This window comes from Amblyomma mixtum, chromosome 10 (genome assembly GCF_055824585.1).
Source record: "Amblyomma mixtum isolate Tamu chromosome 10, ASM5582458v1, whole genome shotgun sequence".
Taxonomy (NCBI): Eukaryota; Metazoa; Arthropoda; class Arachnida; order Ixodida; family Ixodidae; genus Amblyomma; species Amblyomma mixtum.
The window spans coordinates 108,092,977-108,165,065 of record NC_143021.1 but is presented as its reverse complement, the minus strand read 5'-3'; the positions used below and the strand labels follow the sequence as shown (position 1 = coordinate 108,165,065).

At 50.0% G+C, this 72,089-nt stretch overlaps 1 pseudogene; it reads left to right on the top strand.

Annotated features, from left to right (window-relative positions):
* Positions 1–34,886: 34,886 nt before the first annotated feature.
* Positions 34,887–36,397, top strand: LOC149326631 (uncharacterized; annotated as a pseudogene).
* The last annotated feature ends 35,692 nt before the right edge of the window (positions 36,398–72,089 follow it).

Below are 72,089 nucleotides of genomic sequence, written 5' to 3'. Positions count from 1 at the left end.
AAGCTGCTGCGGCACGGCTAAGGCATCCATAAAGTGCTCAACGGAGCTGTCCTCCAGTGAACTGATCAGTCATTCCGAAGTAATCGTTGCACTCCACTTGCAAGAGGGCTGCTGGACTGCATTCAAACAAATTCCTAGTACAGCTCTTGCACGATGGCCTCACGAAGCGCCAAGCCTGCAAAGAGATGCATGATGTCATGGTAAGTTGAATTATGGCCACCACAGAACAAAAACAAAAATGATTAAATAACACCGAATTTTGTGAAACACAGTTTGCGTGAAGACACTAGCAACATATTTTACAGGATAATTTGTAATTTATTCTTAAGAACCAGCACCACAATAGTTGCACAAAGTGGAAAATAATTTACTAAACTTCCCTTATACCGAATGGTTTAATTTAGTTTAATGCGTCGTGTAGCACTCCCAGTAAATATATTCAATGCGAGATAAGCAAATTAATGTGATATTGAAAACAGATTAATGTATTATTTTGTTTTAATATCAAAACCCGTATGTCTAAATTGCGAGGTAATTTTTTATTCAAGTAAATATGCACAGGTTCTAGCGTCTCTTGCACATGGACGTCAAAACGACATTTTTTATTAGTTTTTTTTAGTGGGGTTGAAAATACGGCTTGCGATTTTTTGCGAAATAGGCTGAACGCAAGGAACTCAGGGCACCTTTGTTTTACCTTAGTCGCTTCGCATGCATGCTATAATTGGATTCGAAACTGCGACTTGAAAACCACACAAAAATACTAGTCTGATAGTCCAGAGCAATGGCCTTTTTCATTGCTAGAGAACTTGGGCAAAAGCTTTAACCAGAAACTGCGGATTTTCTATTGAGTCTGCAAGAGTAGACGGCAAAAAGAAACAAAACAGAAGTATTACATATATTCTAATTAACTGGTCTGCAGTGGAAAATTAATTAAGCGGTTCTGATTTCCGTCGTGAATAAGCGGTAAAGGACATATTCCCGAATGCATCCTATCTCAGTTCATATGAGTTCAAACCCGCTGTTAACCAAAGTAGTGAATCTTTAGTGAGTTCATCTCACCAAAGACGAAAAATTAAACTCTTACCATTCGGCCACAATTCCACTGCCCACGATGTCAAGCAAGGCATTTCGCAATGAGAGGGGGTACACAGAAGTCGTCCTCGTGCTTTTTGGCTCGCTCTCTTTTCCTGCCGAAAAAATAAAGGCGCATGTAGTCAAAGCGACATTTACTACAAAAACCACTTTAACTTCCAGACGTATATCAAGATAAAAGAGTTTTGGTACTTACAAATAAGATCTTGCACGCGGTACGAACAGCGTCGGAGCTCTCCTATAAATGAGTGTGGCTTTTCGCGTGCACAGACTATGAACGGTGCTACCTTGAGTGTGCATGCATTTTCGTCGCGTTGGTTGCGCACGTGGTTGGGCTCCGATGTGCAGTCAAGGATGTCTAATTGTGATGCGTCGCGCGGTTCCAAGGCGAGCAGGGGAGACGATGGTGTGGGGGGGGGGGGGGGTGGCTGGAGGGGAGAGAGTCATTTTTCGTTAGACAGGTTTTGTGGTTCCGAGAGAAGTCCTCGAGCTGAAAGGTGGAGAAAGGGAGATCGTGCAAGGATTCACGAACGGCGAAGTGCGTAGCTGCGTGCGAGGGAAAACAGGTTCGAGATAGTGACTCACTAAAAGAAAAAAATAGTCCTTCGCGGGGTGGGGGATAGCCCGCTACCTGGAAAAGAACGCGGCCGGGAGAACAGGTGGGGAGATGTTGGATAATGGAATTGAGTGGGCGAGTTGGTTTTCCATCTTGACAGTGAAAGCGCTCAAAAGGACCAGGACGACAGAAAAGGAAAGACATACAAAGCGCTTTGGACTTGAGAGAGAGAGGACTTGAGATATTGGACTTGAGATATGGGACTTGAGAGAGAGAGGGAAAGGGGCCAAAACACGTGAAAAAGGTTTGGAATTTTCGAAGAATCAGCCACATGGTCACAGGCAGTACAAAAGGCTATATCTACTAGAAACAAGTGGATGGGAAATACGGAAGCGTCAAAGTATTGTTGCAAAGCCGCAGCAAAAGCTTGAAAACTTTGAAGTGAAAAACTTGGAGCTTCAAGATGCATTTCGCCAAAACGACTTCAGACACTCGCGTATTTTGTGGGGCCGTATGATGTGGCTTCTGTTAGTTCAAGATGGCTTGAAATGTTACCACATAATAACAAAAATATAAAGCAAAAAATATCTAACCAAAATGCGCGCTCTTTCATAGTTTCATGTACCGTACATGCGCCAAACAAGCTAGGTTAACATGCGTCTAACGCCAGTTGTCAGTCGATTTATTCAGTGGTCGTCGAAGAATTCTCAAATTGTTTGTTGGTGTGGAAGTTCCGCGCAAAAAAAGCAAAAACAAACAAAGGCATGTTGAATTGTGGTTCGCAACTCCTTTCGATGGTTTTGATCAGTACAGGTGATGTTCGAAAGAAACAAAAAACTTTCGAGTAAATATGCAAAGACGCGAGCAAGAGCTATATAACCCCCAATGCAAATTACGCAATAGAAGAATAAAATGGACAAAAACAACAATTTCCAACACTACGATTTGCAGAAAAGGAAGGAAATAGCAAATCAGAAAACAAGAGCAAGGCGCGATCACAGGGCACGACGCCTTAGGGAAACGTGGGAATCGCTTAGCACGTGTCCGCGTGCGTTTATGAAGCACCCGCCTAATATTTCACGTGCGCAACGCATAATTCGAAATTACAAGGCGACTGCTTCGTTTCTGGATGTTCCCAAAACTGCGCACAATTTCGGTTTAGCGAATGCACTTGCACTAATCTATTACGTTTGTATCGCGATCTCCATGAAGCAGACACCAGCTGCGCACTGCGGCAGTGAATTCCTAGAGCGAATAAAAAAAAGTGATTTTTTTATACCTATCATTTAATCAAATGAAACTTATTTGATTTTTATTGAAGGCGCCTGTTGACAATTTTTGTTGAAGGCGTCTCGGGTGTAATCAGAACGCTGCTGTCTTTATTGGAAGCTCTTCACATTTGTCTCTTCTTTTTTCTGTTGTGTTCTATTTTGCTCTATTGAATTTTACTGTTAATGTACTTACCCCCCCCCCCCCCCCTACAATAATGCATCTGAGGGCGCTGTAGGTACACTGAATAAATAAATAAATAAGCATAGCCAATTCTGGCAAACAGTGGGGGAACTCTGGCTAACAGGGCCCATGGTAGCCATGATTTTAAGATGGCACAACCAAAAATGGCAAACAGCGGGAAAATTCTGGCTAACCTGGCCCATGATAGCCAGGATTTTGTGATGGCACAACCGAGATTGGCAAAGAGTGGGAAAATTCTGGCTAACCTGGCCCACGATAGCCAGGATTTTGTAATGGCGCAGTCAGTATTGGGAAAGCGATAGACAACCAGGGCCATCATTGCATGCGGCAGTGAGTGGTTCAGCCAATATCGGAAACTCGTTGGGAACTCTGGGCCTACTTAGGGCCATGCTTTGCCAACAGTATTCCAGTATTGGCCCGCTGTCATGTGCTACCCGGGGACGAAGTCGGAGCTCTTACCGCTGAAGAACTGGATCTGGCTGAAATATTTTGGATCCGGAACGAGCAGAGGGAGGCTTTCACAGAGAGTTGAAAAACATTCAGAACCAGCAGGCTTATCTGGAACTTTCCGGTTAGCAAACGACTTCGTCATTTCGGGGGGGAGTGTGTCGGAGACGAAAAGGGGACCAAGATGCGGCGCCATTCGACACGCGATTTCCTCCGTCAAGCAGCCTTGTACATGTGTGTGCGCGCCTGTGTGTGAGTGTGTGCGCGCGAGCCGACAAGGCGGCAGGCGCCCGAAAGGGGATCCCGTGGCCGTCCCCTAGCGACCATCCCTGAACCGGGCGGCAGGCTTTGAGGTAGGGCAGAGGCAGAAAGGAAAACTCGGCCCGGCATCGAAAGACCAGTGCTTTGTGAGACGCTGAACGGAAAGGCTGTGCTTCCAATCTCTCTGTAAAGTTTTCTTGTTTTACCGTTCGGTCATTTAAACCAGTTAAGTTTTACCGGAGTTCCTTCATTGTGAACGAAACTAACGAACGCGTACGTAGAGCACGTACTCTCTCACGTACAATACAAACACCGGATGCCATCAATCCCAAAGTCTTGATAAGGCGTGAAGAAAAATAAACAGATTCACAACAGCCCCGCCGCGGTGGCTCAGTGGTTATGGTGCTCGGCTACTAACCCGAAAGACCCGGGTTCGATCCCAGCCGAGGCGGTTGAATTTCGATGGAGGCGAAATTCTAGAGGCCCGTGTGCTGTGCGATGTCAGTGCACGTTAAAAAACCCCAGGTGGTGGAAATTTCCGGAGCCCTTCACTACGGCGTCTCTGATAGCCTTAGTCGCTTTGGGACGTTAAACCCCATAAACCAAGCCAAACCAGATTCACAACAGCGCTACCGAACGACGACAGAAGGAACACGAAAAACACAGGACGGGCGCTGACTACCAACTCTTTATTGCGTGTAAAAACCAGCACAGATTTATACTATTTCCTGGACCACGTGATACACTGTCAGCCACGGGACACAGCGAAGGCACGCCTCACACGTTTGGCGAGTCATAACACAGCTCGACAGAACTTATGAAAAGTGCATGCACTATCAAACTATAGCATTACGAAACTAATGATAAAAGGACTAACAGATACTACGTGAACCTGTTGTCGCGCTCCTGGTGGCAGAGACGCAATTTTGACACACGGGCGGTGGCTGCGGCGGTGGAAGGACGCTCCCCTTATCTATATTTTTTTTCCTGCCTACCCAGGTTGGTGAACTCGTTTTCAGTTTGTCCTTAGCGCTGGTTTTGCTACCGCCGTTGCCCCCGTGTGCGCGCTCTGCTGCCGTGTTTTCGTGCTTGCCCTTGTATGAGCTGCTACTGTAGGACTCTAGGCGTGTACTCAAACTTGTTCCTTGGACCATGGCAATCACCAGCCAAGCCTGCAATGAGCTCCTGCCAGACGACGGGCGTTTCTTGATGTGCTGCGAATGTGAGTGCTCTTCCCATATTGGTGGTTGTTCAGGCTGGTATGAATCAACGTATAAAGCCAAAGGCGACAGCGGCCGCCGCACATGGCGGTGCGTGGCTTGTCGCCCATCAAAGGCCAAAGGTGATAGAGCGCCCCTAGAACCTGATATTGCTGTCTGTCTAGCAGACATAACTAAAAGACTTGATGCCCTGGTAGACCTACCTGTTCAGGTGGGTGAGATCAAAGCTTCAATTGAGCTGATGTGACTAAAGTATGATGAAATCCTCAGCCGACAGGTTGAACAGGAGAAGAATATTGGAAACTTGAACAGGCGTGTAACCCAGCTAGAGGCTACCTGTACTGCAGATGACGTTGCGCAAGTGAAATAAACTGTCAACGACCTCGAATCGTGTAGCCGAAAACTCAAACTTGAAATTCATGGCATCCGAGTAACGGAAAATGAAAATTTGATGTCTAAACTCAATGATCTAGGGAAGACCATCCATGTGCCAGAGCTCACAAAGAATGATATTGGCGCTGTTCATAGACTTCCATCAAAACTAAACAAAATACCTGGAATCATTGTCCGATTTGCTCAGCAATCAGTTCGTGACTTGTGGCTGGAAGCGCGTAAAGAACTTCGAAAGAGTTTGTCGAATGTCACGATCACCGAAAACATGACTAATCAGAACAGGGACCTGCTGCGCCGCACTAGGGATTGGGCAAAGAGCCATGATTACAAGCTTTCATGGCATTGCAATGGCAAAGTACTAATCAGGAAAAAGGAAGGTGACAGCGCCGTTGTCATTCGCTGTGCCGCAGATCTTGACAGTCTATGATAAACTTTGGCCTAGCACTCCTACCAGTTTTTCTTTTCGGAGTGTCTAGCGTTCCGTCCAGACGGAACATTTGCTGCTGGTGCAGTTCCGTCCAGACGGAATATTTACTGCAGCTAGAGTTCCGTCTATACAATAGACAGTTTTAGTTTCGCGTACGTAGAAGCTTCACGTAAGTAGAGAGCTTACGGGTCACCAGTGCGCATGCGCAGAACGTGAAGTGCCTGCGTGGGTCGCATGGACGTACGGGAGATTCGGATCTTTGCGTTGCGCTCTTCACGTTGCTTGCGTACGTGGCGTTGGCAAGATGGCGGCGCCCTGCTCACCCGCTTCACAACGATAACAGCTTCGTCGCTAATCCCTCGACGTGGTATCGTGCTGTAAACTGACGTATTTGCATTCAGTTGGTCTATTCTTGCTATTGCATGAAGTTTTAGGTGAGAACTAGCTTTTGTTTTCCAGATAGAAACCCGTTTTAGCAGCTCCTAAGCCTGACGGTGAAACGTTTGTGGTCGTCATAGCAACGAGTGTGCCGACGGTCTCGCGAGACCACGCGAAGCTTGAAGCCTCGCGGGATATCGCGAGACCCTCGGCACAGTCAGCGGGAAAAGCAAAACGATGCCCGTTTTGACTTCATACGCACACGTCGTCAACATGAGTGCGACACCAGCGCGCCTTCGCTTCTCGAAAAGCGATTATTTAAATATGCTGCGGGACGTGAAGGAATGCAATCCCTTTGAAGATAACATGCAACATACAGTTGGGTGGAATGAAATCGCTCAAAGTTTGTCAGAAGAAAGGAGGAAAGTATTTGGCGCCTGCACTGTGGCTTGGCCTGGCTCCGCTCCAAGCAGCTCGACTAAACAAAATTAGTTTTCTTTACCTGTACTAGAAGGCGCGGCACAACATGCTAGCGCATTTTTTCGGTTATATGGCAGATCTACACAGTTTGCGTCCCGTACAGTACGTGTAGCTAATACTGTACGAAGCGACACGAGCGTACGCTACGTAAACTGCTCACGTGTCCGTGCGTGAAGGTTCTACGTACGTAAAACTAAAACTGTCTAATATCCGTACTGTCCATACTATACAAAATGGGTGATTTCTACCCACATAAAGCATTTCTTTGCCTCTGGAATAACCGGTTTACAAATCCGTATCCAGATATTCTCTCTACGCATGTATACGGCACCAACATATCTGTCCGTGTACTGCGTTTTGTTACAGCCTCGAAGGTATAATACCTTCCGTGCATGCATGCAGGATCTGGAAAATGACACTGTTAGAAGCAGAGCGCAGAAACTCTTCGCGAAGTGATGTGAAGCCCTGTCGCTATCTGTGCTGCAAGATGACGTAGCGCGAAAAAGACTAAGACGTACACAAACGGTCAACAAGCATTATGCAAGCGCACCAGCAAACCCAAGCCAAAACTCGTTCTATTGCCATTCGTCACTGACTGCTTGGAAAATAAAACGATGCAGCAGAATATCCTGTCACACATTAGGCGGAACAGGATTGCCACTTTTTTAAATGGACATGCAGAAGTCTGCAAGCAAACTGGTTTCTCAATCCCTAACGCCAGCTTTAATTCCGTCTTGACATAATTCTTGTGGCAAATAATGCTCGACGGAACTGTATGGTGTCAGATACAGTTCTGTCTGGACGGAACCCCATCGCTACATGCAGTTCCGTCTGGACGGAACTCTAGCGCAAATTGTAGTTCCGTCCGGACGGAACTCTAGCGCAAATTGTAGTTCCGTCTGGACGGAACTCTAGCCACAGCCTTTTCTTTTCGACCCCCTATGTAGTAAAATGCTTCCTTCTTTTACATCTCAAGTGAACTTATCAAGCCTTAAGAACATTCTCAATGCTGATGGCCGGCGAAGCCTCAATTCCATTCATTGTAACCTTAGATCAGGGAGAAATAAGCGAGATGAACTCGATCATCTTCTTACTGAAGATCAAGTACGCTTTGATGTTATGCTTACTGAGACTTGGTTTGCCTCGAAGGAGGATGTGTATACATATCAGACACATAAATCGTATTACATGAACCGTAGTGACAAAAGGGGTGGTGGTGTTGCAATATTAGTTTCAAATTCATTGGATTCTGAACAACTTACTGAATTTTCCTGTATTAACCCCTTTTATGAAACTATTGTTAGTAGATGTGGTACTACAGTATTGTGTGTATGCTACCGTCCTCCTTCTACCAATATCCAGTTGTTTTTGTCTTTTCTTGATTCATTTTTAGAATTTGTGAGTGCAAGTAAATACAAATTAATTTTTGGTGGTGACTTGAACATAAATATGCTCGATGATAGCAATGTAAAACTACAACTCGAATCCCTCTTAAACACTCATTCCTGTCAGAACTTTATAACATCAGCAAGACGAATCACTACACAATCAACGACACTTTTAGACCTTTTTTTAAGCAACTTCGATGCCTCCCTCGTTAAAGCTTGTACATTGATTCATAGCATCAGCGACCACCTGCCGATAGTTATATCAGTAAATCAGTGCACTAATGCAGTAAAGACCCCACGTTCCGTATTCTCTTACCGAGTTATTAATCCTACAACGCTATCTACATTTAAAGACCGTCTAACCACAGTCAGCTGGAATGATGTGTTCGCAGCAAATGACCCGAACGTAGCATATGAAACATTTTTGCGTAAATTTTCCGAAGTATACTTTGACTGTTTTCCAATTAAGAAGTGCAGAACCTGTAAAAACAGTCGCAAACCCTGGATAACTAAAGAATCATTAAAACTTTTAAAGACACGAAATCAATTATATAGGACATTCATGCGAACTAAATCTACTGAAGCCGTTAAAATATTCAAGTCATACAGGAATTTTATCACGAAACACCTGCGGGCTGAAAAAAAAACAATATTATATTCACCTCTTTAATTCGACTGAAGGGCGCACAGGCAATGTTTGGAAGGCACTTAAAGTTGCAACGGGAACCTCAGCAGAAACAGTAAATAAAATAACAAAAGATAGAATAGAGTTACAAAGTGCTGAACTAGCCAACGGCTTTAATTCTTTGTTTCTGTCACTTGGCGACGTTAGCGAACCCGCCGCTGACTTATCTCTTATGAATGGCCCAAATGAACAAACAATATTTTTAGAACCAGTCTCGGAAAGTGAAGTTGTAACTACATTTTTGGCAGTTAATAACAGCAAAGCAACTGATGCTTGTGGCTTTCAGATAGAGCCTATAAAGTCTGTAATAAGAGAAATAGACCCTTGCGTTACCCACATTTTCAGTATATGCTTGCTGACTGGAATTTTCCCGCATGGCATGCAAATTGTTATATTCAAGACAGGTGACAGAAACGATATGTCAAATTATCGTCCTATATCGGTTTTACCCGTCTTTTCCAAAGGCCTGGAGAAAATAATACTGAAGCGCCTATCCTCATCTACTGATCGTCATAACATTGTATGTTCCGCCCAGTATGGGTTTCGAAGGAACAAGTCGACAGAGCTGGCACTATTGGCTCAAAAGGACTTTATTTTGTCAAATTTCGAACGCAAAAATATGGTGCTTGGACTGTTTCCGGATTTTTCAAAAGCGTTTGATCCCATAAATCACAACATTCTCATTAAAAAACTGAAGCATGATGGCATTAGGGGGAAAGCACAAGAATTAATCACATCTTATTTATCTCAGTTTGTAGTAATTGGAGGACAAAATTCTGCAGTACAATCAGTAAAAACAGGTGTCCCACAGGGCAGTATTCTGGGCCCGTTTCTCTTTATCCTGTATATAAATGAAATAGTACGCCTTGACGAAAATGCCCACTATATAATCTTTGCAGATGACACTAGTTTATTTTTTTCAGAGAACTCATGTGAGACCTTAGCTAATCAAGCCAATAGCGCGCTGTCTAAAATAAATACGTGGGCTCAAACAAACTCTTTAGCACTTAACCATCGCAAGACAAAAGCTGTACTATTTCACCCCCGCCACAAGCAAATCCAGTTGCCGCACATTGTGTTAAACAATACCAATATTGAAGTAGTAGAAACCTTTAAATCACTAGATGTATACTTTTCTGAAAATATGATATGGGATGCACACGCCGCCACTGTTATTATTTCCTTACCTCAGTTAACGTCCTTTTATATAACTGTTTATTTTAATCCACATTAAGCTATGCCTTTTTAGTATGGTCCACAACCACAGCAAGAAACATTATCAAACTCTTAATATGGCAGAAACGGGTCTTACGTCTGGTCTGCAATGTTCCGTATAGCTCCCATACTGCAGACCTATTTAAAAAACACAATATCGTTCCTGTTACATCACTACCCTACTGAAAAAAGTTTTATGAGGCAATAAACTCATACAGTTTATCATACAAATGTCGTTGACTTCTCATACAAATCACATAAAATTATCATTCAAATGTCATTCATTTCAGTGAAATCATACAGTCATCATTGAGATATCATAGAATATCATACGAATTGTATAGATTGTATGATATTCTATGATATCTCTATGATGACTGTATGATTTCACAGAAATGAATGACATTTGAATGATAATTTTATGTGATTTGTATGATAAATCTATGACATTTGTATGATAAATTGTATGAGTTTATTGCCTCATAAAACTTTTTTCAGTAGGGTATGCAATTGCAAACTATCCCACCTTTATAAACAGGGAATACTAAAGAATAATGATGCATTAACTAACCTAGCAGGATTGCAGATAAACACCACCAGCTATAACGTACGTTATCTGGACCCCTGGAATGTCACCAAATGCTGGACTAACTACGGGAAACAGATGTTGAAATACTCATTGCCGACGGTTTTAAATAATCTTTTTGTTAAAACAAATAATGACATTTCCGCAATTTCCTCACAGAAATTGCGTACCTTGTTTGTATAACCTGTTCATTTTTTTTTCTTTCCTCGCTTTGGCGTTGACATGTACGCCTTCGCCGCACGCTGATACGCTACTGTGTATGCTGGGAGGTCAGGACTCCTCAAGCTGTTTTTTCAGCTTTTTACCTGCCCTCCTCGCAACATTCCTTTTCTGTTGCGGAATAAAATTTCAATTTCAATTTCAATTCAAAGATGTGCATGACCTAGCTACAGCCTTTGACAACTACAGCTCAGATAGGCAAGAAAATCAGTACATCAAAGCAAGTCTTTGGGCTACATAAAAACATTTAAGAGAGCTAGAAGGCGTAAAAGCATGAGAAAATGGCGATGAAAAAAGGCGGCATGAAAATAAAAGTTGCTAGGCAATAGGCACAGTCAGCAGGCTAAAAGCGAAAACAAGAAACCGACACCAACAAATAACACGGTAAAAGTAACAATCGTTAAAAACATAAACTAAAAGAGAAAAAAAACATGAACCACCACAGGCCAAGCAATGAAGACTGTAAAACCATTAAAAGTCTTTAAAAGACACAGGAGAAAAGTTCCGCATAAGGCCAACTTACAAAACAACGCAATATAAAACACAATAAGGTGAGGTGCGGAGAAAACCGTTTGTCAGGATGTCTAGCGGTTAAAACGCAAGAATCGCGTCCGTTCCAGAAACGACCTTTCTTTCTCCTGTAAACAGACAGAAGAGCTGCTGATGCACGCGTCCTCAGCCTCTTCAATCAAAAAATGATGCCCAGGCTTACCTTGGTTAAGCCAAGAATGCGTTGCATATTGCGCGGTCTTTTCGCGCGAGGTATTGCTTGGCGGCACTCCATTTTCTCAGCAGCTTTTCCTCCGTGACGTATGGATGGATGCATGGATGGATGGATAGGAGCGCCCCCTTTGAAACGGGGGCAACCGCCACCATGCTCAGGCGTCTTTTTTTGTTCTTGTTTCCTTTTTTGTTTTTTTTTCTTTTTCTTTCACGTGGTTTGGTCACCTCACATCACCACGTGATGTGACGTCACCAAACTACGTGACGTCACGTTACCAAACTACGTGACGTCTCGTTACCAAACTACGTGACGTCACGTCACGTGGTTTGGTGGCTGCCCGGCCGCGCCCAAGGGCTGAACTGAGTGATTGCAACATGCTACGCATAAAAACCTTCAATAACCTGCCTTTCTATTTTACTCCTTGCGGTCGCCAGACACTTGGTGTCTGAAAACATAAGCCGACAATCAGTAACACGTTCTGCTGGGCGAGTTGGTTCATCTTGGTAATGTAAAAGCTTTTAGCGCAAAACGACTAAGAAAGGACGGGGACAGAGCACAGACGTACGCAGGTGTGCGCATGTACGCAGTCTTCGGAATGTGAGCAGATTCTGTAGTGGAACCAGTGTATAAAATTACTGTTTCTTCTGGCAATAAATTTATTTGAGAGTAGCGCTCCTTTATGTCTGTGCTCTGTCCCCGTCCTTTCTTAGTCGTTTTGCGCTAAAAGCTTTTACATTACCAAGCCGACAATCGTGACGGGGTTGGTTACAGTGTAGTGCCATCTGGCTACCAGACTTATTTTTTACGTTGAGCAAGTGTTCGCTTGCTCTGTTATTGAAGCAGCGTCCGGTCTGGCCGATGTATACTTTACCACAAGTGAGGGGAATCTGGTAGACAACTGCGGACCGACATTCAGTGTACTGACGGGAATGTTTTACTGTGTAGGTTGCCCGCTTCTTCCGGTTTACCATCGGACACACTCTTGCCAACTTACATGGTGCAGAAAACACAACGTTCACATCGTACCTGGCTGCAACCTTTTTGACATTGTGCGATAGCTTATGGATATAAAAAATTACGGCAAAACGTCTCCTTTCCTTGGGCTCTCTCTCTCCTTCTCCTAGCTTCATTTTCTGTAGTAAGGCTTCGCACAGGCCTGCTATGAGGAAAGGTGAGTAGCCAGCTAAAAGAAGGCGTTCAACCTGGTTATCAAAGCTGTAATCAGCCACGTGTTCACAACTTTTTGTTAGTGACGCATGAAGTGCGCTAGTTGCGACTGCCCGCTTGACAAGTTTGGAATGCGCACTGTCGAAGGGGAGTAAACCTTTCTTCGATCTAACTTTGTACGACCAACACACTCGCTCACCACTAAAAACCAGCAACAGATCTAGAAACTGGACCCTGTTCTCTTTTGGCATTTCCCACGTGAAGTTCATTCCACCAGAAGAGTCCTTCAACACCCCGACGATGTCTATGACTGCTTGTGGCATGTCAATAGCCGCTGCACTGTCTAACACGATGAGGAAATCGTCGCCGTAACGATAGATATTGACGATGTGCTTGTCATGTAGACGTTCTTGAACTGCCCTGTCCATGGTGGACAAGAAAATATCCGAGAGCACCGGGGCAACGGACGAACCAATACAGATTCCCGATTGTTGTATCAAGAGCTGTTTTTTGTGCGAAACTACTGTGGATTGCAGGTAAAACTGAAATAGGGTGATGAACCTGTCTTGACCTATTCCGGTTGCATTCTGAAAGCTGACGGCTCCTATCTCGTCTATCCTTTGGATAACAGCTGTGAAAAGTCCTTCATGGGGAATGGAGTAAGAAAGGTCTTCTACGTCAATTGAAAACGCCGAAGCAGCAACTTGCAATCCTTGGCGTAGGTCCTGGACAACTTCCAAAGAGCTGCGTACATGAAACGGGTCAGCTCCAGTCAAACTGTTCAAGCTGTCACGAAGGAAATGTCCAAGGTGTTCCTGCCAGGTGCCTTTTTCCGAAACTATAGTTCGTAGCGGACAATCAGGCTTGTGAGTCTTGCCTGAGAAGAACATTTCAAGGCATCCACTTTTTGCTTTTTCCACTTTTTTCGCTATTGTTTCCAAATGACATTCTTTTAAAAGACGGATCGCAGCTGATTTCTTCCTTGCCTCTCGAGACTTTACGGTCTTAAAATTCTTTGCTATGACAGCCAGTGCCTTCTCATTGAAAGACACCACTCGGCATTACAACAAATCCCCCTTCCTTCTCTGACTTGATCACATATAGGTTGTTGTCTTCCATAAATTTCGTGACTTTTACGAGGGGCGGACGTAGCTTCCGGCCGTGATTCACGTTTTTGATGACGCAATCCACACCGTCTCCGATGAGCCGTTCCTTGTCCTGGGTGTGTGTTCGATCTGCCACCTCCCTAACCATTGCCAACAACCGGGAAGGGGTAGCAGTAGGTTCACAGGAGTACTTAGGCTCTTTCTCTAGAATATTCCTGATATATTCCTGAGAATATTCCTGACTCGGTTTGGTTGGACGATCTTCTCCTTGCGCTGAGCAGGGAGACTGAGGCGTGCTCGCTACCACAGAAACTCTGTTCTTTGGGCTGCGAGCCTCTTGTAGTCCTGCAATTTCCTGGCTTCGCCACGGCTCCCACGCTCGTCCTGGATGACACATCTGAGGCAGTCCTGGGAAAAAATAACTTGTCGCCAGTACTCAGACTTCAGCACCTTGCCTACGCGTCTTGCGTGGCCCCAGGATGGCGCCAGTCCACCGAACAAGGTCTTAATCTCTAGAGGGATTATTCTTCTCTTGAGGCAGTTCGAGAGCACTCTCGACTGGCAGGTGCTGACAGCGACCACGCTTTTACACCGTCTCGCTCTCTTAAATGTTTTTATGTAGCCCAAAATATGCTTTGATGTAATCATTTTCTTGCCTATCTGAGCTGTAGTTATCAAAGGCTGTAGCTGGGTCATGCACATCTTTGTATCTGTTAGTCCTTTTATCATTAGTTTGGTAATGCTATAGTTTGATAGTGCATGCACTTTTCATGAGTTCTTTCGAGCTGTGTTATGGCTCGCCAAACGTGTGAGGCGTTCCTTCGCTGTGTCCCGTGGCTAACAGTGTATCACGTGGTCCAGGAAATAGTATAAATCTGTGCTGGTTTTTCCACGCAATAAAGACATGGTAGTCAGCGCCCGTCCCCTGTTTCTCATGTGCCTTGTGTCCTCGTTCCGTAGCGCTGTTGTGAATCTGTTTATTAAGCATGAAACAAATAGCCCACACCAGAATCCTCTTAGAACGTGAAGAAAAGCAGTGTCCCGTCCACACTACAGATCGATGTAGCGTTGACGAAAATCCATGGCAAAACCTGCAACAGCAGTAACGTCCGCTTATTCATGTTGTCACTAGGCCAGGTGCCACGCCCTCTGGAGCCTCCTTCACTGCTTGGCTCCTTTTGTAGCCGGTCCACTGATGACATCAGCGTCATCGACGCAAGACGATCCACGAGCCGGATGCCATCAACCCCAAAATCTTGATAAGGCGTGAAGAAAATCCGTGTCCCGTCCGCACTGCAGATCGATGTAGTGTTGACGAAAATCCATGGCAAAACCTGCAACAGCAGTAACGTCCGCTTAGGCATGTTGTCACTAGGCCAGGTGCCATGCCCTCTGGAGCCTTCTTCGCTGCTTGGCTCCTTTTGTAGCCGGTCCACTGATGACATCAGCGTCATCGACGCAAGACGATTCACGAGCCGGATGCCATCAACCCCAAAGTCTTGATAAGGCGTGAAGAAAATGCGTGCCCCGTCCGCACTGCAGATCGATGTAGCGTTGACGAAAATCCATGGCAAAACCTGCAACAGCAGTAACGTCCGCTTAGGCATGTTGTCACTAGGCCAGGTGCCACGCCCCCGTGGAGCCTCCTTCGCTGCTTGGCTCCTTTTGTAGCCGGTCCACTGATGACATCAGCGTCATCGGCGCAAGACGATCTACGAGCCGGATGCCATCAACCCCAAAGTCTTGATAAGGCGTGAAGAAAAGCCGCGTCCCGTCCGCACTGCAGATCGATGTAGCGTTCACGAAAATCCATGGCAAAACCTGCAACAGCAGTAACATACGCTTAGGCATGTTGTCACTAGGCCAGGTGCCACGCCCCCGTGGAGCCTCCTTCGCTGCTTGGCTCCTTTTGTAGCCGGTCCACTGATGACATCAGCGTCATCGACGCAAGACGATGCACGAGCCGGATGCCATCAACCCCAAAGTCTTGATAAGGCGTGAAGAAAAGCCGTGTCCCGTCCGCACTGCAGATCGATGTAGTGTTGACGAAAATCCATAGCAAAAGCTGCAACAGCAGTAAGTCCGCTTAGGCATGTTGTCACTAGTCCAGGTGCCACGCCCTCTGGAGCCTCCTTCACTGCTTGGCTCCTTTTGTAGCCGGTCCACTGATGACATCAGCGTCATCGACGCAAGACCATCCACGAGACCGATGCCATCAACCCCAAAGTCTTGATAAGGCGTGAAGAAAAGCAGTGTCCCGTCCGCACTACAGATCGATGTAGTGTTGACGGAAATCCATGGCAAAACCTGCAACAGCAGTAACGTCCGCTTAGGCATGTTGTTACTAGGCCAGGTGCCACGCCCTCTGGAGCCTCCTTCACTGCTTGGCTCCTTTTGTAGCCGGTCCACTGATGACATCAGCGTCATCGACGCAAGACGATGCACGAGCCGGATGCCATCAACCCCAAAGTCTTGATAAGGCGTGAAGAAAAGCCGCGTCCCGTCCGCACTGCAGATCGATGTAGCGTTGACGAAAATCCATGGCAAAACTGCAACAGCAGTAACGTCCGCTTAGGCATGTTGTCACTAGGCCAGGTGCCACGCCCCCGTGGAGCCTCCTTCGCTGCTTGGCTCCTTTTGTAGCCGGTCCACTGATGACATACGCGTCATCGACGCAAGACCATGCACGAGACCGATGCCATCAACCCCAAAGTCTTGATAAGGCGTGAAGAAAAGCTGTCTCGTCCGCACTGCAGATCGATGTAGCGTTGACGAAAATCCATGGCAAAACCTGCAACAGCAGTAACGTCCGCTTAGGCTTGTTGTAATGGATGGATGGATAGGAGCGCCCCCTTTGAAACGGGGTGGTGCCAATTTCCACCATGCTCAGCTTTTCTTTCTTTATTATTTTTTTTCTTTACTGTGTTGGCAATTCTCATTAAGATTCCCCATCATTTTTACATACGGTATCCTACAATTCTAACCTTATGCCACATTTCAATCGCTTTTTCCTAACTTCCACTGCAGATTTATTTACATGACCATTGTTATCTTTAAACCTAGGGCCTCAGAAAGAGTGACTGTGCCTGCATCGACCTCCGTATGTATACCATCACATTTGATTATGAGGTGTTCAATTGTTTCCACAGATCTACCACACACTGCACATGTTTCATCCTCTTCGTTAAATTTCTTTTCGTAGCTGCGCGTTCTAAGACAATCTGACCGAGCTTCAAAAAGTAGGGCACTGCCTCTTGAGTTATCATATAAAAATTCTTTCCTGATCTGCCTTTTCCAGTATCGATATACTAGTTCTACACTATGTATCTTTTCCATTGAATTCATCCAATTTTTATCTTCCGCGTTTTTCACCTGTCGTTTAATGCTCTTTGTTTCTTTGTCCTCATGACCGGCATACTTACTGGTTAGTTTCCTAGTTCTTTGCCGCCACTGTGAGTCAACGCTCTTTCTGTATAAGTATTTAAATACCTTAGCTGCCCACCTGTTATCGTCCAATTTCCTCAGGCGTTCTGGATATAGTATTTTACTCTTAGCTTCCCGTGCTTCGAACGATGCCCAGCCCATATTCCCTTGTACTGCTTCGTTTGTGGTTTTGCCGTGGGCACCTAGTGCTAATCTTCCAACAGCTCTCTGATTTACGTCTAATCTCGACTGAACTTCTGCCCTTAAGCACAGAACCGCATTGCCGAAAGTAAGTCCCGGCACTATTATTCCTTTCCAGATACCTCTTAGTACTTCATATTTCTTGTAGCCCCATAATGCCCTATGTTTCATTATCCCGGCGTCTCTTCGTCCTTTTGCCCTAAGAACCTGTTCATGCTTGTCCGTGTATATCTGCCCTTCGTTTAGCCATATCCCGAGGTATTTGTATTCGGCCACTTTAGGTATTTCATGGCCTTGTATCGTAAGCACCTGATCAGTTGTATCGTTAAAAATCATCACACCTGATTTAGTTGCGCTAAAATTGAATCCTAGAGCGTCTCCTTCATCTCCACAGTAATTAGCCAAAGTTTGTAAATCTTCCTGGTTATCTGCTAACAGTAAAATATCGTCCGCATACATTAAACCCGGGAGTCGCTGCTCAACTACATTTCCGCCTAATCTGTACGACAGATTATAACCTAGATTACTTTCTTCTAGCCTTCTTTCCATATTTATCACGTAAAGGATGAACAGCACCGGTGATAGAGGACAACCTTGCCTTAATCCTTTGTGCACCCCCACAGTTGTGGTACTTTTTTTCCCTTCCCATGTAATTTCAACTTCATTATCTCGGTAGATTTCCTGTAGAAAATCAATTACCTCATGACCGATACCTAAATCTTTCAATATGCTCCACAGGAGTTCCCTGTTCGAGCTATCGTATACACCGCTTATGTCCAGAAAGGCTAAAAACAGAGGTCTGTTTTCCGCCTTAGCTATTTCTATGGATTGCGTAAGCACGAACAGGCTATCATCTAAGCGCCTACTCCTTCTGAATCCATTCTGAAGTTCTCCGAGTATCCGATTACCTTCTACCCATGACTGCATTTTTAATTTCACCACCTGTGTGGCATCTTCACCTGTGTTTCCGATGTGCGTGCACCTTTTATCGCCTTCTCTGGCGATCCTTCATAGCTGCGAGCTATCGCTATGTACACGTGCTCCTTCCTATCTTCATGGAATATCATAGACAGTTGGGCTAGTTTGTGTGAATTCGTTAGGGACTGCGACATTGCAACTAGCGTGGAAAGCACAAGGACAGCGACAAAAGGAACCGAAGGGAGAGCACGCTAGCTGTCCTATTTTCCGGCCACTCGGCTACTATATATACGTCCTACACTTTTGAATAAACGTTCATTTTTCTGGTTCTACTGGCTGTGCGGCTGCTTCCCTGGTTCGGCGTTCTGCGGGCACGCTATGAATATGCAACAGTGGCGACGAGGATGAACACTGCCTATGCAGTGAAAGTCGACATTGAACAGGAACCCACAGAGAACCGAGAAACCAAGGCCAGCATGGCTCACCACCTTCCGGACTTCTAAGAAGGCAAATATAAGTGGCAACCGTACCTTGTTAAAGTGGAAGCATACTTCGAAGCGAATGCGATTGAAGACGAGTCTAAGAAAAGAGCATTGCTGGTTGCCGCGTTAAATACGCATACGATTCAAGTGCTGGCAGGAAAGGGTGCCCCTCGCAAACCAAATGCGTTGACGTATACAGAAGTCGTCGAATACTAAGTGAGCACTACAGTCCGAAGAGACACGAAATCACCGAAAGCTTCAAGTTCTTCAGTCGTTGTCAAGCGGAGGGAGAGGCGATTAATGAATTCCTGGTAGAGATTCGTCGAATAGCTGACAATTGTAATTTTGGCAGTGCTTTGGATCGCATGCTACGAGATCGCATTGTGTGTGGTATACGGTCAAGTGCCCTACAGAAGCAGCTACTGGCAAAGCAGGACTTAACGCTTCAAGACGCTGAGACGATGGTCCTTGCAGCTGAGGCTGCGGATTGTGGCGTGGAACGCATGTTTAGACCGACAACGACACCCGGTACAATGACACCAGTGTTAAAAGTACGGGCGTATCAGAAGGGAATTCGGCCAGATGAGAGGAGGGCTGCTGAGCATCAAGAATGCGCAAGGTGTGGTAGTACAAAACATAATGACGCAGGTTGCTCCTGGTCTAACGCCCGTTGTTACCGCTGTGGACGACGTGGTCACCTCGCAAGGAAATGTCGAAGCCATGGCGCTCGGGGACAATGCACGGCAAGGACGGCGCAAACTAACGCCCTTTCAGGGACGGAAACCTCAGTAGACGAGGAACACGATGCCGCCCACATTTGGACTTTGGTATCTCAACGAAAAAACTGTCTGGAACCACCGATCCGCCGAACATTTCCCTGGGGAGGTGTGCAGCTGAGCATGGAAGTCGATACTGGGTCGCCCGTTTGTGTCCAGTCACTGTCAGCTGTACGATAAGCATCGCGAGCAATGGCCGAAACTCAAACCGTCCAGCCTGAATTTATCGTCCTACACAAAACGCCTTCCAATAGTTGGGGAGCTTGCGCTCCAGGTTTGCCATAAAGGGGCGACAGTAAAGTGTGCGCTGACCGTGTTGGACTGTGCGGGACCAAGCCTCTATGGTCGCGATTTAATCCAGGAGCTGAACAGCGCAGGCGTTCCGGTGGTTCGGTTTGTCGAGGACTCCGTGTCAACAAAAGAAGCAAGCGAAGCCAGCGTGAACAACATATTCCATGACTACCACGACATGTTCTCCGAGGAACTGGGGCTAATCAAGGGTCCTCCAGCCAGCTTTCCCCTGAAGGAAGGTGCCGTACCCAAGTTCTGTAAGGCCAGACCCATTCCATACGCGCTATGCGAGCGAGTGTCACTTGAACTAGACCGTTTAGTTTCTCTGGGCGTACTGTCCCCGGTGGCTCATTCTGAATGGGCAACGCCCATAGTCACAGTGCTTAAGAAAGACGGTGCAGTAAGAATCTGCGGAGTTTTCAAGGCCACGGTAAATGCAGCGTGTGCAAGAGAGCAATACCCATTGCCAATCATTGAGGATATGTTTGCCCAATTTCATGATGGGGAATATTTCAGCACTCTGGATTTACGGGATGCATACAGTCAGGTGGCTTAAGACGATAACGCGAAGAAAGTGCGTCATTAATACGCCAAAAGGGCTATTTTGCTACAATAGGCTTCCTTTCGGGATAGCCCCGCAATATTCCAAAGAAAAATGGATGAGGTTTTGGCTGGCCTTCCAGGAGCGCAGGCTTATCTTGACGATGTGCTCATTTCCGAGAGAGCGAGTGACAGCGGTGAGAGGCTCAAAACCCTCTTAGAGCGCTTCCGAGAGTGCGGTGTAAAGCTAAGGATCGATAAGTGCAAGTTGCGTAGCCCAGCGGTAACTTATCTTGGTCATCGCATCGATCGTGATGGGCTTCATCCGACAGAGGAAAACCTTGACGCTATCATGCAGGCGCCGAGCCCCTGTAATGTCAGCGAGCTACGTGCGTTTTTGGGTATGGTTACGTTTTACGCGAGGTTTCTGCCGAACATGTCAACCACACTTGATCCATTGTATCAGCTGCTTGAAAAAAATGCACGTTGGCAATGGAAACAGCCTCAAGAGCTCGCGTTTGAACGTGCCAAGGAAAGCCTTAGAAAAGCCAAGGATCTCGTTCATTTCGACCCTTCGAAGGAACTTAAGCTTGAATGTGATGCATCTCCGTACGGTGTGGGAGCTGTCTTGTTTCACACGACTGGTAACACTCACAGGCCAATCGGGTTCCGCTCGCGAACATTGACGCAGACGGAGCGCAAGTATTCACAGCTCGAGCGAGAGGCACTGGCTCTGGTATTCGGCGTCACGAAATTCCGTCCCTTACAAAAATTTTTAGTAACATTCTTTAGAAAGTCTTTAGACAATTGTTAATAGAACCTATCAACATTGAAAAGAAAGTCTTTTAAACGTCTTTATACATTGTAGTAACAACCCATCAACCGTCTTCCAACAATTGGCCACCGATATCCAAAGACTCAAGTACATAGAAAGTCTTTATACTTCCTATGATCCCCTTATCGACAGTTTCTATACACTTCCCATTGACCCCTTACCGACAATGTCTACCAACACCCTATCAACAGTCTTCCGACAATTGGCCACCGTTATACAAAAGACTCAAGCACATAGAAAGTCTTTACACTTCTTGTCAACCACATACCGACAATGTCTACCAACACCCTATCAACGGTCTTCCGACCATTGGCCACCGTTATCCAAAAGACTCAAGTACGAAGAAAGTATAATTCCTACATCAACGTTTGGAAAAGTGTGTGTTAACTACACAGTACAACACTTTCACCAACATAGTTTTATCACTTCAAAATCATTTTGTGAACACTGTATCCTGGACTGCTTAAAGAATAATAGAAGAAAAATGCAAATTATTACATTTATTGTGCACAATTGTACACACGCGCTACAAGACATGCATGATGCATCAAAATATTTTATGGAGAACAATAGAGGTACAGAATATTGCTTTCGGCACAGTTCCCTCTTAGTAACAATGACTGACACACAGAAATTGAAAAACAACAGATTTTAATTCACGATTTTTCGGCTAGAAGACCAGCCCTTTTCGAGTATAGTACAGCATTCGAAATAAAAGCTGTGTGCTTAAAATGCTCTAGTGCACTTGAAAACGGCTGGCCCTCCAACCATAACGTCGTGAATTAAATACCGTTAGGTTTTTGTTACATATATACGAGGTGTGTCAGGGAAGACTAAGTAATTTTCAAAAAAAACAGGTATTTTGAGATGAATATATGGCTTTTTGAGCATAGTATTACCAGCGTTGGCAGGCACCAGAAAGCTGGTGAATCGTCTTACGTAGTAAGCTGGTTAACTAATTTTTATCAATGAACCTTTTAACTATCAGAGTTAGGCATCTAGTTGCAATTAGAGATTTGTAGCAGTTACATGCACTGGAGCGGTTGCTTTCCCTGTGTGCTTTCAAAAGCACATGTATTTTCGCACGATGCAGCCAAATTTTGTCGAGCCACAGCGGCGAAAGTAATCATGTTTTGCACATTCTAAAACTGATATGGCTACGACTAACGACTGGCTAAAAGTCTTCAACTGCAACCAGTTGCAAACCTGTGTTAGTTAAAAAGTTAATTATCAGAAATTAGTTAACCAGCTTACTAAATACACCTCACCAGCTTTCTGGTGTCTGCTAACACTGGTAATACTATGCAGCAAAAGCCATATTTTTGAAAACTACTTATTCTTCCCTGAAACACCTGGTGCATATAAATACGGCTCACTTTCCTGTACAACACAGAAATGAAATAATTTCTTCTCTAACATGAAGGTTCCATGAGCCACATAACAAACCCGTGGAAAAAAAACTGTGCATGCATACACACACACCTCTCCAAAACAGGTAAAAAATCCCACACAGTGAAACAATGCTTACACTGTCTTAAGACCGACAATAAAGGCTGCAAACACTAGTGAATTAAAAGTCAAACAGGATGCCAAACATATGCTAGATGTCCACATGGATGTAGATATCAAGCTGTGAGCTGATTTTAATAAACATACATCAGCACCGAAATGCTTAAGCAACTTTGTTGGTGCACTATCCTGACACTTGTCCTAAATATCAGGCAGCCTGCTTGTTCATCATCATCAGCCTGACTACGCCCACTGCAGGGCAAAGGCCTCTCCCATGTCTCTCCAATTAACCCTGTCGTTACTTGTTTGCATCATTAGCGGAAGAGATAGCGCCCTAGTGATGAGACGTGTGCATCAACAGGTAGCCTCCTCCATGGTAAAATGCAGCAGCAAGAGAACTGCACAAGAAAACATTCAAGGTATACAGTTATAGTAACTTCTAATAGAATCAAACACAGAGAAGCAACAATCAGTTAAATGTGCACTAACATGCAGCACTCCGAGTGAGTTTGATAAGGCTGCTGAGTAAAAATTCAGGGGGACACTTTGTTGACCTAAAGTGCGGAGAGGCGAAAGCCTTAAGCTCGGTGTTGCTACTTGTGTCACTGATGTGTTGGTAAGATGTTAAGCTTTGCCTCTAAGAGTGAAACGCGACAGCGTCTTGCAACGCTGCCAGGGAGTCCACAGAACGCCATCGCCCATTCGGTTCTACGCCTTGCTCTTCGGTAAATTGGTTTTTGAGTAAAGGGAATGTATCTGTCTCGCATACCTCGGTGGACACCTGAACCTCTCTGTAATGTAACGGTAGGGGAGGAAGATGGGAGTGAACGAAGACACTGTATTGACTAGACGCGCCTTTGTTCATTCCAAACCATCGACCTGGCATGGTGGAGTGGTTAGCATGCTCTCCTCGCACTCCGGAGACCGGGGCTCGATTCCCGAACTCGACCAATTCCCTGCTCGGTTTTATTTATCTGGCCTGATTAGAAAGGTTAATTAGGCTAATTGGGTGATTAAGCAATTAACTAAACTCATTCGCACTTACTTGGAGCATCACTATACGATCTCTTTAATTGGTTGCATGGTTACTAGCCAAAGTACATTTGGCCCCGTTTGAATTTCGCGCACTGTGACGTCACGACCATTTCGACCAATTGAAAAGCGTGATATTTCTGTCAACAACACCTGCTTACAACGATGAGGCATTAAACTGCTGACTAAACTCATTAAAGTCATTGCTCATTAAACTGCTTGTTACTGCTGCTTGTGCCTTAATAGCATAAGCAGCAGTAACAAGACTAGAGCTAAATGCAATGCTTCCTTGAACAAGGAAAAGCTATAACATGCTGTTGTGTTCAATTCTGCCCCCACATTCGAAGACTGAATGATAATCACAGGAACTGACATCAACGTGTTACGCCTAATTAGGCTACCACAAAGAGATATTTAGCCATTCCAGTCATGTGAAGATAAGATGCAGGCCATCAAATATGAAAATTGCTTTGTGTTTCTGATTTATCTGTACAAAAATTCAGGCAGCTTTTGTTTTCAAAAGTGATGGCACAAACACATTGCAATATAACGCATATGTTATTTTCTCTTAGAGCGGCTAGGAGGGAGTAACTTAACTTTACTTGCTGTTCATTTTATTTACCAGCTTGTAGATAATGTAGCATCATTTGGAGCTATGCCAGGTGTCAGGGGAAAATGTATGAACAAAGAGTACAGAGGTGAACAAGTTCGTCAGGGCAAGAGTGGCACACTCTAAAGCAAATGAATCAAAATATTAAGGCACACACTCCGTCAGATACAATACATGTAAGTAAAGATGCATAGAACTACAAGCAATAAAAGCCTCAGCAACGTGCCCCTAAGGGAGCAGCTGGACTGGTAGTTTTTTATTTGTCCCACAGCACATCCCTCCAGTGCTGAGGCCTGCTCACATCTCTTTAAGTTCAGAATACAAGGGAAATAACCAAACAAGTGTTCCAAAGGAGTACTTAAGTTGTTCTTTAGGAAATTACCTGTCACTAATTGCAGCAATAAATACCTCGAGAAAGTAAATTAAGTTATTTACACAGCTTATTACAAACCTTGACGGCACGGGAGAAAGGCAACATCAAACGCATTGGTTCTAGTGAAGCAAGGGGTCTTGTTAAGGTCATAGCAATATTTGTTGACTTAGGGTCAGCTAGTGTAATGCAACCAGTAACTGAACGTCGGCATGAATAAAAATAACAATGCACCAATACTCAATTCCAAACGCATTTCAACTGTACAGTGCAGTAGGTTGTGACAAAGGGAGTGTGAAAGAAAACCTCAGCAATGCTCATGACATATCGAATAAGCACCTTTGTTCTGTACAGCTTCAACATAAGCTTTACAGGGTTTCATGTAATGCAAGGATAATCTGGTAAGGTATCAATTATTGATGCTAGCAACACCTATGCTCTTAAGGCAGAGTGCTCCATTTGAACGCTAATATTCAATTATGCACTGCCCGTTAGGCTATGCCTGCCATACAGTTACCACACCACTGGTTCACTTCAAACATGCCATACCTTGTAAGAGGTAGGTACTGCTGAAGTAAACCTATAAAATTTATTTGCTGTTTTTAGATTACTGTATAAATTTCATGAAGCAGATAATTGTTTTAATTTGGTCTATACTATGATCAAGATTCCCAAGCACGAGAGGCATGATTTGAAAAACTATCAAAAAGCATTTCACGCATTTCACACTATAATACCATGCCCTTGACTAGGGGAGTGCTTTCATGACGCCCGCAATATTTTTATCCTTTCTCTTGGTCCTCTTTTAAAAGATGAAAAAAAATAGAGAGCGAGCCTGGACCAGAAGATTCTTGTCAGGCTAAAAAAGAGAACGAAAAAATACCCACTCGCGTACCTATCCTTTTAGAAGTGGCCCATGCTGGATATCCAGTGTCAATGGCTGATAGGCTGCACCAGCAGGTCTTGATGTCATTTGCCTCTGGTTGAGGTAGCACTGGCTCGATGACAGATGAAAGCTGCTGCAAAAATAGCGTGATGATACCGGTGGAGCAGCTGCACAGAGCTTGACTGCGGGCACATTTGAAGAAAGGCTGTATAAGAGCCATGCTTTCACAAAAATCATCACAGCAGCCACATCCCATTACAACCTCCAGCTGTTCAGGAGTGGAGGCTAACGATTAATTGCCTACGCCTCCAATAGTTTGCATAAAAATGGTTTACAAACCTAGTCATACTTTTCGTAGAGCTATTATTCGCGAATCACGTTATAATTTACCGCTTCGGGCTGAAAATATGAAATGACATAAATGTACCGAATATAAAATGACAACAAACTTTCCATTGTGCGATTATCTCAGCTGCACTCCAATGGAATGGTTCTGCTATTTTTAATCGTCGTTTCGTTGACCAGAGATATTATGAACCACAGCATTTGACGTTACTGAGATGTGGAACGGGCAATGCTCCATATCCAGTAAACACTCAGACAGCACAATCAAAAGACGCACGCCGATACAAGCACTTTTCGTTCTTATGGTCTTTTTTTCACGCGCTGCTCCTGTTCAGTCGGAATAACGAATCAAGCAGAACCCCATAGTTCTCAGCGTGCAACCAAATTCTATCACATAACTTCTCCGCCGAGAAGCTGACGCAAAGAGCGCAAGGCGGCGGGTTAAAAGTTGCGTATTTGGCTAGCGAGCGTGTCAGAACACCTCTCTGCAAACGATCGCGTGGTGCTCGCATTTTGCACCTCACTGCGAACAAGACGTGAAGACCAACCCAAATGCATTCGCAGCTCTCATGCATCCGCCCGACACATCGCAGAAGGCACTTTCCAGTTCTGTACTTACATTCGTCTACGTTCGCGGCAAGCCGTTTCTTCTATCGGGCATCGGGCGCCGGCCGCTCTCGGCGTGGTTGGGTGCAGTACGTAAGAGCAGTTTTTGAGCACTGCATGCGCGTAAGAACGTCTTCCGCAGCACTGCAGCCACCTGTCACCTTCCGAGTTCCGCCACACTACCACAACACTAACGAGGCAGCACATTCAACACAAACAAACTGAAGAAAGGCACCCACAACTCCACAACCGACGCACCCCGTCAGCAAAGAGTCGTTTCAGCGTACTAAAAGAGCTAGTGTAGCGCGCGGCCAACATGAGACGCGCAATCCACTGATCTCTACTAGATGGCTGGATACCGTATTCCCGCTTTCCAAGACGAGCGAGAGTGAAGCCACCGGAAGTTGGACTGCTTGTCCCGGAAGTCGGGTGTCTGCTGTGTGTTTAAATGGAAAAAGTGGCGACTTTCGGCCTTTCGTTCTCAGTTTTTTGCGTTGTTCTCGTGTAATTTCTGCTGTTATATGAAAGGAACAAGCAAGCTGAACGCGAGAAATGTGAGCATTGTGTGCAGAACCCTGTAATTTCGGAGAAACCGAAGAAAACAGGCATGCATGTCTCACCCTGCAGCGGCAAAGGGGTACGTGCAGAAAACAGGACTTTTTTCTCTTCCGAGCGTAAAGGAGCTCTACTCGAATAACGTAAAGGCTAAGGACATCTTAAAGCGGAATTTCCGCGCACAAATAAGGTCCGAACAATGCGGAAAACCCGGGCTAGCGGCGCCTCTATGGCCACTCGACTTCTCCCGAGATTACAGCGGCGGTTCTGAACGACTTGAGCCATCAACAGGACTGCATCTCGAGGATCGATGGAGATTTTTAACCTTTCATTTAAGGTCATGTGGCGCCAAGAGACCCTGTGCCATCGGTTGCGGCTTTGCGTCGCGTACACCAAGTGGTACTGCAAAAGCGGAGTTGCAGCAAGCCGAATTGCTTTCACTGCAATTACCGCCTCTGCGCTTCTGCAAGGAGACGACAGGAGGCTACCGTCCGACGGTTGGACTCGCCCTCTTTTGGAGGAAGCTGTCTTCGCCAAAGTGGAACTTAATGGCTGGTGCGCGACGAAGGTCGTTCCTAAGTTTTTATGTGAGGGGGCCGAGATACATGCCTGTCACTCATGCTTGGGACCTGTGCATAGCCTACATGATTTACAGTGCAGACCACGCATGTCCATACGCGTGTGCTGTTACGTGTGTGTGTGTGCCTGCGTACGTGTGCGCACCTACAGCCTGGCTCTGCAGCTATAAGTGAACTGCTTCATTAACACTGTCAAAGCTGCGTGACCATACGTGAGTGTGCTGAGCTGTGAGTGCATGGAAGCACATCCCTGAACCATGTTAAGTGATGTACATCTGTGTATGCAAGACGTATATGGGATGCACTAGGCATTAGAATCTATGTGACAAACTGAGACGAGCCAATGTGTGTGTGGACATCTCATTGCACCAATACACTGTAGCGCAGCAAAAGACGAGGACACAAGAGACGAGAGACGAACACCACGAGCGCTAACTTCCAACAAATTTTAATCTCCTGAAGCATCACATTTATACGCCAGAAAACGGTAATCACATGTGCGAACAGTGTCAATTCCTCAGAAAAACAAGCTCTTTATCTGAGAGGAGAATGGAAGGTGTGCTTACACACGAGCATCCTGACCTATTTATCTTTTCAGCTTCAATGATTTCGCGCGTTACTCTTTCTCTGCTTTTTCCTATTACGACACTTTTATCAAAGAAAGGCTTACAGGTTTTTGACTTGCATGCGAGAATGTGGTCAACCAGCGATCCGCCTTGCCCGTTTCTGACGTTGCGAGCGTGTTCCATTAGGCGCTCGTTCAAGATAAAGAGCTTGTTTTTCTGAGGAATTGACACTGTTCGCACATGTGATTACCGTTTTCTGGCGTATAAATGTGATGCTTCAGGAGATTAAAGTTTGTTGGAAGTTAGCGCTCGTGGTGTTCTTCTCTCGTCTCTTGTGTCCTCGTCTTTTACTGCGCTACAGTGTATTGGAACAATGTACCAACAAGCCCAAAAAGCCACGCTACTGATCTCATTGCAGTATAATAAGTTGTTTATTTCTATCAGTGACGGGGGAGACTGCGGATAAAAGCCACTTGACGACTTATGGCATCATCACCTTCCACCATTATGGCATCATCACCTTCCATTCGCACTCTCTCTCCCTTCCTCCATGTTGACAGGGCTGAGTGATGTTTTTGTCAGCCAAAAACAGTGCCTTTCCTCTCATTAAAGTTAACTGTCGCCCTCTCTTTTGAGTTGCAGCCACCAGATGTCTCGTCGTCATGGTGGTTGAAGGTACATATGCTTCACTGCAGCATTTACTTATCAGAAGATCATGCTGCTGGGCTACTTATCAGATGTGTGCTTAACATAGTGGTATAGCACAATCACTTTTATGTGCTTATCTAAAGGCGTAATCAAAGGAGGGTTAAAGTTGTGTTCCTCGCAAAACATGAATTACATTCTCAACCTCTGAGACAAGCATAAAACAAGGCAACTAGGGCATGCAAGTTTCAACATTATTTCACAATAGTCTTTACACATTTATTAATCAAAATTGGTACAATGAATAATTCAAGAGAAAGATAAAGTGATTTATTACACATCTATTCATCCACATAACACTCAATTCCTTTTAGCTAATCAATAATATTGTAGTATATATTTCAAAAAATAACATAGAAGCCTAAAAAGCACTAAGTCAGCTAAGAATGCCCCATTTCATACTTAAAACATTGGAGGTCTTGTGCAGGAAGTTCAGAAATATAGTTCATTCCCAGTTAGTGAAAATCGAAGGAGGCTAAATTTTTTTCTGTACAAGGTTCGAATTAAGGAAGCGTATAAATAGACTTTAGGGTGACTAGACCAGACTGGAAGTTCCAATTAAGCGACTTTGACTTTATGAGAGTCCACTATAGTGATGTTTACTGGTGTCAGAATAAAATGAGTTTCGACAGTTGCTTGCGAATGTTGGGACCAGTGAGCTTTGCAGTTTCTCTTTTTGCAGCATGGTGCATTCTGATCTTTACATAGCAGCTAATTACACACTTCACAAGGCGAACAAAATGGTTAGATTCAACAGCTGATTCAAACATATGGTGGTCCAGCTCTGAGTACAACTCATGAGGATGTCCAGATAACTCTCTCATAACCCTGGCTGTCATGTAATCAGCATTGTACTCCTTCAGATTACCATCATGCATCTTCTCTTGCTGCCCAACCACCTTTTCGGTCAGCTGGCAGATGTATGTTGTGGAGGAAGACGGCTTGGTAAGACCACCACGATGTGTATTTGGGCGATGTGTATTTGCTGCATGCGACATGTCTCACCAAATGTGAAAAAAAACGCATGTGGATGAAAAGTGTACTGCTCTGATTAATGACAAACACACATTATGAGTACATATCAACATGCACACTTACAGCAACACATATACCTTCAAGTTGTTAAAATGCACAACGGGGTAATTCAGCTTTCGCACATGCCAAGGCTAAAAGTGCACATTAACTTTTTTTTTGTGCATTTGCCTTTTCAATTCATGGAGATTTTTTTTTTACAAGGACTTCATATCCTAAAAGCGCCTTTTGCGGCTAAGAGCCCGCCATGCACTATTCCTCCCTCTGATGCACCTCCGTGTGCACTCGTGTGAGGCACACGCTGAGGTGATGAATGTACACGGTTCTAGGATACCGCCACACCAGCATAACGAATAAAAGCCGATTCAGATGCATACCACTGTACGCGGTACAATACCAAACAGTACCTGATGCCCTCCATTGCATAAGAAATACCATACCTTTTGAAGGTGTTCAGGGAACGAGAATACCGTCGGCACCGCATCTGGTACTAGCCTTGTCCTCTTTCCGCTCCTATCGAGACACGACTCTGTGAAATGGTCACTGCACAGACGGCTTCCTGGAGAAGGTTTCCACTTGTCTCTTCTTATATTTATGACCCACTGCTGATATAGCTTGGGCTTTGAACGCGGAAACCTGCATAAAGCGAAACCCAGCGTCAGCGGCGTCAGCCATGCGTCGTCTGCTACATAAGCGGTATCATGTAAATTACGCATAACATCGATCGCTTAGCAAAACTTAGTGCTATACTTGTTGGTTCATTCTCAGAAAGGTCTTCTGCAGTGCAACGAGACGACAGGGAGCAGAGCGGACAAGGTTCCGCGACTCGCGCGCTTTTATGTAGCGCTGTCTTGTCGTCTGCTCTCCGTCAACCCTTTGCGCGCGAAAGACCGGTCATCGAAGCACTTACATGTGAAACGTTTTTCTCGACGACTTGTCCGGTCTGCTCGAGCAGTTGATGGCGCAACAGGCGCGCATGGTTATAGAAAAAGGTAGCAATGATGAAAAGACGAAATGCGAACTGAAAAACGAAAACTGAAGCCGAAAAACCGTGCCGAGGTCCGATTTCATGCACTGTCAAAGGCTGACTTCCGGGACAAGGCCGCTTACTTCCGGTGGCTTCACTTTCGGGCGCCCGATGCGGCATCCAGCTCCCCTAGTGGAGATCAGTGGCGGAATCCGCCGCTCCGCCGCCAGCGAACGGAAAGATGGCGCTAATGTCGCCTAACGGTACATGCGCTAAAAAAAAAGAATTGATAAAGCCCTTTTTGCCACGTACTTGTTGCAATAAACGAGAAAATATTTTGTTTCAATTACAAAGTCAGCAAATTGATAATGATTGAGGTGAAAAAAGGCGACTACTCACAACCATCCGTTTCTGGCGGCGCTGCGAACGAAAGCTTGGAAAAGCGGGCAGCTATAGGAGACGCATCGGGGGCAGCAAAAGCCGCAGCCACTGCACGGCTGCACTGTCTGCCTAGTTCTAAGACTATAACTGAGCTCCCCGTAACTGCGTTACAGTGCTCTAGATTCTAGAGCACTGTAACTGCGTCGCAGAATAAGGAATGATGATGATGTTGTCAAACGCTACTGGTTTCGGTTTTCATTTTCGCATATTGTGTGGCTTAGCGTACTCTACATAGCTTGGCTCATGCCATTTAGTGTACGTGTGTGTACCTTGGGAACATGACCGTTCGCACGCCGCTCTAGGATGACATGCAAAAATTTCAAGCCCGCGCTGCAGCATCTCGTCTGTTTTGTGTGTGTTTATATCACGCAATCGGACACCTTGCACGCTGTCTGCTCGAACGAGCCCCGCTGACAGTCTCGCTACCGTAGTATTTTGTGTGCTACCTTAATTGAGTTTTGCCTCTGCCTTATGCGGTCCTCGGCTCTGCCTCACGTCCGCTGATGTCAGTAAGAAGAGGCGAAGAATGAACACATGCTTTTGCTTGTCTACTCGGTTAGACTGCGTTAAAACCCAACACTTTTTCCCGGTTCCTAAGTCGTTACATTACGGGAAGATAGAAAATACAGCTATCACCACGTTTTCCCTCGCCACAGCTTCGCACCCTGTTTGCGTTGAAGGAGATGGAAGTGAAGGTGCGGAAGAGGCTCTGGGCCGGTGCTGTAGCTGTGCCCAAAGCGCGGGCTGCTCTCACCTTAGCTTTTTCCATTCTGGAAGCTCCTCTGTCGCTCAGTACTAGCGAAAAATGTAACAAGTCAAGAATGAGGGCTTAAAGTGCTCCAAATGCCGTGCTCCTTCCTCATGCAAAGCCCTTGCTACCGGAGTTGAGTCCAGCGGGCCGCTGTTACCTGTTTTGTTTCTCTATACTTCTATTTATAGAATCGGCCTCAGAACATGAACTACACCCAGCCGTAGGTTATAAGAAAACACTTTAAATACGCTCTATTTTATTACCCGTGTCCCTGCTTCACTTTTGAGCTTCATTTCCGGTGTACATTCGTTATACGGTGGCAGCACCCCCCACCCTCCAAATAAAAAAAAACATAAAATTAATATTGCCTTGCCCGAAATTTCGCGTGTACAGACGATCAGGAACGAAGCAACTTGAGTTCTCGAAGCTGTAAGCCTGCACAAGTTACACAGAATTTCCTCGGAGCGCGAAGCGGTGCGGCTGTTTTCGGGCGGGGTTTTTAGTCCCGTGCGATCAGCCATTGCTGGTCGCTTGGGGAGAAGGGTAGTGCGAGGGTTTAAATTGGGCGCTCCCACGTGGAGTGGCATAAAGTGGACGGGGCTCTTTTGTATAGTGGGCAGTGCGCAGGGTATTACGAGGGGAAGAAAGTGTGCTTGTGGTGGAGGTTCGTTCAGGAAGGAGTTCTCCTGGAGCTGCAGATATAATTTGGCGCCTTTTGATCTAGCGAGAACGTGTCATTCAATGGCGTGGAAACACATTGGTGCGATACTAAACTTGAATTTTTTTTTCCCTCTGAAACCTGAAATCCCTCTGAAACCTCAGAGCGAAACGCTTTTAACACTAAAGTGTTTTAACACCGCCGTACGGTAAACTACTGTAACTACTGCACGTTAAAATACGGCCTTTCAAGAATTGCAACAATAGCAACACCAATGTGGTATCGAATTGGCAGAGTGGTCGTACAGCTCCGCTGAACGCTGAAACTCTTTGTTAGTTCTGAAATGTTAAACTTGTTTAATTACTGCCTGAGTACAAAATTTATTGTCGAATACGCAGCAGAAAGCATCGTTTTCGTGTAGAATGAACCATCACTGAAATTAATTTTTCTGTAACGCACTCATCATTGTACTTATGTAACACAATATCACAAACTCCTATTTTTGCTTAGAAAGTTTATTTAATTTCCCTGAAGTGCGGGGCAATAATACTTGAGTATTCTATGAATTCATTCACTGTGTACCAAAATTATTTCATTGGCTGGTAACCTTTTTTCCAACAATACTTCATACACTCAAAAAGTGTCACTAAATGTCTTCAGTTCAAGGCGCATTTCTGATTTTCGGGGTAAATGTTCTGTTATGAACTTTGCCTTTTTTCCCTCACTGTAAAATGCGAAATAGTAAGACTGGCATTGAGAAAATTGAACTGAAATTTCTAAAAAATCACAATTTCTGCTCGGCTATAAGAATGTGATTGCAAATGTTTGTTTCGTCTTCAAGGTTGGTTTAGTTGCCGCTTTGGAGTTGTCGGCTCCAGTACTTGATTGTTTTAGACATTTATTCTCATGACCAAAATGCTTTCTTGGTTTCTAGTATATTTCTATTGACAGCAGGATATAAAGCAGTACAAAAATTGTATGAACTTCTTATCAACAAATGTTAATAGAATATGCCCGGCTAAGAAAATGTTACTGCTATTGTTTGTTTCGTGTTCAATGTTGCTTTAGTTGTTTTGACATGTAAGGCTAGAGTACTTAATTAATTTAGGCATTTATTTCCATGATAAAACGTTCTGTCCATTTCTAGTATATTTCTACTGACAGCAGTACATAGAAAGCAGTAAGGAAATTGTATGAACTTCCTATCAACAAATGTTAACAGAATATCCTCGACTAAGAGAATGTGACTGTAGTGTTTTATTTCGTGTTCAAGGTTGTTTTAATAGCTTTGAAGTGTTCGCCTACAGTACATAATTGGAGGCATCTTTTCACAGGACCAAAAATGTTTTGACAGTTTCTAGAGTATTTTTGCTCACAACAGTACGTAAAGTACATAAAGTATTAAAATGGAATATATCTTCTGTTTTAAAACGTTTTCCCATACCCTGATTTGATTCCAAACTCATTTGCTGCGAATAATGTTGGTCGCTTTTCGATATAGTGAAATTGTTGACTAGCTGCAACAGATTCCACCAGCTGCAACAGAAAAAGATGTCGTCACGATTATGCGAACAAGAGTCTTAATCACCTCAAACACCATGAAGTTTGTTCATTTATTTCCCTCGATGTGTCAAACTGCACCCAGAGTTTCTAGTAGCTTTCTATTGACAGGAGTAAATACAAAGAAATAACAGTCTACCAACTTGGTATTAACAAAGGTGCATAGAATGTAAAAATTACTTTCTAGTAACTTTCTTTTGACAGGAGTACATACAAAGAAGTAACTTCTACCAACGTTGTATGAACAATTGTTGATAGAATGTAAAAGTTCATACAAGGTTACTAGAGTAAATAGAATGTTCATACAAATTCTAAAGAAAGTCAACAGCCATTTTTGTATGGGGTGACTACCTTATAGGTCGGGAATTTACCTTGGGGACTGATTATCAGCCACTGCTCAGCCTGCTGAGATCAGACAAGCAAACGCCCACAATGGCCGCCGCACGGATACAACGGTGGGCGCTTCACCTGGGGGCCTACCGATATCGGTACAGTACGCACCAGGACGACAGATGCTGAATGAGGACGCCCTGAGCCGACTTCCGCAGCGGTCTCCGGAATCTGGCGACGACGGTGAGCCGCCCGAATATGTGCTGTCGCTGAACCAGCTGAACAATGGCGCCGTAACAACGCGTGAGCTGAAGGCATTAACGTCTTCTGACCCTGTCCTGGTCGAGGTCAAACTTTACATACTACATGGGTGGCCCAGGAGCACAAACGGAATGACCCTGGCTGTGCTGCCGTTTTTTGACCGTAAACTAGCACTATCCGTAGCACATGAACTGGTTTACTGCGGTAATAGGGTCATAATACCGATCGAAGCTAGGGAGCGAGTGCTGCATATCCTACACGAAACGCACCAGGCTTCACCGGCAATGAAATCCGTCGCACGTTCTCTGTTCTGGTGGCCAGGCCTCGACAGAAACATTGAAGAGGTGTCTGCTCAGTGCCAGCACTGTGTGCAAAATCTGCCGATGCCAGCCGCGGCCCCCGTCGTTAACTGGCCTGAAAAAGGCGAAAGGTGGTCCCGTACTCACATTGACTACGTGGGTCCGATCTGCGGAAAAATTATACTCGTAGTAGTCGACGCACATACCAGGTGGCTCGAAGCACTGCCTTTGGCGCATGCTTCAACGCAGACTACAATTAACGGTCTGCGTGACATTTTCAGCACGTTTGGAATACCTTGCACAGTCGTTTCTGACAACGGTACCCAGTTTACCAGTGAAGACTTCGCGTCGTTCATGGCACACAACAACATTGTGCACGTTCGATGCGCTCCATACCATCCCCAGTCTAACGGTACGGCGGAAAGGGCCATGCGAACTGTAAAAAATGGCCTTCGAAAAATGAGTAAAGGGAACCTGGAAGAGAACCTAGGACGGTTGCTTTTTAACTCCCGGAGGACTCCGCAAAAGTCGGGTAAATCCCCAGCACAGCTGCTTTTGGGCTATCAAACACGCTCACACTTGGACACATGTTTTCCTCCAGCCCTTGCGGGACCAAAAGAGAGCAACGATGACTGGCTGCCACTACCTGGAAGTGAGGTATATGCCGGCAATTACGGTGCGGGGAGCAAGTGGACACCCGGCCATGTGAAGGCGACGTCTGGATCGAGAATGGTGACAGTGGAAACATCGGACGGAGTCGTCCAGCGGCATGTAGACCAGGTCCGCCCGCGGCAAGAAGCACCAGGGGTTACCCCGGCAGTAACTACAACCACCACACATCCCAGTGAGCCAGACGAAGCAGCACAACTACAGCATCCAAAAACTGTGAGCCCGGATGAAGGCACCAATGCGCGGCGCATCCGAAATGGCAACGATTCTCCACATTTTCTAGCACCAGATATTCCGGTGGCCCCGTTGAATACGGGTGTCGCCCAGCAAGCTCTAAGACGCTCGACGAGAGAACGCAAGCCAGTGCAACGCTTTCATTTCTGAGGAGGAATGAATGTGGCATCTTCACCTGTGTTTCCGATGTGCGCGCACCTTTTATCGCCTTATCTGGCGATCCTTCATAGCTTCGAGCTATCGCTATGTACACGTGCTCCTTCCTATCTTCCGGCCACTCGGCTACTTATAAATACGTCCTACACTTTTGAATAAACGTTCATTTTTCTGGTTCTACTGGCTGTGCGGCTGCTTCCCTGGTTCGGCGTTCTGCGGGCACGCTATGGATATGCAACAGCCTGCATTGCCAGCCTGTATATAACAGATGTTATCGTGATCGGACGGAAGGATTTTATGTTCAACATTATCTCGTTTCCCTTTATAAATAGAATTCATTTTACTCTGTCTCCAGTTGTGCGGAATTTGCTGATTTGTTATGACTGTCTCCAATGCTTTTATCAGCGCTTCCTTGCTTCTTGGGCCAAGTTTATTAATCAGCTTAATTGGAATTTCGTCTATCCCGGCGGATGTGGTTTTAGAAATATTGGTTTCCGCCTTTTCCCAGTTAAGACTAGTCAGTTCTAAGCTGTTCTCTATTGTGCTGTCCTGTGTTGCCGCCTCACTTGGGGAGATTACCCCATTGCCGTTGCAGCTATATATGACGTAATGTAGTTCACAGCATCATCTCCCTCTAAACATTTTCCCTCAGCATCTATAATCTGTTCGTGGGTTCTTTGATTTGTTTTTCCCAACCAGCTTATATGGTTTCAGAATTTTCTTGGCCCCCTTTATTTGCCTCGCGAACTTCAGCCAGCCATTTATCAGAGGACTGCTTCATTTTAGCCTGGACTAGGACCTGAACTTGCTGTTTCTTTTCTCGATAAGATTCCCATTTTTCGCCTATTTCCTCTTCAGATAACTGCGCCCTCTTTGCTTCTCTGGGTTCCCTTGAGGCCACCCGTCGTTGTTCGATGGCCTCCTTAATTTCCATATTCCACCAGCTTTGTGGCTTCCTCTTTCCTCTCCAGCGGTTTACTCCTTTCACTTGTTTCATGTTTGTAGCGATGAGCAGTTCTAGCTGATGATAATCCCACTTTTGCATGGGGCGTTTCTCGATTACTTCTTCTATATCGGCTGATATTAGCTCTATTTGTTCATGATGATGAGGATTGCAGGTCACTGACCAAAGTCAATAAAGATGGAAAGACGTTTCGGGAGCGCTACGGCTCCCTTGTTCACTTTTTCGGGAGCTGTAGCGCTCCCGGAACGTCTTTCCATCTTTATTGACTTTGGCCAGTGACCAGCAATCCTCATCACCATGATTCCTGACCAGACGGTATGCCGTCAGACACTCGACTACATCTATTTGTTCATAGTTTAATTTTGCGTTGTCTTTTTGACTTCGCTGCATTTCTCTTTTGACTAGGGCTCCCAACTGTAGACTAATACGTTTATGATCACTTCTTAGGCTGTACTTTCCCTCTTCGTCTATATCCATTATTGCGAGCTTGCTATAGACGCCCTGCGACATTAGACAGTAGTCAATGGTTGTTTGCCTGTTACGGGATTTTCACGTGATTTGTCCCTCACATTTAGTTTCTCTATTGACAATAACTAGGTTGTGCCGCTCACCCAAGTCTAGCATTAACTTCCCGTTACAATCTGTGCATCCGTCCAGATCCTCGATGTGGCCGTTCATGTCTCCAAGCAAAATAATATCGACACCGTCTCCAATCTGCTTTATATCGTCATTGAGGCACTTAACTAGATCTTTGTTTTCTTGCCAGCATTTGTCCCCGGTCCCTAAATAAACTACCCCTAGCCATGTCCTTTTGCCAGCAATTGTACCTGATACCCAGACATGCTTTTGCAAGTTGATTTTATTCTTTGCCAATTTGTCCCTTGATGTACCAGCATACCTACTCCTCCTCCCTTCTCCGTTGTTGTTCCGTTGCACCCTTCCCAGACATAGCCATTGATTAAAGGTGGATCTTCTAGATCTCTCAGATGTGTCTCGCATAGAGCGTACATACCTACTGCTTCGTCCTTTAACTGCTGTTCTATTTCTAGCCATTTCGCTCTCTTTCTACCCCCTTGCATGTTTATGTAACTGTACCTGGCGTAAAATTTCTTTTTCGTAGTTTTCTTTTTGGTCCTCCTAGTGGCCATTTTGTTGGGCTCAGCCGCCATTGTTACATTTACTACATCGCTTCTACCTACCCCTACGCCCTGAGCCACCGTGGACCCCCTGAAAAAGCTACCGCTCGGCCTCCCAGGCACCAGCCTATCTCTTCTCCTACCCTTCCACTGAAATGGATGCCATCTCGTCCAAAGTCTCTGCCCAAACCTGCTCTGTGCACTTCCTTATTTATGTCTACCACCTCAAAGCCTTTCTCGAGGCCTAACTGCCTTATATCTCGATTAAGATTTACAACGTCGTTAGCAACTTCTACATTCCTTCCTTGTACCTCCGGCACTGTACACACCACGATCTGCGCTTGCTGTGCTATCGCCCTTATACCGTCAACTCCCTCAGCTAATCTTTTCCCTAGTTGTGCGACGTTACCATTCAGGACATCATTTAGCCCCGCCGCTACCACTACCAAGTTACGCCTTGCAACATTCTCGGAAAGTTCACTTTTTGTCGCTCTCAGAACATCGTCCATTGTCCTTCCTGGAAACACCCCGACTGCTACCCGCCTATCACCCTTCACATGGTCCAGAATAGCTCTTTTGCATTGCCTCATGTTTGAGTCACCAGCGATAAGCACTAGCGTACTCTGCCCCTCTCTCCTATCTTCGGGATCTTGCTGCCTCTTATCAGCGACTGTGACCTCATTTCCTGGAATTAGCTTGTTCCCCTTCTCAGTATCGCCTCTCGACTTCTCAGCTGCCACCTGTGCATAGCTGTTCCCGCCTGAACATGTCTGACCTACTGGCTTATCGCTGTCCATGCCAGTGCAAGCCCCCTCCACGTGGCTGGCGCTGGAATGCCCGCCATTGTGGCTTCCAATGGCGGTGTCAGCCGTTTTTGACTCCAACTGACAAAGCTGTTCTTGAAGCTCGCGCTTCTCTGCCCTCTCTATCTGTAACTATGTTTCTAGAGCATCCATCCTGAGCACTAGCTTGCTGTTCGCCTGTTCAGCCCTGTTCAGGCGTGCACCTAATACGCAGAATTTGCACATAAAATCTGCACCTTCGGCCTCCTCCACAGAATCGAATCGCGTTTCTTTTAAATTCACCGACGCCTCACACTCCATACATCTAACCTTCAGTAGCTTAACCATCTTAGGAACACTCGATTATTGCTTCCACCAAATTCTAAGATATCTACAGGCTCAAGACAAAAAACACTTGAAAACACGTGAGCAAATAAAATAAAATTCTGCGTACCGCAAATGCCGATCGATCACTTAGAAAAAAATACCTATCTCTCTAAAAGTTAACGCACAAAAAAGCACTGAAACAACTGCCGGCCAAATAGTCCCGGCCGAATATAGGTCACTGACCTAAATTCTATGCCTTAATCTGCACTTCCCCTAACAGCCTAAAAAACTAAACCCACTTTTAAAACTATTAAAGGAAAGTACTCATCAATTTTACGCAGTCGCTCTCGCAGTCGGTCCGTCCCGGTCACTAGGCCAGGTGCCACGCCCTCTGGAGCCTCCTTCGCTGCTTGGCTCCTTTTGTAGCCGGTCCACTGGTGACATCAGCGTCATCGACGCAAGACGATCCACGAGCCGGATGCCATCAACCCCAAAGTCTTGATAGGGCGTGAAGAAAAGCCGTGTCCCGTCCGCACTGCAGATCGATGTAGCGTTGACGAAAATCCATGGCAAAACCTGCAACAGCAGTAACGTCCGCTTAGGCATGTTGCCACTAGGCCAGGTGCCACGCCCTTTTCTCTTTCGCACGGTGTTCTGCCCCAGCTTCCTATTCGTACGGCTCTCTGTGTTTCTGCTCGTACTTTCAGCCATTCCTCTTTTCTTGAGGCTGGCGCCTCTGTTCCGAACAAATTTATCTCTAATAAGGGAGTAATTACTCATTGGCATCCACCCGAGCGCAGCCATACGGCTACAAAGGAAAGCTATACAGCTTTCTCAGAAACTTCGTAGTTAAAGAAAAATTCGTCCTGGTCCGGGGTTCGAACCCAGGACCACCGCTACACCGGAGCAGTCGCTCTACCAATTGAGCTAACCAGGACGGCAAGCTTATGGTAGGACGAGAGCGAATTAATCAATAACTCGAAGTGGGAACTGTGTTGGTCAAATGTTTAGGGGAATCCCCCAAGGTGGAGTAGATTTGTAATAAGGGAGTAATTACTCACTGGCATCCACTCGAGCGCAGCCATACGGCTACAAAGGAAAGCTATACAGCTTTCTCAGAAACTTCGTAGTTAAAGAAAAATTCGTCCTGGTCCGGGGTTATTGATTAATTCGCTCTCGTCCTACCATAAGCTTGCCGTCCTGGTTAGCTCAATTGGTAGAGCGACTGCTCCGGTGTAGCGGTGGTCCTGGGTTCGAACCCCGGGCCAGGACGAATTTTTCTTTAACTACGAAGTTTCTGAGAAAGCTGTATAGCTTTCCTTTGTAGCCGTATGGCTGCGCTCGGGTGGATGCCAATGAGTAATTACTCCCTTATTACAAATCTACTCCACCTTGGGGGATTCCCCTAAACATTTGACCAACACAGTTCCCACTTCGAGTTATTGATTAATTCGCTCTCGTCCTACCATAAGCTTGCCGTCCTGGTTAGCTCAATTGGTAGAACGACTGCTCCGGTGTAGCGGCGGTCCCGGGTTCGAACCCCGGACCAGGACGAATCTTTCTTTAACTACGAAGTTTCTGAGAAAGCTGTATAGCTTTCCTTTGTAGCCGTATGGCTGCGCTCGGGTAGATGCCAATGAGTAATTACTCCCTTACTACAAATATACTCCACCTTGGGGGATTCCCCTAAAAATTTGACCAAATTTATCTCTAGTTCGCTCATGAAGGCTCCGATTCTCCTGTTTGCTTTCTTCTCGGGTGCGCTCTTCTCTTTGCGCTTTCGTATCCAGACGGAGTCCGTGATAAACGCTGGACTCGCTCGTCTCAGCTTCTTTTCACTTTGCTGCGGTGCTCGTGCAGTTCGTTTGGTCTCGACTCAGCTGTTTTCAGCTTAGTTCTCTTTGTCTATTCTCTTCCTCAGGTTTCTGCGAGGACCGTTCTGTTTGATTCCGCCTGTATCGGCGGTGCTCGATTCGCTTCTTGTTTTAATTTCTTCCAAGCTCTTCTACGAGGCACACCCGGTTCATTCCCAGTTGCCTCATTCGAGATGTGTTCCCGCGATAAGCCACTGTTTCAGTGCAGTCGTGCTCCATTCCTTGCACAGCAGATCCGCCGTCCTCATCGGGAAAGCCCCCCTCGATGCTCGAGGGTTCAATAGGAACAATTTCCGGGCTTCCTCTGTGTGCGCTCTCTTCAGCTACGTCGGAGCTTTCGTTCTCTTTCACGTTTGAACGCTCTTCGTCCCGGTCCCTGCTGCAACTCTCAGGCGTGCAGCACTGTGATTTGTCGCTGGAATTGCAACTTTCTTCCTCATTTTCAGGCGACTGCCGTAAGGTCTCCTCGGACTGAAGCGTCAGTTTGGACTTCTCCTCAGTGGCTATTTACCTTGGTAGTAGCTACACTTTCACTTTCCTGAGGAAGCGACACTCCGGTCAGGTCTTCACTCTCTATAATCTAAGTTACAAGAGCGGGTTGTTCCACAACCAAGCTCTGACCTGTGGAGCCAGCTACCACCGCTTCCGTGGTTGCCAACAAATCACACTTAAGCCGAGCCGAAAACTGGGTGAGTTGGTGAACGGTCAACATTATGTACAGCGCGAAACACGAAGACAGGGGAAGAAACACGCAAACAAACAAGCGCTGACTATCAACTGAAATTTTATTAGGAAAAACTTGTGCTTATAAAGGCTTCAACCTAGCACGCGCAGGCGCACAAAGCATGAAACACAACAAAAGAACAGAAACAGCAAACCAAACCACACGTGCGCGTTAGTCTTATTGCACTGCAGCAGTTTTTTTTTAAGAGAGTCCAGTTCTACCTGGTGTAATGCCACAGAAGGCTTTGCAACGCACGGAATGCGCGATGTGGCGATGAGATACGCCTATACTATTTCCCGGCACTTCTGATTCCTGTGCCTGAAGACAACGTCGGCACGCCCCAAATCAGGAACACACGCGCTATCATTTTCTTTACTGCAGTCACGGCAATGTAGATCGAGTTTAGATGAAGCGGCAGATGTCCCCAGCGACCTCTCGAGCTCTTGCAGGCGGACGTTGAGGCACCTTCCAGCCTGCCCATAATAAATTTCGAATTGCGCGTGTCTGACAGCGCTTGCTCCTGCAATGGGTTTCGACTCGTCCATTCTTTTCCTGACCGCGGCACAAATCTTGCCAACCATATTCTCAGCGGTGAAAACCACCTGTATGCCGAACTTCCCTGCAACTTTTTTAAGACGATGGGAGACACCATGTAGATAAGGAATGGGAGCAATCTTTTTGTGACCGGCGCTTTCCCGGGCTTTTTGGCAACCCCCTTTCATTTTCACCAACCCGCCAGACGCGCGAGGCTCTGTACAAGAAAGCCAACCTCTTTGAGCCTTGAAACCTGTGCGTAGAAGCTTTCCTCTACCAAGTGTGGGCAGGAATTATTCAATGATGACCCAAGGCACGACATTGCTATGACATCTTTAATAAGCCTCGAATGACAAGACTCGTGGCTCAAAAGGGGGTTTTGCGAAATATGCACCACGATCGCAGAAACCCCTTCTGAGCCACGAATCACGCACAGGCAATAGAAAAGATCACTGTAAGATATCTAACACATGAAGCGCGATAGCAACCACATAACATACAATCATGACTATCATGTTACGTGTTGCTATCGCTCTTCATGTGTTAGATATCGTACAGTGATCTTTTCTACTGCCTGTGCGTGATTACACGGATGTTACGGTGTGTTGGCCTACATAAAGGCACGTTTGGTGCGAAATAAAATTCAGTTGCAAGTTGGCGCTGGTCCTGTCGTGTTTGTCTAAGTTTTTTTGCGCCGTTTTCCTCCTGAATCATGAACCAACTAGCCCAAACTAGAGTTCTTCTTGACCACAATAGATTGAAGAGCTTGCTTCTTGCCAGGTATGCAATTTCTTTACTCGTGAGGGCTTTTGAAGGGGTGCTCACGCAGTTCTCTTCTGCTTTGCTGCACAGTCCACCCCCCGGCTGCCTACGAAAGACATCCCTGCGAGAGGCTGGTGCACACTTTGGCAGCAGTACGCAAGCCGTTCGCACATCGCTCGTGCTTTCTTCGCCGCTTCATCTGGACACCGCTTTCTGCCTGCCAGCGCGTGCGACCAAGTAGCTGCCACATCGTCGGCTGAAAGCAGAACTGCTGCGTTGCATTTGACCCTCTTCCGGTGATCAAGTGCGTTCAGCGTTGAATTTCCGCCCCCCGGCAGCCTGCGAAAGATATGCCTGCGAGAGGCTGGTGCACATTTTGGCCGCAGTACGCAAGCCGTTCGCACATCCTCCTGCTTTCTTCGCCGCTTCATCTGTGGACACCGCTTTCTGCCTGCCAGCGCGTGCGACCAAGTAGCTGCCACATCGTCTGCTGAAAGCAGAACTGCTGCGTTGCATTTGGTCCTCTTCCGGTGATCAAGTGCGTTCAGCGTTGGACTTCCGCCACCCGGCTGCCTACGAAAGACATCCGTACGAGAGGCTGGTTCACACTTTGGCAGCAGTACGTAAGCCGTTCGCACATCGTTCCTGCTTTCTTCGCCGCTTCACGTGTGGACACCGCTTTCTGCCTGCCAGCGCGTGCGACCAAGTAGCTGCCACATCGTCGGCTGAAAGCAGAACTGCTGCGTTGCATTTGGCCCTCTTCCGGTGATCATGTGCGTTCAGCGTTGGACTGCCGCCCCCTGGCTGCCTACGAAAGACATCCCTACGAGAGGCTGGTGCACGCTTTGGCAGCAGTACACAAGCCGTTCGCACACCGCTCCTGCTTTCTTCGCCGCTTCATCTTTTGACACCGCTTTCTGCCGGCCAGCGCGTGCGACTAAGTAGCTGCCACATCGTCGGCTGAATGCAAAACTGCTTCTTCCGGTGATCAAGTGCGTTCAGCGTTGGGCTTCCGCCCCCCGGCTGCCTACGAAAGACATCCCTGCGAGAGGCTGCTGCACACTGGCAGCAGTACGCAAGCCGTTCGCACATCGCTCCTGCTTTCTTCGCCGCTTCATCTGGACATCGCTTTCTGCCTGCCAGCGCGTGCGACCAAGTAGCTGCCACATCGGCGGCTGAAAGCAGAACTGCTGCGTTGCATTTGGTCCTCTTCCGGTGATCAAGTGCGTTCAGCGTTGGACTTCCGCCCCCCAGCTGCCTACGAAAGAGATCCCTGCGAGAGGCTGCTGCACACTTTGGCAGCAGTACGCAAGCCGTTCGCACATCGCTCCTGCTTTCTTCGCCGCTTCATCTGTGGACACCGCTTTCTGCCTGCCAGCGCGTGCGACCAAGTAGCTCCCACATCGTCGGCTGCAAGCAGAACTGCTGCGTTGCATTTGGCCCTCTTCCGGTGATCAAGTGCGTTCAGCGTTGGACTTCCCCCCACGGCTGCCTACGAAAGACATCCCTACGAGAGGCTGGTGCACGCTTTGGCAGCAGTACGCAAGCCGTTCGCACACCGCTCCTGCTTTCTTCGCCGCTTCATCTTTTGACACCGCTTTCTGCCTGCCAGCGCGTGCGACTAAGTAGCTGCCATATCGTCGGCTGAATGCAAAACTGCTTCTTCCGGTGATCAAGTGCGTTCAGCGTTGGACTTCCGCCCGCCGGCTGCCTACGAAAGACATCCCTACGAGAGGCTGGTGCACGCTTTGGCAGCAGTACGCAAGCCGTTCGCACACCGCTCCTGCTTTCTTAGCCGCTTCATCTGGACACCGCTTTCTGCCTGCCAGCGCGTGCGACCAAGTAGCTGCCACATCGTCAGCTGCAAGCAGAACTGCTGCGTTGCATTTTGTCCTCTTCCGGGGATCAAGTGCGTTCAGCGTTGGACTGCCGCCCCCCGGCTGCCTACGAAAGACATCCCTGCGAGAGGCTGGTTCACACTTTGGCAGCAGTACGCAAGCCGTTCGCACATCGCTCCTGCTTTCTTCGCCGCTTCATCTGGACACCGCTTTCTGCCTGCCAGCGCGTGCGACCAAGTAGCTGCCACATCGTCAGCTGCAAGCAGAACTGCTGCGTTGCATTTGGTCCTCTTCCGGGGATCAAGTGCGTTCAGCGTTGGACTGCCGCCCCCCGGCTGCCTACGAAAGACATCCCTGCGAGAGGCTGGTTCACATTTTGCCAGCAGTACGCAAGCCGTTCGCACATCGCTCCTGCTTTCTTCGCCGCTTCATGTGTGGACACCGCTTTCTGCCTGCCAGCGCGTGCGACCAAGTAGCTGCCACATCGTCGGCTGAAAGCAGAACTGCTGCGTTGCATTTGGCCCTCTTCCGGTGATCATGTGCGTTCAGCGTTGGACTGCCGCCCACCGGCTGCCTACGAAAGACATCCCTACGAGAGGCTGGTGCACGCTTTGGCAGCAGTACGCAAGCCGTTCGCACACCGCTCCTCCTTTCTTAGCCGCTTCATGTGTGGACACCGCTTTCTGCCTGCCAGCGCGTGCGACTAAGTAGCTGCCACATCGTCGGCTGAATGCAAAACTGCTTCTTCCGGTGATCAAGTGCGTTCAGCGTTGGACTTCCGCCCCCCGGCTGCCTACGAAAGACATCCCTGGGAGAGGCTGGTGCACACTTTGGCAGCAGTACGCAAGCCGTACGCACATCGCTCCTGCTTTCTTCGCTGCTTCATCTGTGGACACCGCTTTCTGCCTGCCAGCGCGTGCGACCAAGTAGCTGCCACATCGGCGGCTGAAAGCAGAACTGCTGCGTTGCATTTGGTCCTCTTCCGGTCATCAAGTGGGTTCAGCGTTGGACTTCCGCTCCCCAGCTGCCTACAAAAGACATCCCTGCGAGAGGCTGCTGCACACTTTGGCAGCAGTACGCAAGCCGTTCGCACATCGCTCCTGCTTTCTTCGCCGCTTCATCTGTGGACACCGCTTTCTGCCTGCCAGCGCGTGCGACCAAGTAGCTGCCACATTGTCGGCTGGAAGCAGAACTGCTGCGTTGCATTTGGTCCTCTTCCGGTGATCAAGAGCGTTCAGCGTTGGACTTCCGCCCCCCGGCTGCCTACGAAACACATCCCTGCGAGAGGCTGGTGCACACTTTGGCAGCAGTACGCAAGCCGTTCGCACATCGCTCCTGCTTTCTTCGCCGCTTCATCTGTGGACACCGCTTTCTGCCTGCCAGCGCGTGCGACCAAGTAGCTGCCTCATTGTAGGCTGAAAGCAGAACTGCTGCGTTGCATTTGGCCCTCTTCCGGTGATCAAGTGCGTTCAGCGTTGGACTTCCGCCCTCCCCCTGGCTCCCTACGAAATACATCCCTGCGAGAGGCTGGTGCCCACTTTGGCAGCAGTATGCAAGCCGTTCGCACATCGCTCCTGCTTTCTTCGGTGCTTCATCCGTGGACACCGCTTTCTGCCTGCCAGCGCGTGCGACCAAGTAGCTGCCACATCGTCAGCTGCAAGCCGAACTGCTGCGTTGCATTTGGTCCTCTTCCGGGGATCAAGTGCGTTCAGCGTTGGACTGCCGCCCCCCGGCTGCCTACTAAAGACATCCCTGCGAAAGGCTGGTTCACACTTTGCCAGCAGTACGCAAGCCGTTCGCACATCGCTCCTGCTTTCTTCGCCGCTTCATCTGTGGACACCGCTTTCTGCCTGCCAGCGCGTGCGACCAAGTAGCTGCCACATCGGCGGCTGAAAGCAGAACTGCTGCGTTGCATTTGGTCCTCTTCCGGTGATCAAGTGCGTTCAGCGTTGGACTTCCGCCCCCCAGCTGCCTACGAAAGAGATCCCTGCGAGAGGCTGCTGCACACTTTGGCAGCAGTACGCAAGCCGTTCGCACATCGCTCCTGCTTTCTTCGCCGCTTCATCTGTGGACACCGCTTTCTGCCTGCCAGCGCGTGCGACCAAGTAGCTGCCACATCGTCGGCTGCAAGCAGAACTGCTGCGTTGCATTTGAGCCTCTTCCGGTGATCAAGTGCGTTCAGCGTTGGACTTCCGCCACCCGGCTGCCTACGAAAGACATCCGTACGAGAGGCTGGTTCACACTTTGGCAGCAGTACGTAAGCCGTTCGCACATCGTTCCTGCTTTCTTCGCCGCTTCACGTGTGGACACCGCTTTCTGCCTGCCAGCGCGTGCGACCAAGTAGCTGCCACATCGTCGGCTGAAAGCAGAACTGCTGCGTTGCATTTGGCCCTCTTCCGGTGATCATGTGCGTTCAGCGTTGGACTGCCGCCCCCTGGCTGCCTACGAAAGACATCCCTACGAGAGGCTGGTGCACGCTTTGGCAGCAGTACACAAGCCGTTCGCACACCGCTCCTGCTTTCTTCGCCGCTTCATCTTTTGACACCGCTTTCTGCCGGCCAGCGCGTGCGACTAAGTAGCTGCCACATCGTCGGCTGAATGCAAAACTGCTTCTTCCGGTGATCAAGTGCGTTCAGCGTTGGACTTCCGCCCCCCGGCTGCCTACGAAAGACATCCCTGCGAGAGGCTGCTGCACACTGGCAGCAGTACGCAAGCCGTTCGCACATCGCTCCTGCTTTCTTCGCCGCTTCATCTGGACACCGCTTTCTGCCTGCCAGCGCGTGCGACCAAGTAGCTGCCACATCGGCGGCTGAAAGCAGAACTGCTGCGTTGCATTTGGTCCTCTTCCGGTGATCAAGTGCGTTCAGCGTTGGACTTCCGCCCCCCAGCTGCCTACGAAAGAGATCCGTGCGAGAGGCTGCTGCACACTTTGGCAGCAGTACGCAAGCCGTTCGCACATCGCTCCTGCTTTCTTCGCCGCTTCATCTGTGGACACCGCTTTCTGCCTGCCAGCGCGTGCGACCAAGTAGCTCCCACATCGTCGGCTGCAAGCAGAACTGCTGCGTTGCATTTGGCCCTCTTCCGGTGATCAAGTGCGTTCAGCGTTGGACTTCCCCCCACGGCTGCCTACGAAAGATATCCCTACGAGAGGCTGGTGCACGCTTTGGCAGCAGTACGCAAGCCGTTCGCACACCGCTCCTGCTTTCTTCGCCGCTTCATCTTTTGACACCGCTTTCTGCCTGCCAGCGCGTGCGACTAAGTAGCTGCCATATCGTCGGCTGAATGCAAAACTGCTTCTTCCGGTGATCAAGTGCGTTCAGCGTTGGACTTCCGCCCGCCGGCTGCCTACGAAAGACATCCCTACGAGAGGCTGGTGCACGCTTTGGCAGCAGTACGCAAGCCGTTCGCACACCGCTCCTGCTTTCTTAGCCGCTTCATCTGGACACCGCTTTCTGCCTGCCAGCGCGTGCGACCAAGTAGCTGCCACATCGTCAGCTGCAAGCAGAACTGCTGCGTTGCATTTGGTCCTCTTCCGGGGATCAAGTGCGTTCAGCGTTGGACTGCCGCCCCCCGGCTGCCTACGAAAGACATCCCTGCGAGAGGTTGGTTCACACTTTGGCAGCAGTACGCAAGCCGTTCGCACATCGCTCCTGCTTTCTTCGCCGCTTCATCTGGACACCGCTTTCTGCCTGCCAGCGCGTGCGACCAAGTAGCTGCCACATCGTCAGCTGCAAGCAGAACTGCTGCGTTGCATTTGGTCCTCTTCCGAGGATCAAGTGCGTTCAGCGTTGGACTGCCGCCCCCCGGCTGCCTACGAAAGACATCCCTGCGAGAGGCTGGTTCACACTTTGCCAGCAGTACGCAAGCCGTTCGCACATCGCTCCTGCTTTCTTCGCCGCTTCATGTGTGGACACCGCTTTCTGCCTGCCAGCGCGTGCGACCAAGTAGCTGCCACATCGTCGGCTGAAAGCAGAACTGCTGCGTTGCATTTGGCCCTCTTCCGGTGATCATGTGCGTTCAGCGTTTGACTGCCGCCCACCGGCTGCCTACGAAAGACATCCCTACGAGAGGCTGCTGCACGCTTTGGCAGCAGTACGCAAGCCGTTCGCACACCGCTCCTCCTTTCTTAGCCGCTTCATGTGTGGACACCGCTTTCTGCCTGCCAGCGCGTGCGACTAAGTAGCTGCCACATCGTCGGCTGAAAGCAAAACTGCTTCTTCCGGTGATCAAGTGCGTTCAGCGTTGGACTTCCGCCCCCCGGCTGCCTACGAAAGACATCCCTGGGAGAGGCTGGTGCACACTTTGGCAGCAGTACGCAAGCCGTACGCACATCGCTCCTGCTTTCTTCGCTGCTTCATCTGTGGACACCGCTTTCTGCCTGCCAGCGCGTGCGACCAAGTAGCTGCCACATCGGCGGCTGAAAGGAGAACTGCTGCGTTGCATTTGGTCCTCTTCCGGTCATCAAGTGGGTTCAGCGTTGGACTTCCGCTCCCCAGCTGCCTACAAAAGACATCCCTGCGAGAGGCTGCTGCACACTTTGGCAGCAGTACGCAAGCCGTTCGCACATCGCTCCTGCTTTCTTCGCCGCTTCATCTGTGGACACCGCTTTCTGCCTGCCAGCGCGTGCGACCAAGTAGCTGCCACATTGTCGGCTGGAAGCAGAACTGCTGCGTTGCATTTGGTCCTCTTCCGGTGATCAAGTGCGTTCAGCGTTGGACTTCGGCCCCCCGGCTGCCTACGAAACACATCCCTGCGAGAGGCTGGTGCACACTTTGGCAGCAGTACGCAAGCCGTTCGCACATCGCTCCTGCTTTCTTCGCCGCTTCATCTGTGGACACCGCTTTCTGCCTGCCAGCGCGTGCGACCAAGTAGCTGCCTCATTGTAGGCTGAAAGCAGAACTGCTGCGTTGCATTTGGCCCTCTTCCGGTGATCAAGTGCGTTCAGCGTTGGACTTCCGCCCTCCCCCTGGCTCCCTACGAAATACATCCCTGCGAGAGGCTGGTGCCCACTTTGGCAGCAGTATGCAAGCCTTTCGCACATCGCTCCTGCTTTCTTCGGTGCTTCATCCGTGGACACCGCTTTCTGCCTGCCAGCGCGTGCGACCAAGTAGCTGCCACATCGTCAGCTGCAAGCCGAACTGCTGCGTTGCATTTGGTCCTCTTCCGGGGATCAAGTGCGTTCAGCGTTGGACTGCCGCCCCCCGGCTGCCTACTAAAGACATCCCTGCGAGAGGCTGGTTCACACTTTGCCAGCAGTACGCAAGCCGTTCGCACATCGCTCCTGCTTTCTTCGCCGCTTCATCTGTGGACACCGCTTTCTGCCTGCCAGCGCGTGCGACCAAGTAGCTGCCACATCGTCGGCTGAAAGCAGAATTGCTGCGTTGACTTTGGTCCTCTTCCAGGTCATCAAGTGCGTTCAGCGTTGTACTTCCGCCCCCCCGGCTGCCTACGAAAGACATCCCTGCGTGAGGCTGGTGCACACTTTGGCAGCAGTACACAAGCCGTTCGCACACCGCTCCTGCTTTCTTCGCCGCTTCATCTTTTGACACCGCTTTCTGCCGGCCAGCGCGTGCGACTAAGTAGCTGCCACATCGTCGGCTGAATGCAAAACTGCTTCTTCCGGTGATCAAGTGCGTTCAGCGTTGGACTTCCGCCCCCCGGCTGCCTACGAAAGACATCCCTGCGAGAGGCTGCTGCACACTGGCAGCAGTACGCAAGCCGTTCGCACATCGCTCCTGCTTTCTTCGCCGCTTCATCTGGACACCGCTTTCTGCCTGCCAGCGCGTGCGACCAAGTAGCTGCCACATCGGCGGCTGAAAGCAGAACTGCTGCGTTGCATTTGGTCCTCTTCCGGTGATCAAGTGCGTTCAGCGTTGGACTTCCGCCCCCCAGCTGCCTACGAAAGAGATCCCTGCGAGAGGCTGCTGCACACTTTGGCAGCAGTATGCAAGCCGTTCGCACATCGCTCCTGCTTTCTTCGCCGCTTCATCTGTGGACACCGCTTTCTGCCTGCCAGCGCGTGCGACCAAGTAGCTGCCACATCGTCGGCTGCAAGCAGAACTGCTGCGTTGCATTTGAGCCTCTTCCGGTGATCAAGTGCGTTCAGCGTTGGACTTCCGCCCCCCGGCTGCCTACGAAAGACATCCCTGCGAGAGGCTGGTGCACACTTTGGCAGCAGTACGCAAGCCGTTCGCACATCGCTCCTGCTTTCTTCGCTGCTTCATGTGTGGACACCGTTTTCTGCCTGCCAGCGCGTGCGAACAAGTAGCAGCCACATCGGCGGCTGAAAGCACAACTGCTGCGTTGCATTTGGTCCTCTTCCGGTGATCAATTGCGTTCAGCGTTGGACTTCCGCTCCCCAGCTGCCTACAAAAGACATCCCTGCGAGAGGCTGCTGCACACTTTGGCAGCAGTACGCAAGCCATTCACACATCGCTCCTGCTTTCTTCGCCGCTTCATCTGTGGACACCGCTTTCTGCCTGCCAGCGCGTGCGACCAAGTAGCTGCCACATCATCGGCTGCAAGCAGAACTGCTGCGTTGCATTTGGTCCTCTTCCGGTGATCAAGTGCGTTCAGCGTTGGACTTCCGCCCCCCGGCTGCCTACGAAACACATCCCTGCGAGAGGCTGGTGCACACTTTGGCAGCAGTACGCAAGCCGTTCGCACATCGCTCCTGCTTTCTTCGCCGCTTCATCTGTGGACACCGCTTTCTGCCTGCCAGCGCGTGCGACCAAGTAGCTGCCGCATCGTCGGCTGCAAGCAGAACTGCTGCGTTGCATTTGGTCCTCTTCCGGTGATCAAGTGCGTTCAGCGTTGGACTTCCGCCCCCCGGCTGCCTACGAAACACATCCCTGCGAGAGGCTGGTGCACACTTTGACAGCAGTACGCAAGCCGTTCGCACATCGCTCCTGCTTTCTTCGCCGCTTCATCTGTGGACACCGCTTTCTGCCTGCCAGCGCGTGCGACCAAGTAGCTGCCACATCGTCGGCTGCAAGCAGAACTGCTGCGTTGCATTTGGTCCTCTTCCGGGGATCAAGTGCGTTCAGCGTTGGACTGCCGCCCCCCGGCTGCCTACGAAAGACATCCCTGCGAGAGGCTGGTTCACACTTTGCCAGCAGTACGCAAGCCGTTCGCACATCGCTCCTGCTTCCTTCGCCGCTTCATGTGTGGACACCGCTTTCTGCCTGCCAGCGCGTGCGACCAAGTAGTTGCCACACCGTCGGCTGAAAGCGAAACTGCTGCGTTGCTTTTGGCCCTCTTCCAGTGATCATGTGCGTTCAGCGTTGGACTGCCGCCCACCGGCTGCCTACGAATGACATCCCTACGAGAGGCTGGTGCACGCTCTGGCAGCAGTACGCAAGCCGTTCGCTCACCGCTCCTGGTTTCTTCGCCGCTTCATCTTTTGACACCGCTTTCTGCCTGCCAGCGCGTGCGACTAAGTAGCTACCACATCGTCGGCTGAATGCAAAACTGCTTCTTCCGGTGATCAAGTGCGTTCAGCGTTTTACTTCCGCCCCCCGGCTGCCTACGAAAGACATCCCTGCGAGAGGCTGCGGCACACATTGGCAGCAGTACGCAAGCCGTTCGCACATCGCTCCTGCTTTCTTCGCCGCTTCATCTGGACACCGCTTTCTGCCTGCCAGCGCGTGCGACCAAGTAGCTGCCACATCGTCGGCTGCAAGCAGAACTGCTGCGTTGCATTTGGTCCTCTTCCGGTGATCAAGTGCGTTCAGCGTTGGACTTCCGCCCCCCGGCTGCCTACGAAAGACATCCCTGGGAGAGGGTGGTGAACACTTTGGCAGCAGTACGCAAGCCGTACGCACATCGCTCCTGCTTTCTTCGCCGCTTCATCTGTGGACACCGCTTTCTGCCTGCCAGCGCGTGCGACCAAGTAGCTGCCTCATCGTCGCCTGAAAGCAGAACTGCTGCGTTGCATTTGGTCCTCTTCCGGTGATGAAGTGCGTTAGCTTTGGTCTTCCGCCCCCCGGCTGCCTACGAAAGACATCCCTGCGAGAGGCTGGTGCACACATTGTCAGGAGTACGCAAGCCGTTCGCACATCGCTCCTGCTTTCTTCGCCGCTTCATGTGTGGACACCGCTCTCTGCCTGCAAGCGCGTGCGACCAAGTAGCTGCCGCATCGTCGGCTGAAAGCAGAACTGCTGCGTTGCATTTGGCCCTCTTCCGGTGATCAAGTGCGTTCAGCGTTGGACTTCCCCCACGGCTGCCTACGAAAGACATCCCTACGAGAGGCTGGTGCACGCTTTGGCAGCAGTACGCAAGCCGTTCGCACACCGCTCCTGCTTTCTTCGCCGCTTCATCTGGACACCGCTTTCTGCCTACCAGCTCGTGCGACCAAGTAGCTGCCACATCGTCGGCTGAAAGCAGAACTGCTGCGTTGCATTTGGCACTCTTCCGGTGATCAAGTGCGTTCAGCGTTGGACTTCCGCCCCCCGGCTGCCTATGAAAGACATCCCTGGGAGAGGCTGGTGCACACTTTGGCAGCAGTACGCAAGCCGTACGCACATCGCTCCTGCTTTCTTCGCCGCTTCATCTGTGGACACCGCTTTCTGCCTGCCAGCGCGTGCGACCAAGTAGCTGCCACATCGGCGGCTGAAAGCAGAACTGCTGCGTTGCATTTGGTCCTCTTCCGGTGATCAATTGCGTTCATCGTTGGACTTCCGCTCCCCAGCTGCCTACAAAAGACATCCCTGCGAGAGGCTGCTGCACACTTTGGCAGCAGTACGCAAGCCATTCGCACATCGCTCCTGCTTTCTTCGCCGCTTCATCTGTGGACACCGCTCTGTGCCTGCCAGCGCGTGCGACCAAGTAGCTGCCACATCGTCGGCTGCAAGCAGAACTGCTGCGTTGCATTTGGTCCTCTTCCGGTGATCAAGTGCGTTCAGCGTTGGACTTCCGCTCCCCGGCTGCCTACGAAACACATCCCTGCGAGAGGCTGGTGCACAGTTTGGCAGCAGTACGCAAGCCGTTCGCACATCGCTCCTGCTTTCTTCGCCGCTTCATCTGTGGACACCGCTTTCTGCCTGCCAGCGCGTGCGACCAAGTAGCTGCCACATCGTCGGCTGCAAGCAGAACTGCTGCGTTGCATTTGAGCCTCTTCCGGTGATCAAGTGCGTTCAGCGTTGGACTTCCGCCCCCCGGCTGCCTACGAAAGACATCCCTGCGAGAGGCTGGTGCACACTTTGGCAGCAGTACGCAAGCCGTTCGCACATCGCTCCTGCTTTCTTCGCCGCTTCATCTGTGGACACCGCTTTCTGCCTGCCAGCGCGTGCGACCAAGTAGCTGCCGCATCGTCGGCTGCAAGCAGAACTGCTGCGTTGCATTTGGTCCTCTTCCGGTGATCAAGTGCGTTCAGCGTTGTACTTCCGCCCCCCGGCTGCCTACGAAACACATCCCTGCGAGAGGCTGGTGCACACTTTGGCAGCAGTACGCAAGCCGTTCGCACATCGCTCCTGCTTTCTTCGCCGCTTCATCTGTGGACACCGATTTCTGCCTGCCAGCGCGTGCGACCAAGTAGCTGCCACATCGTCGGCTGCAAGCAGAACTGCTGCGTTGCATTTGAGCCTCTTCCGGTGATCAAGTGCGTTCAGCGTTGGACTTCCGCCCCCCGGCTGCCTACGAAAGACATCCCTGCGAGAGGCTGGTGCACACTTTGGCAGCAGTGCGCAAGCCGTTCGCACATCGCTCCTGCTTTCTTCGCTGCTTCATGTGTGGACACCGCTTTCTGCCTGCCAGCGCGTGCGACCAAGTAGCTGCCACATCGTCGGCTTCAAGCAGAACTGCTGCGTTGCATTTGAGCCTCTTCCGGTGATCAAGTGCGTTCAGCGTTGGACTTCCCCCCACGACTTCCTACGAAATACATCCCTACGAGAGGCTGGTGCTCGCTTTGGCAGCAGTACGCAAGCCGTTCGCACACCGCTCCTGCTTTCTTCGCCGCTTCATCTGGACACCGCTTTCTGCCTGCCAGCGCGTGCGACCAAGTAGCTGCCACATCGTCGGCTGAATGCAAAACTTTCTCTTCCGGTGATCAAGTGCGTTCAGCGTTGGACTTCCGCCCCCCGGCTGCCTACGAAAGACATCCCTGGGAGAGACTGGTGCACACTTTGGCAGCAGTACGCAAGCCGTAAGCACATCGCTCCTGCTTTCTTCGCCGCTTCATCTGTGGACACCGCTTTCTGCCTGCCAGCGCGTGCGACCAAGTAGCTGCCACATCGGCGGCTGAAAGCAGAACTGCTGCGTTGCATTTGGTCCTCTTCCGGTGATCAAGTGCGTTCAGCGTTGGACTTCCGCTCCCCAGCTGCCTACGAAAGACATACCTGCGAGAGGCTGCTGCACACTTTGGCAGCAGTACGCAAGCCGTTCGCACATCGCTTCTGCTTTCTTCGCCGCTTCATCTGTGGACACCGCTTTCTGCCTGCAAGCGCGTGCGACCAAGTAGCTGCCACATCGTCGGCTGAATGCAAAACTGCTTCTTCCGGTGATCAAGTGCGTTCAGCGTTGGACTTCCGCCCCCCGGCTGCCTACGAAAGACATCCCTGGGAGAGGCTGGTGCACACTTTGGCAGCAGTACGCAAGCCGTACGCACATCGCTCCTGCTTTCTTCGCCGCTTCATCTGTGGACACCGCTTTCTGCCTGCCAGCGCGTGCGACCAAGTAGCTGCCACATCGTCGGCTGAAAGCGGAACTCCTGCGTTGCATTTGGTCCTCTTCCGGTGTTCAAGTGCGTTTATTTATTTATTTATTTATTGGAAATACCTGCAGCGCCCGAAGGCCTTATTGCAGGGGGGATGAGGATACATAACAGGAGATTAGGCCGGAAAAAAAAGAGGAAAAAAAAAGCAATACAACAAGGCATGACACAGCAAGTACAAAATGAATGAAATATGAAACAACAAAAAGACATGACGAAAAAAAAAAAAAAGAAAGCCAACTGCGCACTCATACATCCGACAGCAACGCGCGGAACATAGACTCTGAACGGCACTCAACAATTTCATGGGGCAGGCGATTCCAGTCATGAATGGTAGATGGGAAAAATGCGTTTTGATAAGTGTTAGTTTTGCATTTAATTTCTCTAATCTTCCACCCATGGTCAAGTCTGTTTGACCTGAAATGCGGTGGAAGTAAATAATTTTCTTTATCTATTTTTATTTTTCGGTGAAAGATTTTATACAGCATTTCTAACCGGGAGTTGGTACGGCGTTTCCGTAACAGCTCCCATCCCAGCGTTAGTTTAATGTTAGTAACACTGCTGTTAAAATCATAATTACTTGAAACAAACCGAGCGGCAAAGTTCTGAACACGCTCAAGCATGTCTGTTAAATTTAAAGTAGGGGGGTGCCAAGCAACACAAGCATACTCCAATATTGGCCGAATATAGGTAAAATAAAGAAGCTCTTTAACTTTTAGTGGTGCCATTTTAAAATTTCTTCTTAGAAAATTTAGCATGCCATAAGCTTTAGCAGAAACGTGCTCGACGTGCTCATTCCAGGTGAGATTAGACGAAAAGTAAACGCCGAGGTATTTATAGTTAGTAACTCTGGAAAGTCGGGTAGAATCTAGTTTGTATTCAGCCAAGAAAGGGTGATGCTTGCGCGTGAAAGAAATGAACTGACATTTTATTGGGTTCAGAAACATCTGCCACTTCAAACACCATTGTTGTATGCGGTCCAAGTTGCACTGCAAATGACAAGAATCTGAAGAACTGTTAATAACATGGTAGACAACACAATCGTCAGCATATAAACGTATTTTACAGGTCATATATTTAGAAATGTCATTAATATAAACTAGAAACAGCAGAGGTCCTAAAACAGACCCCTGCGGTACCCCCGAAGATACAGGAACATAATCAGACTGGGACCCATTAATCAATACACGTTGTTTGCGTCCCTGCAGGTAACATTGAAGCCAGTTTAGAAGGGAAGTTGGAATCTTGATCAAAGATAATTTATACAGTAGTAAATCATGAGGTACCAAATCAAACGCTTTCTTGAAATCTAAAAAAATGCAATCCGTTTGTAGACCCTTGTCAAATGATGAAAAAATATCATGGCTAAATTCTAAGAGCTGCGTCGAACACGAGTAACCTGATCTGAAACCATGCTGAGCTTGAGTGAAAAATTCATTTTGTTCCAAATGCTTCATCAATGCGCTATATATTATGTGTTCAAGCGTTTTGCAACTAATACTTGTAAGCGAAATCGGCCTGTAGTTAGCAACTATGTTTTTAGGACCACCCTTATGAATGGGCACCACGTTAGCGTTTTTCCACTGCTGGGGTATTATTCCTGTATCTAATGATTTCGAGTATAGAATAACTAAGTAATGAGCAATGCTTTCAGCACAGACCTTCAAGACATGACCGGGAACATCTTCGGGCCCGCTTGCCGAAGACACCTTTATGTTATTCAGCAGGTTTAACACACCGTTGTATGTAACTGTTAGCTCAGGCATTGTCTCTTGCACATGGGCATCCATGACTGGCATTTCATGATGCGAGTTTGCTGCGAAAACAGACTTAAAATAATCATTGAAACAGCATGCCTTATCAAAATCATCAGTTATAGGTTCAGCGCCGTTATTCAGTGCCGGAATACCAACTGATTCACGGCCATTAACTTTAAGAAATTTCCACAGTTCTTTTGGATTACTCTGAATTTTAGCACCTAACTCATTCATGTATCTTTTTTTCGCAGCTTTATTTTCAACTTTTATGTCTCTTCCAAGAGCACGTACCTTTTCAAGAACTTTTGCGTCCCGGTATTTTTTGTACGTGTTTAGGAGACGACGCTTTTTCTTAATCAATAGTTTAGTTTCCCGAGTTACCCATGGCTTGTCCTTGCGCCGCTTAGCTGATATGTTTTTGAAAGGAACATATTTGTCGATGAGCACATCAAGCTTCTGCTTAAATATGTCCCACAGCGCAGTAGCATCGAAACGCTGGCTCATGAATATGAAGTCTTGTAAATAGTTGGCAAGCTCGCTAGATAGTGATGAGTAATCACCTCTATCATAGAAGAAAATTTTCCTGGGGTGCCTGTGTGGCACTGAAGGCTGGGTCATTGGCACGTGTGCAACGACACAGTCGTGGTCACTGATACCTGGGATAATATAACTATCGCGCACAAGTGAATCTCGGTTAGAAAAAAGCAAATCTAGAACAGACGAGGAACCATGGCATGACCTGGTTGGCTCCTTAACAAACTGATACAGGTCGTTTGCAATAATGAGGTCGCGGAAATCAACGTACAGCTTTGACAGGTTGGTAAGGACTGGTTTATTGTCAACCCATGTAACTTCAGGCATGTTGAAATCACCTCCAATGATGTAATCGTTGTGTATCTTACTTATGAATTCAGAAAGGGATACAAATACATCTGGATTAGCCCGCATAGGAGAACGATAGAAACAGCCAAGCGTAAGCAGCTGCCCGTTCTCTAAATGTAGATTCCGCCAAACAGATTCTTCGCAGCCATTAAGTTCCGGCAGAGCAGAACAGCGAAGAGTCGAGTGAATGAGCAGGAAAACGCCACCTCCACGTGAGTGTCTATCGCAACGGTAAGCTTCAAAATCTGCTGGAAAGACCTCGGAGCTGTGAATCGAATCGTCCAGCCAGGATTCAGTACCCATGACTACATGCGGTTGGACTGAGGAAATAAGCGTGGCAAAATCATCAGTTTTATTCTTTATGCTACGGCAGTTCACCACCAGTATAGTAAGATCAGATATGGACTGAATCCTGGCAAGACTGCAGTGAATGAGCGGCTGGAACCCATTGCGCAGCTGCCTGGCCTTTAGCTAAGGTTTATGCTCTATAACCTGGTCTTGAAGTGGGTTATAAACGAACCACTTTTTGTTGATAAGCATTTTGTCATAACGAAGTTTGAAAGTAACTTTCTTGGCACGAGCATAGCTTACAAGCTTAGCTCGAGCCACCCGCACCGCCCGGGTGAAATCTTCGCGGATCGCGAAGTCTGTGTCTTTCAATTTATTTCCGCAAGACAAAATGCGTTCCTTGTCTTTAAAGTTGCAGAACCGAATGACTATCGGGCGGTTTTTATCGTCTTGGAACTGGCCAATACGATGTGCACGTTCAATACTTTCTGAATGAACGGGCTCACCCAACTGGTTTAGACAGAAGGCACGAGCCTTCTCTTCAGATTCACTCCATGTCTCTGTAGCCGAGTCAGCCAAACCCAGAAGAACCAGGTTATTTCTTCTTGATCTGTTGTTCGCATCATCAAGCGATGTCTTAAGCTCGGCCAAGTTCCGCGCTAGATCATCAAAGGCTTGTGGTTGAGCAGATACACAAGCAGCCTCATTACGTTTTATGACTTCCATATCATTTTCGAGAGCTGAAACTCTACCCAGAAGACCATCCAGAGATGTATTCATGGCATTTTGGTTCTCTCTTATTGCCTGCAGTTCTTGAAGGAAATTAGTTTGGCCCAGTTCTAAACGCTTAACAACCGCAAAGATCCCAGCGATAGTGGCAGTATCGGTGGTTACACTCAGTGTACTCGATGTACTGTTTGCGGAATCAGGGCCAGGATTGCTTTCAACGTCCCCGGAGAGCATCAGTAAAAACTGACTCAAACCGAACAATACACAATCTATAAAGGCATGGCACACACGCACGAGACGAAACAGGTCGCTGGGGCACGACACCGCAATAACACAGCGATTAGAACTCCGGTAACAAGAGGCAGGGTACAAATAACTAACCTGGGCGAAAAAGACGCGTAAACGCATGGCCGCAACGATGTCGTGCCCCGGGAGCCTCGCACTGAGTGGCCGCTTAAGTAGCCGTTCCACAGAAGTACCGCCCATTGGTTGTTGCCAGATGAGCTGTTGCGTCGGAGTCAAGCCTGGATGCATACACGAATGAGCTTCAAAGCCATGATGCGGTCGCTCCAGAGCACTGCTGTCCGCCTTGTTGAATGACACAGAAGTAGATTCATGCCTTGCGGCATTCCACGGTAGGTCAGGATCCTCTGATGTAGCACCCAGCAGTGACAGAGTCAGAACCTGGGCGAAAAAGACGCGTAAACGCATGGCCGCAACGATGTCGTGCCCCGGGAGCCTCGCACTGAGTGGCCGCTTAAGTAGCCGTTCCACAGAAGTACCGCCCATTGGTTGTTGCCAGATGAGCTGTTGCGTCGGAGTCAAGCCTGGATGCATACACGGATGAGCTTCAAAGCCATGATGCGGTCGCTCCAGAGCACTGCTGTCCGCCTTGTTGAATGACACAGAAGTAGATTCATGCCTTGCGGCATTCCACGGTAGGTCAGGATCCTCTGATGTAGCACCCAGCAGTGACAGAGTCAGAACCTGGGCGAAAAAGACGCGTAAACGCATGGCCGCAACGATGTCGTGCCCCCCAGCGTTGGACTTCCGTCCCCCGGCTGCCTACGAAAGAAATCCCTGCGAGAGGCTGGTGCACACTTTGGCAGCAGTACGCAAGGCGTTCGCACATCGCTCCTGCTTTCTTCGCCGCTTCATCTGTGGACACCGCTTTCTGCCTGCCAGCGCGTGCGACCAAGTAGCTGCCACATCGTCGGCTGAATGCAAAACTGCTTCTTCCGGTGATCAAGTGCGTTCAGCGTTGGACTTCCGCCCCCCGGCTGCCTACGAAAGACATCCCTGGGAGAGGCTGGTGCACACTTTGGCAGCAGTACGCAAGCCGTACGCACATCGCTCCTGCTTTCTTCGCCGCTTCATCTGTGGACACCGCTTTCTGCCTGCCAGCGCGTGCGACCAAGTAGCTGCCACATCGTCGGCTGCAAGCAGAACTGCTGCGTTGCATTTGGTCCTCTTCCGGTGATCAAGTGCGTTCAGCGTTGGACTTCCGCCCCCCGGCTGCCTACGAAACACTTCCCTGCGAGAGGCTGCTGCACACTTTGGCAGCAGTACGCAAGCCATTCGCACATCGCTCCTGCTTTCTTCGCCGCTTCATGTGTGGACACCGCTTTCTGCCTGCCAGCGCGTGCGACCAAGTAGCTGCCACATCGTCGGCTGCAAGCAGAACTGCTGCGTTGCATTTGGTCCGCTTCCGGTGATCAAGTGCGTTCAGCGTTGGACTTCCGCCCCCCGGCTGCCTACGAAACACTTCCCTGCGAGAGGCTGGTGCACACTTTGGCAGCAGTACGCAAGCCGTTCGCACATCGCTCCTGCTTTCTTAGCCGCTTCATGTGTGGACACCGCTCTCTGCCTGCCAGCGCGTGCGACCAAGTAGCTGCCTCATCGTCGGCTGAAAGCAGAACTGCTGCGTTGCATTTGGCCCTCTTCCGGTGATCAAGTGCGTTCAGCGTCGAATTTCCGCCCCCCGGCTGCCTACGAAAGATATCCCTGCGAGAGGCTGGTGCACACTTTGGCAGCAGTACGCAAGCCGTTCGCACATCCTCCTGCTTTCTTCGCCGCTTCATCTGTGGACACCGCTTTCTGCCTGCCAGCGCGTGCGACCAAGTAGCTGCCACATCGTCGGCTGCAAGCAGAACTGCTGCGTTGCATTTGAGCCTCTTCCGGTGATCAAGTGCGTTTTGCGTTGGACTTCCGCCCCCCGGCTGCCTACGAAAGACATCCCTGGGAGAGGCTGGTGCACACTTTGGCAGCAGTACGCAAGCCGTACGCACATCGCTCCTGCTTTCTTCGCCGCTTCATCTGTGGACACCGCTTTCTGCCTGCCAGCGCGTGCGACCAAGTAGCTGCCACATCGTCGGCTGCAAGCAGAACTGCTGCGTTGCATTTGAGCCTCTTCCGGTGATCAAGTGCGTTCAGCGTTGGACTTCCCCCCACGGCTGCCTACGAAAGACATCCCTACGAGAGGCTGGTGCTCGCTTTGGCAGCAGTACGCAAGCCGTTCGCACACCGCTCCTGCTTTCTTCGCCGCTTCATCTGGACACCGCTTTCTGCCTGCCAGCGCGTGCGACCAAGTAGCTGCCACATCGTCGGCTGAATGCAAAACTGCTTCTTCCGGTGATCAAGTGCGTTCAGCGTTGGACTTCTGCCCCCCGGCTGCCTACGAAAGACATCCCTGGGAGAGGGTGGTGCACACTTTGGCAGCAGTACGCAAGCCGTACGCACATCGCTCCTGCTTTCTTCGCCGCTTCATCTGTGGACACCGCTTTCTGCCTGCCAGCGCGTGCGACCAAGTAGCTGCCACATCGGCGGCTGAAAGCAGAACTGCTGCGTTGCATTTGGTCCTCTTCCGGTGATCAAGTCCGTTCAGCGTTGGACTTCCGTCCCCCGGCTGCCTACGAAAGACATCCCTGCGAGAGGCTGGTGCACACTTTGGCAGCAGTACGCAAGGCGTTCGCACATCGCTCCTGCTTTCTTCGCCGCTTCATCTGTGGACACCGCTTTCTGCCTGCCAGCGCGTGCGACCAACTAGCTGCCACATCGTCGGCTGAATGCAAAACTGCTTCTTCCGGTGATCAAGTGCGTTCAGCGTTGGAATTCCGCCCCCCGGCTGCCTACGAAAGACATCCCTGGGAGAGGCTGGTGCACACTTCGGCAGCAGTACGCAAGCCGTACGCACATCGCTCCTGCTTTCTTCGCCGCTTCATCTGTGGACACCGCTTTCTGCCTGCCAGCGCGTGCGACCAAGTAGCTGCCACATCGTCGGCTGCAAGCAGAACTGCTGCGTTGCATTTGGTCCTCTTCCGGTGATCAAGTGCGTTCAGCGTTGGACTTCCGCCCCCCGGCTGCCTACGAAACACTTCCCTGCGAGAGGCTGCTGCACACTTTGGCAGCAGTACGCAAGCCATTCGCACATCGCTCCTGCTTTCTTCGCCGCTTCATGTGTGGACACCGCTTTCTGCCTGCCAGCGCGTGCGACCAAGTAGCTGCCACATCGTCGGCTGCAAGCAGAACTGCTGCGTTGCATTTGGTCCGCTTCCGGTGATCAAGTGCGTTCAGCGTTGGACTTCCGCCCCCCGGCTGCCTACGAAACACTTCCCTGCGAGAGGCTGGTGCACACTTTGGCAGCAGTACGCAAGCCGTTCGCACATCGCTCCTGCTTTCTTAGCCGCTTCATGTGTGGACACCGCTCTCTGCCTGCCAGCGCGTGCGACCAAGTAGCTGCCTCATCGTCGGCTGAAAGCAGAACTGCTGCGTTGCATTTGGCCCGCTTCCGGTGATCAAGTGCGTTCAGCGTCGAATTTCCGCCCCCCGGCTGCCTACGAAAGATATCCCTGCGAGAGGCTGGTGCACACTTTGGCAGCAGTACGCAAGCCGTTCGCACATCCTCCTGCTTTCTTCGCCGCTTCATCTGTGGACACCGCTTTCTGCCTGCCAGCGCGTGCGACCAAGTAGCTGCCACATCGTCGGCTGCAAGCAGAACTGCTGCGTTGCATTTGAGCCTCTTCCGGTGATCAAGTGCGTTCAGCGTTGGACTTCCGCCCCCCGGCTGCCTACGAAAGACATCCCTGGGAGAGGCTGGTGCACACTTTGGCAGCAGTACGCAAGCCGTACGCACATCGCTCCTGCTTTCTTCGCCGCTTCATCTGTGGACACCGCTTTCTGCCTGCCAGCGCGTGCGACCAAGTAGCTGCCACATCGTCGGCTGCAAGCAGAACTGCTGCGTTGCATCTGGTCCTCTTCCGGTGATCAAGTGCGTTCAGCGTTGGACTTCCGCCCCCCGGCTGCCTACGAAACACTTCCCTGCGAGAGGCTGCTGCACACTTTGGCAGCAGTACGCAAGCCGTACGCACATCGCTCCTGCTTTCTTCGCCGCTTCATCTGTGGACACCGCTTTCTTCCTGCCAGCGCGTGCGACCAAGTAGCTGCCACATCGGCGGCTGCAAGCAGAACTGCTGCGTTGCATTTGGTCCGCTTCCGGTGATCAAGTGCGTTCAGCGTTGGACTTCCGCCCCCCGGCTGCCTACGAAACACTTCCCTGCGAGAGGCTGGTGCACACTTTGGCAGCAGTACGCAAGCCGTTCGCACATCGCTCCTGCTTTCTTCGCCGCTTCATGTGTGGACACCGCTCTCTGCCTGCCAGCGCGTGCGACCAAGTAGCTGCCTCATCGTCGGCTGAAAGCAGAACTGCTGCGTTGCATTTGGCCCTCTTCCGGTGATCAAGTGCGTTCAGCGTTGAATTTCCGCCCCCCGGCTGCCTACGAAAGATATCCCTGCGAGAGGCTGGTGCACACTTTGGCAGCAGTACGCAAGCCGTTCGCACATCCTCCTGCTTTCTTCGCCGCTTCATCTGTGGACACCGCTTTCTGCCTGCCAGCGCGTGCGACCAAGTAGCTGCCACATCGTCGCCTGCAAGCAGAACTGCTGCGTTGCATTTGAGCCTCTTCCGGTGATAAAGTGCGTTCAGCGTTGGACTTCCCCCCACGGCTGCCTACGAAAGACATCCCTACGAGAGGCTGGTGGTCGCTTGGGCAGCAGTACGCAAGCCGTTTGCACACCGCTCCTGCTTTCTTCGCCGCTTCATCTGGACACCGCTTTCTGCCTGCTAGCGCGTGCGACCAAGTAGCTGCCACATCGTCGGCTGAATGCAAAACTGCTTCTTCCGGTGATCAAGTGCGTTCAGCGTTGGACTTCCGCCCCCCGGCTGCCTACGAAAGACATCCCTGCGAGAGGCTGGTGCACACTTTGGCAGCAGTACGCAAGGCGTTCGCACATCGCTCCTGCTTTCTTCGCCGCTTCATCTGTGGACACCGCTTTCTGCCTGCCAGCGCGTGCGACCAAGTAGCTGCCACATCGTCGGCTGAATGCAAAACTGCTTCTTCCGGTGATCAAGTGCGTTCAGCGTTGGACTTCCGCCCCCCGGCTGCCTACGAAAGACATCCCTGGGAGAGGCTGGTGCACACTTTGGCAGCAGTACGCAAGCCGTACGCACATCGCTCCTGCTTTCTTCGCCGCTTCATCTGTGGACACCGCTTTCTGCCTGCCAGCGCGTGCGACCAAGTAGCTGCCACATCGTCGGCTGCAAGCAGAACTGCTGCGTTGCATTTGGTCCTCTTCCGGTGATCAAGTGCGTTCAGCGTTGGACTTCCGCCCCCCGGCTGCCTACGAAACACTTCCCTGCGAGAGGCTGCTGCACACTTTGGCAGCAGTACGCAAGCCATTCGCACATCGCTCCTGCTTTCTTCGCCGCTTCATGTGTGGACACCGCTTTCTGCCTGCCAGCGCGTGCGACCAAGTAGCTGCCACATCGTCGGCTGCAAGCAGAACTGCTGCGTTGCATTTGGTCCGCTTCCGGTGATCAAGTGCGTTCAGCGTTGGACTTCCGCCCCCCGGCTGCCTACGAAACACTTCCCTGCGAGAGGCTGGTGCACACTTTGGCAGCAGTACGCAAGCCGTTCGCACATCGCTCCTGCTTTCTTAGCCGCTTCATGTGTGGACACCGCTCTCTGCCTGCCAGCGCGTGCGACCAAGTAGCTGCCTCATCGTCGGCTGAAAGCAGAACTGCTGCGTCGCATTTGGCCCTCTTCCGGTGATGAAGTGCGTTCAGCGTCGAATTTCCGCCCCCCGGCTGCATACGAAAGATATCCCTGCGAGAGGCTGGTGCACACTTTGGCAGCAGTACGCAAGCCGTTCGCACATCCTCCTACTTTCTTCGCCGCTTCATCTGTGGACACCGCTTTCTGCCTGCCAGCGCGTGCGACCAAGTAGCTGCCACATCGTCGGCTGCAAGCAGAACTGCTGCGTTGCATTTGAGCCTCTTCCGGTGATCAAGTGCGTTCAGCGTTGGACTTCCGCCCCCCGGCTGCCTACGAAAGACATCCCTGGGAGAGGCTGGTGCACACTTTGGCAGCAGTACGCAAGCCGTACGCACATCGCTCCTGCTTTCTTCGCCGCTTCATCTGTGGACACCGCTTTCTGCCTGCCAGCGCGTGCGACCAAGTAGCTGCCACATCGTCGGCTGCAAGCAGAACTGCTGCGTTGCATTTGGTCCTCTTCCGGTGATCAAGTGCGTTCAGCGTTGGACTTCCGCCCCCCGGCTGCCTACGAAACACTTCCCTGCGAGAGGCTGCTGCACACTTTGGCAGCAGTACGCAAGCCGTACGCACATCGCTCCTGCTTTCTTCGCCGCTTCATCTGTGGACACCACTTTCTGCCTGCCAGCGCGTGCGACCAAGTAGCTGCCACATCGTCGGCTGCAAGCAGAACTGCTGCGTTGCATTTGGTCCGCTTCCGGTGATCAAGTGCGTTCAGCGTTGGACTTCCGCCCCCCGGCTGCCTACGAAACACTTCCCTGCGAGAGGCTGGTGCACACTTTGGCAGCAGTACGCAAGCCGTTCGCACATCGCTCCTGCTTTCTTCGCCGCTTCATGTGTGGACACCGCTCTCTGCCTGCCAGCGCGTGCGACCAAGTAGCTGCCTCATCGTCGGCTGAAAGCAGAACTGCTGCGTTGCATTTGGCCCTCTTCCGGTGATCAAGTGCGTTCAGCGTTGAATTTCCGCCCCCCGGCTGCCTACGAAAGATATCCCTGCGAGAGGCTGGTGCACACTTTGGCAGCAGTACGCAAGCCGTTCGCACATCCTCCTGCTTTCTTCGCCGCTTCATCTGTGGACACCGCTTTCTGCCTACCAGCGCGTGCGACCAAGTAGCTGCCACATCGTCGGCTGCAAGCAGAACTGCTGCGTTGCATTTGAGCCTCTTCCGGTGATCAAGTGCGTTCAGCGTTGGACTTCCCCCCACGGCTGCCTACGAAAGACATCCCTACGAGAGGCTGGTGCTCGCTTGGGCAGCAGTACGCAAGCCGTTCGCACACCGCTCCTGCTTTCTTCGCCGCTTCATCTGGACACCGCTTTCTGCCTGCTAGCGCGTGCGACCAAGTAGCTGCCACATCGTCGGCTGAATGCAAAACTGCTTCTTCCGGTGATCAAGTGCGTTCAGCGTTGGACTTCCGCCCCCCGGCTGCCTACGAAAGACATCCCTGGGAGAGGGTGGTGCACACTTTGGCAGCAGTACGCAAGCCGTACGCACATCGCTCCTGCTTTCTTCGCCGCTTCATCTGTGGACACCGCTTTCTGCCTGCCAGCGCGTGCGACCAAGTAGCTGCCACATCGTCGGCTGCAAGCAGAACTGCTGCGTTGCATTTGGTCCGCTTCCGGTGATCAAGTGCGTTCAGCGTTGGACTTCCGCCCCCCGGCTGCCTACGAAACACTTCCCTGCGAGAGGCTGGTGCACACTTTGGCAGCAGTACGCAAGCCGTTCGCACATCGCTCCTGCTTTCTTCGCCGCTTCATGTGTGGACACCGCTCTCTGCCTGCCAGCGCGTGCGACCAAGTAGCTGCCTCATCGTCGGCTGAAAGCAGAACTGCTGCGTTGCATTTGGCCCTCTTCCGGTGATCAAGTGCGTTCAGCGTTGAATTTCCGCCCCCCGGCTGCCTACGAAAGATATCCCTGCGAGAGGCTGGTGCACACTTTGGCAGCAGTACGCAAGCCGTTCGCACATCCTCCTGCTTTCTTCGCCGCTTCATCTGTGGACACCGCTTTCTGCCTGCCAGCGCGTGCGACCAAGTAGCTGCCACATCGTCGGCTGCAAGCAGAACTGCTGCGTTGCATTTGAGCCTCTTCCGGTGATCAAGTGCGTTCAGCGTTGGACTTCCCCCCACGGCTGCCTACGAAAGACATCCCTACGAGAGGCTGGTGCTCGCTTGGGCAGCAGTACGCAAGCCGTTCGCACACCGCTCCTGCTTTCTTCGCCGCTTCATCTGGACACCGCTTTCTGCCTGCTAGCGCGTGCGACCAAGTAGCTGCCACATCGTCGGCTGAATGCAAAACTGCTTCTTCCGGTGATCAAGTGCGTTCAGCGTTGGACTTCCGCCCCCCGGCTGCCTACGAAAGACATCCCTGGGAGAGGGTGGTGCACACTTTGGCAGCAGTACGCAAGCCGTACGCACATCGCTCCTGCTTTCTTCGCCGCTTCATCTGTGGACACCGCTTTCTGCCTGCCAGCGCGTGCGACCAAGTAGCTGCCACATCGTCGGCTGCAAGCAGAACTGCTGCGTTGCATTTGGTCCTCTTCCGGTGATCAAGTGCGTTCAGCGTTGGACTTCCGCCCCCCGGCTGCCTACGAAACACTTCCCTGCGAGAGGCTGCTGCACACTTTGGCAGCAGTACGCAAGCCATTCGCACATCGCTCCTGCTTTCTTCGCCGCTTCATGTGTGGACACCGCTTTCTGCCTGCCAGCGCGTGCGACCAAGTAGCTGCCACATCGTCGGCTGCAAGCAGAACTGCTGCGTTGCATTTGGTCCGCTTCCGGTGATCAAGTGCGTTCAGCGTTGGACTTCCGCCCCCCGGCTGCCTACGAAACACTTCCCTGCGAGAGGCTGGTGCACACTTTGGCAGCAGTACGCAAGCCGTTCGCACATCGCTCCTGCTTTCTTAGCCGCTTCATGTGTGGACACCGCTCTCTGCCTGCCAGCGCGTGCGACCAAGTAGCTGCCTCATCGTCGGCTGAAAGCAGAACTGCTGCGTCGCATTTGGCCCTCTTCCGGTGATCAAGTGCGTTCAGCGTCGAATTTCCGCCCCCCCGCTTGCCTACGAAAGATATCCCTGCGAGAGGCTGGTGCACAATTTGGCAGCAGTACGCAAGCCGTTCGCACATCCTCCTACTTTCTTCGCCGCTTCATCTGTGGACACCGCTTTCTGCCTGCCAGCGCGTGCGACCAAGTAGCTGCCACATCGTCGGCTGCAAGCAGAACTGCTGCGTTGCATTTGAGCCTCTTCCGGTGATCAAGTGCGTTCAGCGTTGGACTTCCGCCCCCCGGCTGCCTACGAAAGACATCCCTGGGAGAGGCTGGTGCACACTTTGGCAGCAGTACGCAAGCCGTACGCACATCGCTCCTGCTTTCTTCGCCGCTTCATCTGTGGACACCGCTTTCTGCCTGCCAGCGCGTGCGACCAAGTAGCTGCCACATCGTCGGCTGCAAGCAGAACTGCTGCGTTGCATTTGGTCCTCTTCCGGTGATCAAGTGCGTTCAGCGTTGGACTTCCGCCCCCCGGCTGCCTACGAAACACTTCCCTGCGAGAGGCTGCTGCACACTTTGGCAGCAGTACGCAAGCCGTACGCACATCGCTCCTGCTTTCTTCGCCGCTTCATCTGTGGACACCGCTTTCTGCCTGCCAGCGCGTGCGACCAAGTAGCTGCCACATCGTCGGCTGCAAGCAGAACTGCTGCGTTGCATTTGGTCCGCTTCTGGTGATCAAGTGCGTTCAGCGTTGGACTTCCGCCCCCCGGCTGCCTACGAAACACTTCCCTGCGAGAGGCTGGTGCACACTTTGGCAGCAGTACGCAAGCCGTTCGCACATCGCTCCTGCTTTCTTCGCCGCTTCATGTGTGGACACCGCTCTCTGCCTGCCAGCGCGTGCGACCAAGTAGCTGCCTCATCGTCGGCTGAAAGCAGAACTGCTGCGTTGCATTTGGCCCTCTTCCGGTGATCAAGTGCGTTCAGCGTTGAATTTCCGCCCCCCGGCTGCCTACGAAAGATATCCCTGCGAGAGGCTGGTGCACACTTTGGCAGCAGTACGCAAGCCGTTCGCACATCCTCCTGCTTTCTTCGCCGCTTCATCTGTGGACACCGCTTTCTGCCTGCCAGCGCGTGCGACCAAGTAGCTGCCACATCGTCGGCTGCAAGCAGAACTGCTGCGTTGCATTTGAGCCTCTTCCGGTGATCAAGTGCGTTCAGCGTTGGACTTCCCCCCACGGCTGCCTACGAAAGACATCCCTACGAGAGGCTGGTGCTCGCTTGGGCAGCAGTACGCAAGCCGTTCGCACACCGCTCCTGCTTTCTTCGCCGCTTCATCTGGACACCGCTTTCTGCCTGCTAGCGCGTGCGACCAAGTAGCTGCCACATCGTCGGCTGAATGCAAAACTGCTTCTTCCGGTGATCAAGTGCGTTCAGCGTTGGACTTCCGCCCCCCGGCTGCCTACGAAAGACATCCCTGGGAGAGGGTGGTGCACACTTTGGCAGCAGTACGCAAGCCGTACGCACATCGCTCCTGCTTTCTTCGCCGCTTCATCTGTGGACACCGCTTTCTGCCTGCCAGCGCGTGCGACCAAGTAGCTGCCACATCGGCGGCTGAAAGCAGAACTGCTGCGTTGCATTTGGTCCTCTTCCGGTGATCAAGTCCGTTCAGCGTTGGACTTCCGCTCCCCAGCTGCCTACGAAAGACATCCCTGCGAGAGGCTGCTGCACACTTTAGCAGCAGTACGCAAGCCGTTCGCACATCGCTCCTGCTTTCTTCGCCGCTTCATCTGTGGACACCGCATTCTGCCTGCCAGCGCGTGCGACCAAGTAGCTGCCTCATCGTCGGCTGAAAGCAGAACTGCTGCGTAGCATTTGAGCCTCTTCCGGTGATCAAGTGCGTTCAGCGTTGGACTTCCGCCCCCCGTCTGCCTACGAAAGACATCCCTGCGAGAGGCTGGTGCACGCTTTGGCAGCAGTACGCAAGCCGTACGCACATCGCTCCTGCTTTCTTCGCCGCTTCATCTGTGGACACCGCTTTCTGCCTGCCAGCGCGTGCGACCATGTAGCTGCCACATCGTCGGCTGCAAGCAGAACTGCTGCGTTGCATTTGGTCCTCTTCCGGTGATCAAGTGCGTTCAGCGTTGGACTTCCGCTCCCCAGCTGCCTACGAAAGACATCCCTGCGAGAGGCTGCTGCACACTTTAGCAGCAGTACGCAAGCCGTTCGCACATCGCTCCTGCTTTCTTCGCCGCTTCATCTGTGGACACCGCATTCTGCCTGCCAGCGCGTGCGACCAAGTAGCTGCCTCATCGTCGGCTGAAAGCAGAACTGCTGCGTAGCATTTGGCCCTCTTCCGGTGATCAAGTGCGTTCAGCGTTGAATTTCCGCCCCCGGCTGCCTACGAAAGATATCCCTGCGAGAGGCTGGTGCACACTTTGGCAGCAGTACGCAAGCCGTTCGCACATCCTCCTGCTTTCTTCGCCGCTTCTTCTGTGGACACCGCTTTCTGCCTGCCAGCGCGTGCGACCAAGTAGCTGCCACATCGTCGGCTGCAAGCAGAACTGCTGCGTTGCATTTGAGCCTCTTCCGGTGATCAAGTGCGTTCAGCGTTGGACTTCCGCCCCCCGGCTGCCTACGAAAGACATCCCTGCGAGAGGCTGGTGCACGCTTTGGCAGCAGTACGCAAGCCGTTCGCACACCGCTCCTGCTTTCTTCGCCGCTTCATCTTTTGACACCGCTTTCTGCCTGCCAGCGCGTGCGACTAAGTAGCTGCCACATCGTCGGCTGAATGCAAAACTGCTTCTTCTGGTGATCAAGTGCGTTCAGCGTTGGACTTCCGCCCCCCGGCTGCCTACGAAAGACATCCCTGGGAGAGGCTGGTGCACACTTTGGCAGCAGTACGCAAGCCGTACGCACATCGCTCCTGCTTTCTTCGCCGCTTCATCTGTGGACACCGCTTTCGGCCTTCCAGCGCGTGCGACCAAGTAGCTGCCACATCGTCGGCTGAATGCAAAACTGCTTCTTCCGGTGATCAAGTGCGTTCAGCGTTGACTTCCGCCCCCCGGCTGCCTACGAAAGACATCCCTGGGAGAGGGTGGTGCACACTTTGGCAGCAGTACGCAAGCCGTTCGCACATCGCTCCTGCTTTCTTCGCCGCTTCATGTGTGGACACCGCTCTCTGCCTACCAGCGCGTGCGACCAAGTAGCTGCCTCATCGTCGGCTGAAAGCAGAACTGCTGCGTTGCATTTGGCCCTCTTCCGGTGATCAAGTGCGTTCAGCGTTGAATTTC